The 60,948-nt window shown below is 48.2% G+C and overlaps 1 protein-coding gene and 1 pseudogene across 2 annotated transcripts; both read right to left on the bottom strand.

The window, feature by feature from the left end:
* Window positions 1-4,016: 4,016 nt before the first annotated feature.
* Window positions 4,017-8,249, bottom strand: RPL11 (ribosomal protein L11). Of its 2 annotated transcripts, XM_067723873.1 has the most exons (6): window positions 8,099-8,247; window positions 7,233-7,383; window positions 6,111-6,217; window positions 5,674-5,805; window positions 4,531-4,641; window positions 4,017-4,098 (listed from the first exon to the last, which is right to left on the bottom strand). In XM_067723873.1, the coding sequence occupies exons 1-6, from the start codon at window positions 8,102-8,104 to the stop codon at window positions 4,069-4,071; spliced, it is 537 nt and encodes a 178-aa protein (XP_067579974.1). In that variant the 5' UTR covers window positions 8,105-8,247; the 3' UTR covers window positions 4,017-4,068. The 2 variants fall into 2 exon arrangements, with proteins under 2 accessions (XP_067579974.1, XP_067579966.1); XM_067723865.1 differs by having other exon boundaries at window positions 4,017-4,641; window positions 8,099-8,249.
* Window positions 8,250-9,033: 784 nt separating this feature from the next.
* Window positions 9,034-38,791, bottom strand: LOC137212346 (elongation factor 1-alpha 1-like; annotated as a pseudogene).
* Between the last annotated feature and the right edge of the window lie 22,157 nt (window positions 38,792-60,948).

The following is a 60,948-nucleotide window of genomic DNA, read 5'->3' as shown; positions in this document are numbered from 1 at the left end:
AAATTGCACACATAGAAAACAATACAGGAAGCAGAACCAATCTTTAAAAGCAAAAAACAGAAATACACTACAGGAAAACATTTCCAGAGGCAGTCACCACAATATTAAAAGGGTTAGAAGTCATGTTATCAAAGCAATGTGTTTAGCAGGGTAACCGGGAGAGTCTAGAACATCACTTCTGCTTAGGTCGTCGAATGCCTTTGCCTTTTAAGCTACTTTCAGATTCCAGGTAACTGTTGATGTATTTATTACATAACAAGTTCAACCAATAGTGATAAATATAATCCTAAATCATGTTATACAAGGTCCTTAATTGGTACAATCACACATTATTTTTGTTCAGATATGTAAAAACACAAACCATCTGCATTTGTTTCCTAAGCTTTCCTGCACCTGCACCTTGAACAGTCAAGTTCAGTCTTCCTGGTGCCTCCAGGTACCTCAGGCTGGATTCCCCTCTGACAACCAGAACCTTGGTTTCCATGACAAGCTGCTCTTAAAGTGGTACTGTACCCCCAGGCACCAGCGAGGTCCCCAGCGGCAGGCAGTTTACACTACTTGTGGGTGGTTTCTGGGCCCTGACCTCACCACTCACCTAGGCAGCCTGGGCCTTAAGCCTTTCAGACGCAGGCCCCTCTGGCAGCCTACTCATTGTAGTCTTTACTCACCAGTCGGCTAGAGCGCCTGTGTACACATGGAGTTTAACAGGTTGGGACTAGCGGGTGGTTAAGCTGGAGGAAAAGGCAAAAGCACAAAACCCAATAGGCTTTGCTATAGAGGGCAAGAGAGGCTGAAATGTGCTGTTACTTGCCTATGGTCACGACGCTGGCAGAAGCAGAGCAGAACTTATATAACACCATCCAACAGCTTTAAGATACAAGAAGCTTACACACACTCACTGGACAGAGGGCCAAGAAAACAGGACGACAGTGCTTCTACCGGGGCAGTTCTGTGGAGCTGACATTCCTGACACTTGGTGCCGGCTGCATGGATTAAGGTAGTCTGGCCTATAGAGCTAAAGGATGGCATGTTATGAAGCCACTGTAATGACATGAGAACACCTTATGTTAAGAGGAGAAAAAAGCGCACAGATTATAGCTATAGTTTCCTCTCAATTTGTTTTTTTTTAAAAAAAAAGGCCGGAAGGTAACATGAGCCATGTTTGTGAATTAGCATTTCCAATGGAGAAACTGTCTTTAGTCTTGTGATTCTCATGCAATCATTTCTGACTGAAGTTATCTGGCACGTTTTCTACCTAACAGCTCAAAACAGTAACATATGCACATGTATGATTTCCTGTGACTACACTTCCCTGGCTGGATTTTGATCTCTCCCGTCCGTTTGGCTATCCGATGTGGATGACGTGCCAGCACCCTGGAACAACAGCCCACGTGGTCCCTCCCTTTCTGCCCTAGTTCCCCTTCCTAAAGTCTGTCTCACCAAACAGCTGGAGCCTCCAATAGCAGGCTCTGCGATCTGGCTCCGCACAGGCCTGACCTGACTATTCCCTCGCTCCCGCTGGCTGTGGTCTCCCTGCTGCTCCTCAACCAGACTGGGACCTGCTAGCGTTTGCACAGCTGGCTAGCTAGCCCATCATGTAGCTAAAGTCATCAGTAACCACCCTGTAACTACCCCCATAGCACATCACACATTTGTGATCGTCCCGAATGGCGGACTATTTGATACCCTTGACCTCCAGTAGCCCATAGCAGCCCTGGTTACTGTGATAACCAAAAGCCCACCCCCACAAATATCCAAATACCCCAGGATGGGGAGGGGCAACACTGCCCCAGTTTGAGAACTCTACCCCAAAGGGTAGTTGCAGGACTACAACATTCATTCATCCAAGCAGCATCTAGTGTTCCCGAGCCTGAAACTGGGATAGACAGATGCCCGCCAGGGACACTACCTTATTCTGGACAACCACATGTAGCGTGGGTCCAGAGTCACCTAACATCTACCTAAGTTTTCATGGGCAGTAGCTGAGGAAATGAGAAAAACCACACAGAAGGAACTTCATAAAACTAAACTTATGAAAGAAGTCTCCCCGTTATGCCTTCCCTCTGTTTTGACCTAGGATGCGGTCAGCGCTTCTACTCTTTAGTATGCATACATATCACCTACAGATCTTGTTAAAGGAATTCGGGTCTGAGGTGGGGCCTACAGGAGTTCTAACAACACCCAAGTGATCCAAGCAAGCTCGACCCAAACATCAATGCTTCAGACCCTGTGTGACATTTGTCTGGAAGCCAAGCTTCTAATCAGAGAGCGGGTAAGCTTTCCTGCCACTGCTGCTCTAAACTGGTTAAGGAAGCGTCCTCACCTGTTCCAGTTCCCAACATGTTTCATCACTCACCTAAAATACCACTGCTAGAACTATGAGTAAAATCCAGCTAGTCTCCAAACTCCCTAGGGCCTTTTTCCCTCTGGGCCAGAAGCCCAGGCGGTTTAATTTTTAAATGGGAAGTGAACTCAACTGAGTACACAATACAGCAGGAACAAATGGAGGGTGGGCAGGTGTACACTGTTAAACTAAATAGTACCACAAGCTTAAAAACACAGCTACAGGGCAAATGGCTAACAGTAAAGAGCACAAGGACGGCAATACTATCAGGACTTCCACTTTCTACATTTCATTTTCCTGCAGTGCTTTATTTAGATGAAGCTAGCATACACTCCCACCTCTGGAAAATATACTGACTTCCCACAGCAGCTAGCACCCAGTCCTTGTTAACTAATATATTCACCAAGAGTTACTTTGTTCTCTAAGATGTTTATTCCAGTTGTAGTTGTTAGTGTAATTACAGATGTTTAACAATGAGGTGCACCCACCTGTAAAAGTGAAGCTGAATCACAAGAATTGGGCTCGTTCACAAGTCTTTACTCCATTTACAAAGTGGTGGCCCACAGTAAAAGACTGAGAAGTGAATGCACATTGATGTTTTAAGTGAAACAAAAGGTTTATGCTAACACATTTCATGATTCTCTCCTTTAAGCATCTGGATCTGATGCCTAAGACTTTATCAGGAAGACTAAGTAGTATCTTCATAAACAGTTGCGCATACCAAATAACTTCAAGGTTTAAAAATACCTACGAAGGCAGCTATTAAATTAGAGAACCATTTAACAGCAACGAAAAGGTGGCCCAGGGACAACTGAACTCATTAGTCACAAGTGAGTAAATTATTGAGTTAACTTGTGCTCAAAATTTAAACTATGAACCACTGGCCAAGTATTGTGTCCAATAGAGAAATGGTGGCTTTTGAATGTCACTGCTTCAGTGACCTGGTAAAGTACAGGCAAGACACGTTCCACTTTCACACCAAAGGGGGAGCAAACTGGTTAAGAGTAACATTTCTCACAGACGATAACACAAAATTAATCCCTTTTGAGCACTTTGTGCCTGGTACAAGTTTAAGCATCCTACAAGTATCAAACCGTTTAATCCTGAGGGATATAACCATTATTGCCTTCACGATACACACGGGGAAGCTGAGGCAGATTTAAACACAGCTAATAAAATGCAGGGCGAGGAATCACATCCATGCAATGTGTCTCAAAGACCACTCCCTTTCTCTACTTACAGTCTCATCAACTCTAGATTCTCATTTTAAAGGAAAACTGAGTCCAATATTTAATCCCAAGCACCACACCAAAGCCTCTGATCCTTTCATACATCGTTGCTGGTAAAACCTCTAATGAAGAGCAGAATTGCTGAACAGAGGGGAGCCCTGCACCCCACTTTAATCAAGGCTCTAAATTCAAACCCAGCCCCAACCATTCCCTCCCCTCTACAGTCAGTTTCCACGGGGTCACTGCACCACAGCCTGTCAACAAGGGTGTGGTGAGCACAGACAGTGCTGCGGAAGTTCTCAGGTTTGGATCTGCCAGGAAACACTGGCATCCAATCAGGGGTGACAGGGTTGTTACCAGCTACTCCCATCGAAGCTTTAAGTGGCTTGAGGTCCAAGGACTTGAATATGGCCAGGCTCCTTTCACAGAACACACAACAGTAATTGTACATTTCACTGAAAACTTTTTATTAGCCTTTTGGATAGGAACGGGAATTTACTTGCCAGGAAGGATGATCCCATCATACTGAAAGAGAACAGATTTTATTTTTTCAGAACAGGCGGTTAACAGTAAAGACTGCAGCAATGGCTAACGTTCAAGAATTCAAATCAGGTACATGAACTTCGGCTTTGAATCCCATATCCCCAAACAGGAAGCTGGCCATCTTTAACAATTGCTACACTATGCTCAACTGCACTATACCCTGAGAAAAGGGGCTCCTATTAAAGCCATATTCCTCCCCTTCCAGCTATCTGCATTCACGGGGCTGGGGAGAAAGCCTGGTTCTGGGTGTTCTTTTAAACCACCAACCCTGGAAGCCCATTTTCCAAGTTGCCCAAATGTTCCACCTTTAAAAGAGCTACCCACCCAAGGGCGCTAGACTTTGCATCCCCGAGTCCCAACTCCATTCACCAACACCACATTCCACCACTTCACCTGAGACACATCAAGCTTTACCTTCTGCTGGAACCAGCGCATGGCCTCCTCTTTGCTGATTCTGTGTTTGGCCCCAATGCAGCCTGTCCTGCGCTTCTTGTCTGCGATGCTGAAACCTGGCCTACCCAGCACCTGTCCCAGGAATAACCAACAGTCACCTAGCCAGCTCAGAGTCAAGAGCAGATGGACAAGACTCACACATTGGAGTGACTGATCTTCAAGAGTTACCTGGTGGCCCAAGAGACCCACGATCTCAGTGTCTGATGGAACCTGCATCCTAGATGACACATCGCCTTCCTATACACTATAGGTCTGCTCTGGAGGCTGGACTTGCAGCTCCTCCCCGCTCCCCTACCTAACTTCCAATGGCAGCTAAGGATTCACCACTGCCCCCATGCCCCAAAGCACTTTTATTTAAAAAAAAAAAGCAAATAAATTTTACTCCAACATGTGCATTGTAGAAATCTTAAACTTCCAAGAAGCACAAAGAAATAACTATTTCTCTCCTCTGCTTCAGCTCAAAAGTGCTTCTTAAAGGTTTGTCATCCCCCGTGAGCACCCAACTCTCACCACCATTTCTCTGGATATTCAAATCTAGTATGAAGACTGCTGCCATCCTTCAGGTTCATACTAGTCAGGACTTCAGGGTTTTGCCATTTATTTACTTTGATGGTTGGACCAAAACATTACAGTGACACAAATGGTCACGTCTCCATTAAAATCCCCATCCTGAGCAAACAGCCCCATCGTCAAACCTGCTTCCACGTCCTCTGGCTGGAAGCCACCCCATTCCCAGAGTCTAAGGGAAGAAGCAGGGAAAGGGCAGCCTCAGTGCAGCCAACCCAGACGCCAAATGCAACCCCAATACCGTCTCTCAAATTTTCAGTTCAGTGGCTGCATGGAACTGTTTCCTTCGCCCACCTTTGAGCAACATCAGTGCTTGCTAGATCCTAGACCATAAACGTCACGGATCTTGTCCATCTAGTTCACAGTGCTATATCCCCACACCTGCCATAAACGAGGTGTATCTTCCCAAGGGAGAGAAGACAGACAACACTCAGAGCCCCAACCCAACATGTCACCATCAAGATAGCACATATGAAATAAAGGAGGAACAGACTGCACTCTCACAGACCAGGAGTAGAAAAGGTTAAGTATTCATACCACATAGAAGTCCAGGCCGTAGATACCAATGCTTGGGTCATATTTGATCCCCAGATCGATGTGTTCTTGGATTCCAAAGCCAAAGTTGCCAGTGTCCGAGAAGTTATTTTTTCTTAACTCATACTCTCGCACCTGAGGGAAAAACACGCAGCAATCACTCCCTGTCAACTCTACCCCGCAATAACTAGCTCAGCTTGCAACACTCAGGACCCCCAAGACACAATTCAATGTAATTTGGCCAGCAACAAAATCTGATATTCCCACTACACGAAATCACAGCTACGGACTTCATATAACTACTAACTTTCAAAGGGAAGAGAAAAACCCTTTAGAAGTTCAAAAAAGTCAGAAGGCAGAACATTAAGTGTAACTACTACCACTGTAACTATGTGCTAACTGGTGCTTTCAGTATTATCCCACGGAGGGATCAGCCTCACCTTCAGACCTTTCTCCAGGATTTCTTCTGCCTTGGCCCCACGGACTGTGCAATGGACGGCAATTTTTTCATTTCTTCTGATGCCAAAGGATCTGACGGTGTATCTAGCTGCAGGCAGGGGTAACAAGGAGTCAGCTGTTATCATACTCCCGCTGCACTCCCCTCTTCCCCAGAAAATCATCTCCATGACTCCAAAGTGACATTAAGTATCCATCCACATTCTAAAGTGATGTTCTAATCAGTGTCAACTTGTATCCGTTAATCAGATTCATTTGTAACACAGAAACAGATTTTCCAACTTCCAAGTCACTCAGCCATACTTGACCGATTAAGACCTCAGAGCCATAATGTCAAAGTCTCAGGGAGGGCAAGTTCATAACCAGTATAAGCTAAAGGAAAATGACCATGCATTCTACTAATAATGTTTATTAATAATAGCTAATATTTGCTAAAACCTTATTGTATCCCCATTTCACAGAAGCCGTGAAAGGTTAACTTGCACAACATCAGTTGGTAGTAAGAGGCAGGCTGTGATTCCAAGGACTTGCCATATTCCATTACCCCAAAGCAATGAAACTCTAAAAACAAAAAATGTAACAACAGTAATGCCTACACTGTGCTTGGTATGCAGCAGGCATTTCATATAACCTATCCTGTCCCCCGCGATCTTGAAATGCAAGTACTACCATCCCCTGTATGCAGATAAGGAAGCTGAGGCCCAGAGAAGCCAAAGTCACAGACTAGCAAGTGATGGAGCCGGGATGCGAACCAGGTTAGCCTAGGGACACAGCCCTGTTCTAGCTGTAGCCTATGTAACCCTAACTGCTAATCAAGCCAAATACCATTTTCTGCATTCCCAACATTTCCACGCTACCTCATACTCTCGTTACTTGCAAAAACCTCTACTTGGGCTAGTCTTAGCTTAATCTCGGCTCATACAAAATCTGGTATTCCAATACCACTCCTATGTTGGAAGGGAGATACCTCTTGGGAAGCTCAGGAAGGCAATACTTTAAAGAGATATCACCTTCAAAACGGGTACAAAACAGGCTTGACAGCAGGCGAGGTAAGAAACATCCCGACATCCCCAGCCACTAGCCCTTCCCTGCCGGCCACGACTCACCTTTGGAGAACACAGGGGTCTGGCCTGTGAGCTGCTCCAGCACCTTGGCTGCCCGGGTCAGCCTGTCTCCACTCTCCCCCACGCAGATGTTGAGGCAGAGCTTGCGGATGCGAAGTTCCCGCATGGGGTTCTCCTTCTCCCCTTGATCCTGCTGCAACAGGGAAGCGCAGCCGTCAACACACACAACCCCGCCGGAACTGCCAGCCTAATACTTATACTTAGCGCATTTCCGCCCAACCCAAATAGTCCCGAAAGCCCTAAAGGTTCAAGAATTAGCACCACGTTTGTGTGGGAAGCACCGAGGAAGACATCTCGGGGTCTTGTTTTCTCCTTCCCCCACGCACGGAACGGGTGAACAGAAACAGGACAGGTACCGAGTGGAAAAGTTACAGACAATGCGGATGAACCCCAAGGGGCTCAAAGTGTAAGGTGACGGAGGGCGCCCCGTTACACGGCCGGTGAGGGGTGAGAAAACAGCACGTGGCTGGGCAGCGTCCCCCGAAGCCTGGCCTCTGACCCGAGGAGGAACCGGCTGAGGCTCCCCAGTACCAGGTCCCGGGGCCCAGCAACAGGTCCGAACCCCGCGTCCCAGACACCCCTCCGATCGCTCCACTGGCCCTCGCTGCAGCCTGCGGGCCGTGCTTCTGGGCCTCCCGCGGCTGCCCCGAGCCTGCTCCTGGGAGGATGGGAGGAAGGCGACAGGGTCCAGCTCCGCGGCCTCGGCTCGTATGGCTCTGCCAGTTTCGGCACGGCCGGCATCGCGGTCTCCGTTCTCCTCGGGCGGCGGGAGAGGTAACCCCCGCAGGCTCCGCCGGCCGTGGATGGAAGCGGATGAAGGGAAGCAAACCCACACCTCAGCTACTCACCGCCATGACGGGAAACAGGAAGAGAAAGTGAGACTTCTGAGCCAGGGCCTTATGGGCCAGAAGGCGGACCCTTTTCCCAGGCTAACCAGCGAGATGAGGGAGAGGAAGAGAGGCGCGTCTGGAGCCGCGTAGAATCGGCTTCCCCCTCGTGGACACAGATGTCAACTGCAAGTGACGCTGGCTGACCACTGGGGCGTGGGCTTATCCAAAAACCGGTTTTTAAAGCTCCCTGAACTGGCATTTCCTTGAATTTCCGGTCCCCAGGGATGCTGTTCCCGCCCACAGCCTCAGGTACGGGTGGTTCTTGGCGTGTTGAGACTGCCAGAATACACTGTCAATTATGCAAATTATGAAGTAACAGTTTTACTCTGTAACAGTGTAAACAAATGGCATTTAAACATTTAAACAGTAGTTAGAACAGAGTGTTGGCTTAAGAGTCCTGAGCTGTGAAGACAGGCAGATGTGGTCCTGTCTTGGCTAGCTCAGTAGCTATGAGATCTTGGGCAGGTTACTAATTATATCTCCTTCAGCCTCAGTTTCCCTCAGCTGTAAAATTGGTACTTATTGGGCTTCCCTGGTGGCGCAGTGGTTGAGAGTCCGCCTGCCGGTGCAGGGGACACGGGTTCGTGCCCTGGTCCGGGAGGATCCCACATGCCGCGGAGCGGCTGGGCCCGTGAGCCATGGCCGCTGAGCCTGCGCGTCCGGAGCCTGTGCTCCGCAACGGGAGAGGCCACAACAGTGAGAGGCCCGCGTACTGCAAAAAAAAAAAAAAAACCAAAAATAAAATTGGTACTTATATCACTTGAGGTTGTTGTGAAAATTAAATGAGGTAATAATAATATAGTGGGTTATTCTTATTAATGTAAACCCACTATATTCAAGCAACCCCCTCCCCCCCAAAAAAGTGTTAGACATGGTACATGATGAAGAGAGGGTCATCCTGCAGGCACAAAGATGGCTTACAGATTAGTCTGACAGACAAGTACTCCAACCTCAGACAGTAACAGGCCTCCCTGGTTTGCACTAAATCCTCATCAGCAGGACCCAAGGGGGTGCTGTGCCAAGATCCACACCCCAGACAGAAGCTGGCTGTGAGTCAGGGGGTTTCTTTGACAGAAGCAAATGGAGAAAGGAGAGCATACAGGGCTTCGGTGGAAAAGGCGTGAAGGGGCTTTCTTCTACAGCCATAATTCCTTCTCTCATCCCCGTGGGGGAGGTAGAAGCCCCCAGGTTCTCCTTGTGTCATCCTTAGGGACGAAAGGACACTTCTGGGAAGCTGGGCTGATGGAGGAAAGCAAAGAGAAAAGGCCCATCCTCTGAGCCTTCTCTACCAAGCACCCAGCACTAGTGCAGAGCAGGGGCCTCAGGCAGACCCCTAGGGTGGGCAGAGCCAAGGGAGGGACTTCTCCAAAACTCCAGAGATGTGACAGCTGGATGTAGCACATGATCCTGCATTTTCTGTTCCTATAAAGCGCATTATTGGACCCACTGGCAAAATCTGTAGACTTCAGAAATGTATGCATGGTAATTTAATGTTGACCCGATTATGTGAGCTTGGTTACATAAGAGAATGTCCTTAGGTTTAAGAAACATACATTCAGGGACTTCCCTGGTGGCGCAATGGATAAGACTCCATGCTCCCAATGCAGGGGGCCCAGGTTGGATCCCCGGTCAGGGAACGAGATCCCACAAGCATGCCGCACCTAAGAGTTTGCATGCCACAACTAAGGAGGCTGCCTGCCTCAACTAAGGAGCTGGCGAGGCACGACTAAGACCTGGTGCAACCAAATAAATAATAATAATTTAAAAAACCTCAGTAAACTTTCAAACTACTTGCTATTAAAAAAAGAAAAAAGAAATACACATTCGGTATTTGGAGGAAAGGGGCAGCATATCTGCAGTTTATTATCAAATGGTTCAGAAAAAAATGTATATTTAGAGGGAAAAGGATAAAGCAAATGTGGTAAATTTAAGATTTGGAGAATCTGGATGAAGGATATGTGGGACTTCTTGAAACTTCTCTGTAACTCTGAAATCATCAAAGTAGAGAAAATAATTTCAGGGAAACATGTACCTAGGAAGATACATAAAAGCTTATCCTCAAGAACTCCCATCTCATTCCCTCCCACTACAATTTTTCTCCAGCCGAGTCCCTTGACAGCAGTACCCACAGGTGGTAATGAGGAATAGCTAATTGATACTGATATGCCGTGCCCAGTAGGCACCAACTCACTCAAACTTCAACATCCCTGTGGAGGCAAATACTATTGTTTTCCCATTTTATAGATGGGCACACAGAGGTTCAGTAACGTTTATAGACACTATTTAAGTCAGGGGGTCTAACACCAGAGTCCAGTCCTGTTCTAGGAACTGATGATCTAAGCCAGGGCCAGAAGCTGTCCCCGGCTTCCCCCTTTACACCTTTTCCTCCCTGTGACCCCAGCTCTCTGGTTCTTGCACCAGTCAGGCCCCCAGGAGGAAGCCAGAGGGGCAGAATGAGACCCAGCACCCCTCTGCTTCCTCCTTGCTTGACACATCCAGGTCAGTAGAAGCTGAGGCAAAATGACTTGTTGTGCTTTATCCCCATGCCTGAAGCTCATCAGCAAGAAGAAAACCCAGTTAGCAGGGGCAGGTTTAGGACAGCCCAGGCAAGAGAGGAGCACGTCCAAGTCTTCTCCTTGAGCCACTCTTTCGCAGGGTGTGGCTCTGCCTGGGCTGCCCCTGGCCTGGAGGGGCCTGAGTAGCCATCACCACTCACTTTTTGGCGGCTTTTATGGTCGCCTTGGTGACCGTGCCTCACGTAGCTGCTTTTTTCTCCACGGCTTTGGTGACCCTGACAGCCTAACGTTTAGCACAGAGCCTAGCACAGAGTAGGAAGTGCCATTCCCTGTGTACTGAGTTCAGAAAGTTCTTGTGCTTCAAGCGCAGTCATGCCTAAGATAACTGGGGAGTCTAAGAGACTGCAGAATCTGAGCCTTTGGGTTTAATAGGCTCCATCAGTAGTTCTGGTAATCCACTAGGTTTGAAAACCACTGCACCAGAGGGTAGTGGAAGGAAAAAAAGTCCCTACTCATCTCTTTACTGTTCACCTTCTCTAGGTCAGTGCTTCTCAGACTTTGATGTGCACCTCAGTTACCTGGAGATCTTGTTAAAATGAAGATTTGAATTCAGCAGGTCTGGATGGAGCCTGAGATTCTGCATGTCTAACCAACTCCCAGGGGATTCCCATGCTGCTGGTGCACGGACCACACTTTGAGTTAGCAAGGCTCTAAAGTGACCCCTGCCTTCCCGTTGACACTAGGCAAGCTGCTTTCCCTTTCTGGGCCCTTCTAACCTGCTACTCAGATCCTCTGACCAGGTTCTGCTTCCTAGCTCAGGTGTGCAACTGGCTCCCTGGAGCTGGGAGGAGGAGGTAGCAGCCCCGGTAGCCAGTTGCTGTTGGGCCTTACCAAGGGGTGGGTACTCAGGGAAGCTTTCCATGCACATGGGACTGCTCAGCATCATCTGGGTGATGCCTGCCTCCCCGGACTTCAGGGCTTTAGGGCTGTCTTCCAGCTTCTTGCCTGAGTGCCGGTCAAGCTTCTCTCTCAGCTCTGCAAACTTGCAGGTGATGGGCGCTGTGGCAGTCCAGAGCTGGTGAGTAGCCAGCTGCAATGCTGCCGGGATGGTTGAGGATGATCACCTGGAACTGGGGGGAAATGGGGGGGATGGGGTATGGGGAGGGTATTAGCCAAGCATCCTTCAAAGGAAGTGGCTCTAACCAGCTAAGGGGTCAGCTGCCTTGGACACATTTTAAATTATAGTGAATATTTGAATGTTTATAGGGTATGCCAAGTCCCATGCAAAGCAAATGTCATTCATTTCACTTTAATTTTCACAGCAGGGAGCCTGTGTAACCCAAAATTTCATAGCGAGGAAGTGGCAGAGCTGGGTATAAATGATGTCTATGAGTGATAGATATGATTATGTGTACCACTTCCCCCCACCTTTTAGAAAAATGGATTATAATAATAGCTACTTAACTTGTTAGGTGGCCCCAGGTCAGCTGTTTTATACATCACCACATTTAATAATCCCAAGATCACTGCAAGATAGTCCTAGCCTCCACATGCACAAAGAAGAATGTGCCAGGGACTTCCCTGGGGGCGCAGTGGTTAAGAATCCGCCTGCCAATGCAGGGGACACAGGTTCGATCCATGGTCTGGGAAGATCCCACATGCCTCAGAGCAGCTAAGCCCACATGCCACAACTACTGAACCCAAGCGCCTAGAGCCCGTGCTCCGCAGCGAGAGGAGCCACCGCAATGAGAAGCCCGTGCACGGCAATGAAGAGTAACCGCTCGCCGCAACTAGAGAAAGCCTGTGGGCAGGAACAAAGACCCGACGCAGCCAAAACTAAATTAATTAATTAATTATTTTAAAAGAAGAAGAATGTGCTAGACATTGCATTAAGAAAGGGTTTCGGGCTTCCCTGGTGGCGTAGTGGTTGAGAGTCCGCCTGCTGATGCAGGGGACACGGGTTCGTGCCCCGGTCCGGGAAGATCCCACATGCCGCGGAGCGGCTGGGCCCGTGAGCCATGGCCGCTGAGTCTGCGCGTCCGGAGCCTGTGCTCCACAACGGGAGAGGCCACAACAGTGAGAGGTCTGCTTACCGCAAAAAAAAAAAAAAAAAAAAAAATGAGGCTTGTGTCACATGTTGAAATGATAATATCTGAATATGTTCAGTTAAATAAAATATGTCCTTAAAAAAAAAAAAAAAAAAAAGAAAGGGTTTCATGGGACTTCCCTGGCAGTCCAGTGGTTAAGACTCGTGCTTCCACTGCAGGGGGTGCGGGTTTGTAAAGGGAGCTAAGATCCCACATGGCACGTAGCGTGGCCAAATTGAAAAAAAAAAAGAAAAAAGAAAGGGCTTCATATTCTGACTCTGGGTCAAGGAAACACCTGAGAGGTCCAAGCATACAGCTTCCCAGGTTCCACACAAACCTACTGAATCAGAACCACTAGGGAGAGTTCTAGGAATCTGAATTTTTTTTTTTTTTTTTTTTTTGCGGTATGCGGGCCTCTCACTGTTGTGGCCTCTCCCGTTGTGGAGCACAGGCTCCGGACGCGCAGGCTCAGCGGCCATGGCTCACGGGCCCAGCCCCTCCGTGGCATGTGGGATCTTCCCGGACCGGGGCACGAACCTGTGTCCCCTACATCGGCAGGCGGACTCTCAACCACTGCGCCACCAGGGAAGCCCTAGGAATCTGAAGTTTTGAACCACTTCCCCAGTGATTTCTAATGCATTGGGTTTGAGAACTCCTGCTTTAAGGCATCAAGAGCGTCCTTTGGAAATTAACCAGGTCACCAAAATGCACCATCTCGTTCAAGGGCAAACAGCAAATACACTGCGGAGTCAGGGCACTAACCCAGACTGACTGTACCTACACTGCTGACAAGAGCCCAGCATGGGGCCTCTGCTCAGTGACCACTTCCTGAATGACCCAGTGACCCATCCTGCTCTCAGGACGGTATGGCCACTTCAGGAGGACACCCGTAAGCGGGCTTTCTCACCTGGGAGAGGAAGCTCCCATCTCTAAGGGTGGGTCATTCTTGCTGTCCCCTGCCACGTTGCCCTGCCTGATGTCCTTTAAGGACACGTTCTTCACATTGAAGCCCATGTTGTCACCAGGCAGGGGCTCAGCCAGGGCCTTGCGGTGCATCTCCACGGACTTGACCTTGGTGGTGATGTTGCAGGGGGCGAAGATGCCAGTTTCTACTTGGCCCACGGGCATGGTGCCAATACCTGAAGGGACAGAGAAACCAGACCCTAGTGGGCCCTCAACCTCAAGTACCCCCACCCAGCATGTGCTCACCCCCAGTCATCCTGCAGGGACAGCCGCAGGGGCTTGTCTGCAGGGCAGGCAGGCGGCATGATGGAGTCCAGCGCTTCTAGTAGCTTCGTGCCTACCACGTTCCCCTCCTTCCTGATAATTTTCTAGCTTCGGAACCAGGGCATCTGGAAAAGCAACCACATGTCCACCTTACTCAGCCCTGGGAAAGCCTGTCCCAGGTACCAGCCCGCACTTAACATGGGACCTCAAGGAATTTCTTTAAGCATTCTGAGCCTGGACTTCCTCATCTGTGAAACGGCAATATCACTGCCTACTGGCAGAACAGTGTAAAGACACAAAAGACCACACTCAGTCCACCAAGCACAATACCTGATGCGTACTACGTGCCCCCCAAACGGTGGCAATCACTCCACGTCTCGCAGGCATTGCCCCTGAGTCGAGCCCATACGTTTTAGGAAGCAGAGATTCCTAGAATCTGAATAGCCCTTACATCCCATTCCATCTGCTCATTATACAGATGGGGAAACTGAGGTCCAGAGAAGAGGAAGGACTTGTTAATGTTCAGCAAAGTTAAGTAAACATTAGTAATAAGAAGGAAAACAAGACTCAGATACTCTAACGCTCATACCTTCTAAAGACTAAGATGCTCCCCAAGGAAGCAGACTTATAAGCAAGGGCACATTATTGAGTAAAAGACCTTCTGGGAAGAGGACTTTCAGTATGACAGTGCATTGTATGCAGGCCTTTTAAGCAGACATTGTCTTTACTCCTCTAAAAACCCTACCCAAAGCTCATCAGAGACATCATCTTTGCCTTCAAAGATATATCAGTTAACTGGAAATCCAGGACAGAGGACATACAGAAAGAATCAAGGTGGTTGATATTAAGGGCCAGGTGGGCTGACCAAGAGCTGGTCAGCACTTGGACCTTATAGGTCAGGCAGACAATTGGGATCCTGATGAAGTGCCTCCTTTCAGCCGTAGGTCCTTGAGCAAACGTCTAGGCTTCGAAACTTCAGTATCCCACCTGTATCAAAGGGAACACCGGCCCCTACCACAGCACTGTGGAGAGGGTAGGTGCCCTGGCCCTGAGGGCACTCACAGCAAGCTCTGTGAACTCTCAGTTCTTAGTGAGACTCTCAGAAGGGGAAGAGGCAACAAGTGCCATGGGTGAAAGGGTGGGGAAGGGGCATCAGGGAAGGTTTCGGTGGATGGGGAAGGAGGCTCCAGTCAAGGAAGCCTTCTTCCATGGAAGAGAAGCAAAGCTATGCAGTACAGAAGCCACACAGAACACATCTCGCCTCATGGACTCAAAAATTAGTGGCCCAAGGAAGAAGGCTACCATTTCTATTAACACTCAGCTCTTATAGAGGATGGGGGAGAGGGGAGAGGTAGGAGGCTTTGAAAAAATTTAATAAGCAATTTTGTATAAATAATTCAAACTTGTAAAAAAAAAATAAAAGTATCCCTTCTTTTTCCAGAGGGGGTAATTGAGGGTCAAATTAGGTTGCCAAAGGACCAATGACTGGCAGATGGCTAAACCAGGAGTTGATAATGAGGCCGCCTCCTTATCAAACACCAGCCTCCTCAATGAGGATGAGCTCTTCAATTAATTTGATGAACTTGGCAACTCACTTAGCTCTGTGCCAACTCACAGACCTGCACAGCCTTTGAGATTGGCATCAGCTCCATCTTAAAGCTGGGGAAACCGAGGAGTTCGGTGTCACAGGTATTTGAGAGCTGAGTCTAAACTCCAAGTCTACCATCTAGTCCACTGGCTGCAGGCTTTGTTCTTTTAGCATCTAGAACATGGTAGATGCCTAATAAATGCTCAAAAGGACATGAGCATGAAACTCCCTTATCTTACTGGCTGAAATGTGTAACAAAACTCAGGGTATGGGTGGGACTTCTTCGGTGGCACAGTGGTTAAGAATCCGCCTGCCAATACAGCGGACACAGGTTTATCCCTGGTCCGGGAAGATCCCATGTGCTGCGGAGCAACTAAGCCCGTGCGACACAACTGCTGAGCCTGCGCTCTGGAGCCTGCAAGCCACAACTACTGAGCCCACGTGCCACAACTACTGAAGCTCGCATGCCTAGAGCCCGCGTGCTGCAACTACTGAGCCCGCGTGCTGCAACTACTGAAGTCCGTGCGCCTAGAGCCCGTGCTCTGCAACAAGAGAAGCCACCGCAGTGAGAAGCCCGTGCACCACAATGAAGAGTAGCCCCCACTCTCCACAACTAGAGAAAAGCCCGCGTGCAGCAACTAAGACCCAACGCAGCCAAAAACAAAAAACAAAAAAACAAACAAAAAAGTCGGTGTGGGGAAACAGGCATCAAAAGCTTCAGATTTGTCATTTTAGATGAGTCCCCCTTTACCACTAACGCACTCTTACCTTGTCTCTTTACCTTTTAGATTTTTCTCAGCACTTGTCATCATACACGATATTATTCCCCACTCCCAACGCGCACACACACACACACACACACGACTGTGAGTGCTGTGAGCAGAGCTGCTTCTTATTCACTGTGGTACCTTCAGCACCAAGCACAGTGCCCTGTGTGCAGAAGTTCAAATACGGCCCAAAGGAACACATTGCCAATGGCAGTTCCAATCTTTCTCAAGGGCAATTGGGCAGGATATGTCAGAAGACTCCAAAATAATGCCTACCCTTTGTTTCGTTAGAGATTATACTAATTAAGTTATTGAGGACACATGCAAAGATTTATTTACCAAAATGCTTATGGCAATTTTAAATAAAATTAGAAACAGTATTCTTAGAAGCTTGTGCCCTTGGGCTATTCCTTAACTGTGTTCCAGTTTTCTTATTTCACATGGGAATAAAATGCCTTCTTCATGGGGTTCTGTATGTGTAAAGTGCTTAGTCTGGTATCTGTCACATAGTAATTTCTTCTATCATTAATCACCATTTTCATTTAATAATGGATATGGCTAAACAAAATACTGTATTTTGAGATTCAATACAAAACACACCCATTAACTATTGAACATGTTTAAAATAGTTATTTATTTAGTTGTGCCGGGTCTTAGTTGCAACACGCGGGATCTTCACTGTGACATGCGGCATCTTTAGTTATGGCATGCAGGTTCTTTTTTAGTTGCGGCATGTGGGATCTTTAGCTGTCATACAGAATCTTTTAATTGCAGCAAGGGGGCTCTTAGCTGCAGCATGTGGGATCTAGTTCCCTGACCAGGGATCAAACCTGGGCCCCCTCATTGGGAGCATGGAGTCTTAACCACTGGACCACCAGGGAAGCCCCTGAACATGTCTTTTTGTTTTTGTTTTTGTTTTTTCGCGGTACGCGGGCCTCTCACTGTCGTGGCCTCTCCTGCTGCGGAGCACAGGCTCCGGACGCGCAGGCTCAGCGGCCATGGCTCACGGGTCCAGCCGCTCCGCGGCATGTGGGATCTTCCTGGACTGGGGCACGAACCCATGTCCCCTGCATCGGCAGGCAAACTCTCAACCACTGCGCCACCAGGGAAGCCCCCTGAACATGTTTAAATGGCAAGGAAATTTTAAAAATTAGAAGTGTTACAGAATATTATATTTAGTTTGAGTCCAGCTGTGAACGTCGAGAAAGAACTACATGAAAACTAAGTTATCTGTTAAGCCATGGGGTTGCAGTTTATGCTTCATATCTGCATGAAATGCTCCTTGTAAAATGTTAGACATTACTTTTATAGTCAGAAAAAGATAGCTATATACACGGGGAGCAAAAGCTTAAGAATCCTCAAGTCAGTTATAGAAAAGGTAGGCTTTAGGCAAATGCAGTAAGTAGTAGCAGTTAGCGCTTGAGCGCCAACTGTTTGTGTGAACAGATGCCCATGTGGAATCTCCCAGGTAATTCCCACAACCCCATGAAGTGAGTCCTAAGTTCCAGAGCATTAATACCTCCCTCGTCCCTTTACTGTGGGCAAGGGATGGAAATGGAGCTTGAACCCAGGTCTGATGCTAGAGCTAGACTTCCTTAGTAGGGTGACACTCATCTAGGACTGTTAAACCCTACAAGATTCTGGGATCCACGGGCACAGTGACTATATCTTAGACATTTATATTGCCCCCATAACTGCGTCTAACCCATCCTGAGAGGTAGGATAGCTTAGACGCAGTGAGCATGGGCTAGAATTCTAGACTCTGCTAACACTACCCAATAGAAATTTCTGCAATGACAAATATTTCATAACTTCACTGTCCAATATGGTAACCACATATGGTTGTTGAGCACTTGAAGTGTAGCTAATGCAACTAAGGAAGTGCGTTTATTTGATTTAATCATTTAAATAGCCACATATAATCAGTGGCTACCATATTGGACAGTGAAGCTCTATGCTTACTAGTCACGTAGTCTTGAGTTACCTCTGTTTGTTCCTCTGTAAACTGGGAATCAAATCATGTATCCCATGGCGATGGAGATCACTCACAGTGACTGGCCTAGAAGCACACTCTAAATCCTAGGTATTATATTCGAGGAAAAGCCCAAAGATTTGAGTTGGAAAGTCTCAAGTAATTGGCCCTGTCCCCATCCGCCCTCACCTTTGTGCTGGGTTCTGTCATGTTGTCCCCAAGCCCGCCTCAGATGGGCACAAAGACAACAGCCTTAGTGTTGCAACCGATCTTCTTGAGAGAGGCCTTCACCTCCTTGCTGATTTCCTCAAAGTGCGTCCTACGGTAAGGAGGCTCTGTGATGTCCATCTTGTTGACCGCCACCATGAGCTGCTTCACGCCCAGTGTATAGGCCAGCTGTGCATAATCACGGGTCTGCCTGTTCTTGACAACGCCAGACTCAGACTCGCCTACACCACTTGCCACGTTCAGCACAGTGCAGTCTGCCTGGCCTGAGGGACAGAGAGGAAAGTCCAACTCAGACCTGTCCTAGAACAACCACTGCCCATCCCCATAGCAGGGCACCCATGGCAGAGCACAGAGCCCCCCCTGGTGGTACCTGCGAGGTGCCCATGATCATGTTCTTGATGAAGTCCCTGTGACCCGGGACATTGATGTTGGTGATGTAGTGTGTCTTGGTCTCGAACTTCCACAGGGAGATGTCAGTGGTGTGCCATGCCCCCGCTCCGCCTTCAGCTTGTCCAGCACCCAGGTGTACTTGAAGGAGCCTTTGCCCATCTGGGCCAGGAGTGGGAGGGAAAACCCCAGGGTCACTCTGCCTTCCAAATCTGCCTACCGACCAAGAAGAAAGTTCCCAAGTAAGCTGAGAGTCAGAGGAGACAGTAACAGGGCAGTGTATGGAGATGCCTTTGAATTTTTAAAATAATAGAATGTATTACTTGTACAATTAAGTTTTTCTTTCAGAGCAAGTTTTAGAGTCAGAATGACCCAGGGCCACAGTGAGCCTTGAATTAACAGCAGTAAACATGTATGTAATGCTGACCATGTACCTGGTGCTGTTTTTAGTACTTAACATGGATTATCTCATTGAATTCTCACAGCGATTCAGTGAAGTTTTAGTACCTCCATTCTACAGATGACATAATAGAGAAATGAACTGACTAGCTCAGGGTCACACAGGTAATAAGCAGCAGAGGCAGGATTTGAACCCAAGGCATCTGACACTAAAGTTCATGCTCTTAACCATTACCCTGTGTTAAATGGTAGCTGTGACTGAGAATTACCCCTGGGATCCTGGGTAAGTTGAATTTCTTTCAGCACTGGTGAAAATGAGGCTACTAAAAATTCTGTAGCATATACAGGTTACCATGTTAGTCTAGGGTGTGCTCTGCCTCTTGCCAGCTGGGAGACCCTGAACATTTGTTCATTTCAGTTCTAAGTGCTGTGCTAGGCCCTGAAGGCAGAGTGGAGATCAGGAGAATCCAGAGACCAGGTGGATTCTTCAAGAAAATGAATTAGTTTATTAGGAGGTAGGACTAGAACCCAGGTGTCCTGACTTAGGAACTTGTATAAAGTCTCCCACAGTTTAGAATATATATTAGATAAGCAGTTCTCAAAGAGTGGTTCCAGGTCCTCTAGCTGTGTTTTTTAGAGGCTACATGACATGAAATTGCAACAGATTTAATGCAGAAGCTGATAAGAGAATCCAGCTGTCTGCCGTTAAGCCAGACATTAACGATACCTGCAAAAAATGTAAAACAGTGCCACCGCTCTAAGATTTTTTTGTTTTGAAAAATAGTTACTTTTCAAACACAAAACTATGATATTTATTTAATATGTAAGGGGTTTATCACTGTTATTTTTTTTTAAATAGATTTATTTATTTATTATTTTTGGCTGCCTTGGATCTTCGTTGCTGTGCGCAGGCTTTCTCTAGTTGCGGCGAGCGGGGGCTACTCTTTGTTGCGGTGCGCGGGCTTCTCATTGCGGTGGCTTCTCCTGTTGCGGAGCACGGGCTTTAGGCGCGCGGGCTTCAGTAGTTGTGGCGCAGGCTCAGTAGTTGTGGCTCGCAGGCTCAGTAGTTGTGGCACACAGGCTTCGTTGCTCCGCGGCATGTGGGATCTTCCCGGACCAGGGCTCGAACCCGTGTCCCCTGCACTGGCAGGTGGATTCCTAACCATTGCACCACCAGGGGAGTCCCCATACTGTTATTTTTAAATGAATTAAATATTTTAAAAGCTCAGTTTTTTGTTTTTGTTTTTGTTTTGCGGTACGCGGGCCTCTCACTGTTGTGGCCTCTCCCATTGCGGAGCACAGGCTCCGGACGCGCAGGCTCAGCGGCCATGGCTCACGGGCCCAGCCGCTCCGCGGCATGTGGGATCCTCCCGGACCGGGGCACGAACCCGTGTCCCCTGCATCGGCAGGCGGACTCTCAACCACTGCGCCACCAGGGAAGCCCTAAAAACTCAGTTTTAATTTTGAGTACGGTAAATGTAGATATGTCTAATTGACATAAACAAAAACTCTTTGGGGTCCCTGTAAGAGTATAAAGGGTTTCTAAGACCCAAAAACTTGAGAACCACCACATCCGGTCATTTGTTTCTCCATGAACTTCTCGGTTATGTTCCACCATACTGGCTCTGGGCCAGCCCGTCTTTTCTCAGGGTTCTATAGCTTTCCTGACTGGCCCCTGCCACATAAGTGGCTCCACAGCAACTGACGGCACCTCTGGAAGCCAAGAGTAGGAAAACGGGATCTATGTAGCCGATGGCACAAATGTATGCCCTGTTAATTACTGTCTTTTTTCAATCCTCCTTATTTATGCCTCTGCAGCAGCTGGTTCTCAGAACCCTCCCATCTTGTTGACATGCTTCTTCAACTTTCTCCAAGGTTTTCCACCCACCTCCCTGGCCCTCCGTTCTCATTCTCCTGCATGGGCTTCTCTTTCTCCACCCATCCCAGGGCTCTGTCCCTTACCCTTTCCCACAGCGTGTGCCCTGCTTACGCCTGTGGTCTAGTCTCCAACCTGGGCTTCCCTCCCGAGCTCCAGACGTCAATATACAGCTGCCCCGTGGACACCTCAAGTGTCACACATCTAGAGCAGACTCGTTCAGACCCAGACCAGCTCCGCCTCTGGTATTCACCAACCATCCACTTTCTCAAGCCAGGAATTCCTCTTCTTCCCTCACCCCCTTCCCTAGAGCTAACCCCTAAGTTCTGTGGATCCCCCACCTCTGCGCCCCTGGACTCCATCCATTACTCTCCATGCCACTGCTGCTGCCTGATCCCAGGCCAGGATTCTTGCTCACCTGTTCAGCTGCGACAACCTGCTGACTGGCTTCCCAGACCACAGTGTTGGGCCCTTTGGTCTGTTGTCCCTTTGCTGCCCCCAGTGTGCTCTGCCTAAAAGACTTGTCTGACCCCGTCATTCCCGTGCTTGCAGTCCTTTAGTGGCTGCAGCGACAGTGGCTAGACTCCTTAGCAGGGCTGTCAAGGCCCATGTCCCCCTTTCGTCAATCGCACCCCACCTGAGGTGCTCTGACCTGCTGTTCTGGTCTCCTCGTGGCCCATGGATACCCCCCTCATTCCCTCAAGACTCAGAGGGGGTCCCTTCCTCTGGGAAGCCTTCAGGGCCTCCCAGGCCGTGTTCATTATCCCTGCCCTGGGCCCCTACAGCACCCACACAGTTACTGAGCTGGTCGTGTGGCACAATGGTGTGTGACCAACAGTTCCAGGGGCTGCCTCAACATCCATGATAGATGCATGGCCAATGAATCCTTTTCCCTCTTTTATTTTTTATTTATTTATTTTGCGGTACGCGGGCCTCACTGTTGTGGCCTCTCCCGTTGCGGAGCACAGGCTCCGGACGCGCAGGCTCAGCGGCCATGGCTCACGGGCCCAGCTGGTCCGCGGCATGTGGGATCCTCCTGGACCGGGGCACGAACCTGTGTCCCCTGCATCGGCAGGCGGACTCTCAACCACTGCGCCACCAGGGAAGCCCCTTTTCCCCCTTTTAAATGGGGATGCAGCTTTACCTCCTGAGATACAGTGTGGCACACTTGAATTTAAACCTTGGCGCCACCTTCAGGCGAGCTGTTTAACCCTCCCGAGCCTCATTTCCTCGCCTGGAAAATGGCAGCCACAGCTCCTGCCTGGAATGATTAAGAAAAGCACCTACCAGCCCAGCGGGTGCTCAGCGGGAGCGGGCTGTGCCCTCCCCCAGCATAAGGGCTCCCTCCCAGGGAAACCAAAGCCGGAAAGGGGGTGGGGGGCACTCAGGCACAGCAGCCTCAGCTCGGAGGCCTCCTTCTCAGACCTTTCGATGGTCCTCTTGTTGACACCCCCGCATTTGTATAAGACGCTCATTTGTGGTGGACTTGCCCGAGTCCACGTGGCCGATGACCACGATGTTGATCTCTTGCCCATGCTGGGAGCTGCTGGGAGAGAGAAGGACAGGTGTGCTCAGGGCCCCTGCCCCTAGCTCACCTTCCCTGGGACTGGGCCAGCAGAGGTTGAGCCAGGAGAGGAAAACAGTTGGCCAGGAAGGAAGGGGAAGGGGGCCTCCCCAACACCTCGCACCTGGGGAGGCTGCTCTGGTCTCTCCCCCAGCTCCAAGGGGGTCATGTCTACCTCCTGAGTCAGGAGGAGCCCCTGGTGCTTCTTGGCATCTAGAGCTGACCCACCGGGTGCCCAGCCCCACCCCCTTTTACAGCCCACATCCCAGGCCTGCCTCTTGCATACCCACAGCCCCACTGGCTCCCACTGGTCCTCTGGACCACGTGGGAAAAACCCAGGGCCCAGCTCTCAGGGGGTGGGCTGTCATGTTTCAGGTGGGGAGGGGATGAGCCCGCTGCCCACCAAAAGGAGGCACCTGTGGGCTTTGAGATGCTGAACGACACCCTCTCCCCAACCACTCCCAATGCCAGGTTGGGCACTAAGAGATGGCCCAAGGGTCAAAGGCAGACCTGAGGATGGGAGGTGAAGAAAGGAACCTGGGGTCCGGAGGCAGTCCTGTACTTGCTGTCCCTGGGCGTTCAGGCGTGTGTATGGGAAAGGGTGGGAGCTCTAGCTTTTTACATATCTGCCTCCTGGGTCGTCCTGGGCCTCAAGAAGCAAATGGATTCATTCCTGTCTCCAGCCAGCACAGAGCCCGACCCATTGCAAACCCTGAGTTTGTTGAGTAAATGCAGAATCGCCGACTACCGCCTTCCGGGCCCTGCCCCCAGAGCCCTGTGTGCACCATCCCCTTTATGCTGCTACTAACTCTCTCTGAAGAGCGAGGATGCTGAGGCTCAGGGGCAGGACCACCGGTGAGAAAGTAGCAGAACGAGGGTTGGAGCACAGGTTGTCTGACCCCAGCATCTTAGCCAGAGCATGGCTCTACCTCTCAGCGAATTAACGTCTGAAGGAAGGAAGGGAGGAAGGGACGTGACTGCAGCCACAGCCTTGTTCATCTCTGGGGTCCCAGCCTCCGGGAGTGGGTCACTAAGTGAATATCGAGGGTGGGACCTGGAGGGGAAGATGAGCTGGAGGGGTCTCTCTCCCCTGAGGGAAGGGCTGCCCCCAGGCTTAAGGGTCAGAGCTACTGGACTGGAGTGTGAGGCCAGCACAATGCCAGCGTTTGGAACCATCCACACATCAGCTCCTGAGGACCTGACTCTGTGCCCGGAGACCAGTGTGATGCAGGGAAAGGTGGCAGAAAGAACACGCTGGCCTAACTGGATTAGAACCCTGGCTTTACCACTCTCCTCCTGTGGTCCTCCAGCCCCTCTGAGCCCAGGTTTCCAACTACCTCTCAGTGTTGTGGTGATTCTAGGAGATACGGCACCCCTCCCCCCACTATAAATCCACAGGATGCTGGCAATACAGTAGGTCCTTTAAAACAGCGGTCCCCAACCTTTTTGGCACCAGGGACCAGTTTTGTGGAAGACAATTTTTCCACTGACTCTGGGGGTGGGGGGGTTGAGGCGGTAATGTGAGCGATGGAGAGTGGCAGATGCCCGCCGCTCACCTCCTGCTATGCAGCCCTGTTCCTAACACGCCATGGACTGGTACTGGTCCATGGCTGGGGGCGGGGGGTGGGTTGGGGACCCCTGCTTTAAAAGACTTAAGGCGAAGTAGAAACACATGGGGGCGCTCTAACCACAAACCGCAGAGAAAAATATTCTTACAACCAGGGCGATTGGGAGCTGGGGACAGCTGAGGGGCTGTTACTAAACCCTTTGCTGATGACATGACCAATTCTGGTCCTTCCTCTTGGATACAGGTGGTGGTAGAGAAAGGATTTGTGAGTGGGTGGTTGGATGATGTAATTAATTTCAACTTCATCTAAGCTTTGCTGTTTACTAATTATTTTGCATCTTCTTATGTGAACAGAAATTTTTGGCTGTTAACTCCCACAAGTTCATAAAAGGTAAAGTGAGGCCCTAGTGTTACCCGAAAACTGGGTTCACCTCTCGTTGGATGTTGAGCCAAAAGACACAACAAAGCCAAGGAACGGGAGACGGATTTATCACTCGCAGCAAGTAAGGAGAACACCGGAGATCTTTCCCAAGGTGGTGTCTCCTGGAGCAGCAAAACTGGGGAATTTTTAAGCTGAGGGTACATGCATATTCATGAGGGGGCTTGAGCAGAGGAGAACTCAGCATAGAATTGGGGGAAAGGTTGACAGAGTCCAAGCTTTAGTTGGCTGAAGTCCTGAGGGTCAGCAAAGGTCAGCATCATCATTCCTTAGGTTCCAGTTGATCTCATGGTTGAGAGGGTTTAAATTCTGCCGAACAGCTCAAGACAGTGCTTCAGGCTAATCTTTACCATTGAAACAGAACTGGGAGTCTTTACAACTGATTTATTATCTTTGCTCTTGTTACTTCTCTTGTCTGTTCCCTTGTTCCTCTTGTCTGTTCATTATTACTGAGACCTGTTCAAGGGCAAGCATTGTGGCCAAGTCCCAGGGTTAGGCCTGGGACTTTCCTGGTGGTCCAGTGGTTAAGACTCCACGCTCCCAACGTGGGGGGGCCTGGGTTCGATCCCTGGTCAGGGAATTATATCCCGTACGCCGCAACTAAGAGCCCACATGCCATAACTAAAAGACCCCGCACGCCGCAATGAAGATCCCGCATGAGGCAATGAAGATCCCATGTGCCTCAACTAAGACCCGGCACAGCCAAATAATAAATAAATATTAAAAGGAAAAAAGGGTTAGGCCTAAAGTGGCTTCTCTATATCTGGTTCTTTTCTTCCGGAGACCTCCTACCCTATCTAGTAGGGACAGTTATATTTCTCACCCATCTCTGGCCTTTCAGCTCAGGTTTCTGAGACTCTCTGTGGAGTGCTGGGAAGGAAACTGGCTTTAGGATCCAAAGACCAGGCCCCAAGTCGCAGCTCTACCACCTCATGGCTGTGTGAACTTGGGCAGGTCAGTTGACCTCTCTGAACCCCATTATCTCACCAGTAAGGGAAGGATGGTGATAGCCGTCCTCACAGGATTATTGTGAACATCATGTGAGCTGTAAAATGATTTTGCTGCAGGAATGCCTGTTTGTTGTATGGCATTAGCCTGTAGAAATATGTCAATAAGTGTCTAATCAATGGTTTTAACATGCTGATTATTTGCTGACCACCTCCCCAAATGGGTCAGAAATTTCATTTTACCTCTTAAGGGGTTTTCCAGTATCTGGGTTTTTAAAAGCACTGGACTGGGCTTTTTGCCAAGGGAGGTTGGTAGTGACTTAACTGTCCCTGAGGGTCCTTCTCTGCACCAGCCTATCGTCACCCCAGAAACTCCACCATCGGCAGTGTTTTAGTTCAGGCTGCTATAACAAAACACTACAGACTGCATGGCTTAAAAACAATAGAAATTTATTTCTCACAGTTCTGGAGGCTGGAAGTCTGAGGTTAGGATGCCAGCATGGTTGGGGGAGGGCCCTCTTCTGGGGGGCTGACTTCTTGTTGTGTCCTCACATGGTGGAGGGGGCAAGGGAGCTCTCTCAGGCCTATTTTATAAGGGCGCAGTCCCCAAAGGCCAGATCTCCTAATACCATCGCATCACACATTCAGATTTCAACAACAGAAGCATTCAGACCAGAGCAAGCAATTTGCTGCTTTGGGTTCCTCTTTTTTAAAAAAAAATAAATTTATTTATTTATTTACATTTTATTTTTGGCTGCATTGGGTTTTCATTGCAGTGAGCGGGGGCTACTCTTCGCTGCGGTGTGCGGGTTTCTCATTGCGGTGGCTTCTCTTGTTGCAGAGCACAGGCTCTAGGCGCGCGGGCTTCAGTAGTTGTGGCGCACGGGCTCAGTAGTTGTGGCTCACGGGCTGTAGAGCGCAGGCTTAGTAGTTGGGGCACACGGGCTTAGTTGCTCCGCGGCATGTGGGATCTTCCCGGACCAGGACTCCAATCCGTGTCCCCTGCATTGGCATGTGGATTCTTAACCACTGTGCCACCAGGGAGGTCCTCTTTTAAAACATCACCAACTACCCCCCCTTTTTTCTCCCTTTCCTTCTCCCAAAGGGCTTTTCTCACTGACTTGCTGATTCTTTTAATGCCACCTTTGGACAATTTGGTTTGGTCTAAGGCTTCAGCCTCCAGATAAAACTGCTTCTAGCTCTAAGAAAAGCCAATACTGGAGACTCCATTATGAGGTCTTCCAGGGCAAGGACCATGGCTCAGTCATTTCTGTATCCCCCAGGACCTAGCAAAGGGCCTGGCATACCATAGGTCTGCAGTGAATGCTCATGGAATTGGCAAGTTTTATCCAGAATCAAACTAAAGTGTCTTTCCATCATCCCTACATCTAGGACAGAAGGTACAGGAAAGGATTTAAAACAGGGAGGCCAAGCTCAGTCTTTCACACATTTTCACAGTCTTTTTTTCCCTCAACACTAAAGTTTGGGTTTGAAAAAATTAATTACTAAATTAATTAATTATTAACTATTAAAGCAGTACACAAGTGAGAGAAGCTAAAATAGTATATGATATCACTTATATGTGGAATTTAAAAAATAATACACATGAATCTGTATACAAACAGAAACAGACTCATAGACATGGAAATCAAACTTGTGGTTACCAAAGAGAAAACAGAAGGGAGGGAGGAAGGGATAATTAAGAGTATGGGATCAACAGATATAAGCTACTATACATAAAATAGATAAGCAATAAGGATTTGCTGTATAACAGGGAAACAACATTCAATATCTTCTAATAACCTGTAATGGAAAATAATTTGAAAAAATATATATAGCTGAATCACTTTTCTGTATACCTGAAACTAACACAATATTGTAAACCAACTATACTTCAATAAAAAAGCAATATATAGGGCTTCCCTGGTGGTGCAGTGGTTGAGAATCTGCCTGCCAATGCAGGGGACACAGGTTTGAGCCCTGGCCTGGGAAGATCCCACATGCCGCGCAGCAACTGGGCCCGTGAGCCACAACTACTGAGCCTACGCGTCTGGAGCCTGTGCTCCGCAACAAGCGAGGCCGCGATAGTGAGAGGCCCGCGCACTGTGATGAAGAGTGGCCCCCGCTCGCCGCAACTAGAGAAAGCCCTCGCACAGAAACGAAGACCCAACACAGCCAAAAATAAATAAATAAATTAATTTTTATAAAAGGAAGTAGTGGCTTCAAAAAAAAAAAAGCAATATATAGTCAACATAGCGGTTATAGAAATACAGAAAGAAAACCAAATTATTCATAATCCTACAACCACCCAGACACTATCATCATTAAATTGTCGTATTTCCTTCAGGTTCTTCCTTTCTTTAAAAAAATCCTGTGACAGATTGGGAGTGGTCTGGAATTCTGACAGGTGTGCTGGGAACGTCACAGCCTGCATCCCAGCCCTCACCAGGCACCTGCTCCAGCCCGTCTTGCTCCAGCACTGCTCCCCTCTGGGGAGAAGGTGCTGGTGCTGGAGAGGGAACAGAACCCGCTAGAACCTGACCTTCAGGGCTTCTGCTCCAGCAATTTGGGATTTGACCGCACCCCGATATGGTGGTGGTGTCTACTGAGCAGATAGCAGCCCCTGTTCACACCCGGCTCTGGCTCTCGCCTCTCCACCTCCAGCCCCACCTCCTACCAAGGTGATAGCTGCTAAGGTACTCTGCGGGGAGATGTGTCTCATGCTCACATCAGATCCAGCTCTTCTACCAAAGCCACTGGACTGTAGAGGGACATTTCCACACAAGGACAACCCTTCAGGATCAGGATAGGTAATTGTTTCACCTAACTTCATAGAGACAGAAGAATTTGTTTCAAATGAAAGAACAAGAAAAAACTCTGCAAAAACAACTAATGAAACAGAGATAAATAATTTGCCAGATAAAGGGCTCAAAGCTACTCTGAACTAGGGAAAAGAATAGATGAACACAGTGAGAATTTTAACAACAAACTAGAAAATATAAAAAAGAACCAGTCAGGGACTTCCCTGGTGGTCCAGTGGCTAAGGCTCCATGCTCCCAATGCAGGGAGCCCAGGTTCGATCCCTGGTCAGGGAACTAGATCCCACATGCCATAGCTAAGAGTTTGCATGCCGCAACTAAAAGATCCAGCATGCTGCAATGAAATCCCATGTGCTGCAACTTAGACCCAGAGCAGCCATATAAATAAATAAATATTTAAAAAAAAGAACCAGTAAGAACTGAAGAATACAAAAACTGAAGTGATAAACACACTAGAAGGAATTAACAGCCGACTAACAGGTCATATAACAGGTCATACAGAAGAAGGCATAAGTGATCTGGAAGATAGAATAATGGAAATCACCCAATCAGAACAGCAAAAAGAAAAACAAATTTAAAAAAATGAGAACAGTTTAAGGGACATCTGGGACAACATCAAGTGTACTAACCTTCACATTATAGGGGTCCCAGAAGGAGAAGAGAGAAAGGTGTCGAAAATGTATTTAATGCAATCATTGCTGAAAACTCTGAAACATTCATGACACGGAATATGACTCAGCGACACCAGGGAATGAACTATTGAAACGTGCAACAACTTGGATGGACCTCAAGGGCATTATGCTTAGTGAAAAAAAGTCAATTCCAAAAGATTACGTACTGTGTGATTCCATTTGTAGAACATTCTTTTTTTTTTTTTTTTTGCGGTATGCAGGCCTCTCACTGTTGTGACCTCTCCCGTTGCGGAGCGCAGGCTCCGGACGCACAGGTTCAGCGGCCATGGCTCACAGGCCTAGCGGCTCCGCGGCATGTGGATCTTCCCGGACCAGGGCACGAACCCGTGTGCCCTGCATCGGCAGGTGGACTCTCAACCACTGCACCACCAGGGAAGCCCTGTAGAACATTCTTAACATGACACAACTATGGAGATGAAGACCAGATCAGTGGTTGCCAGGGGGACAGGGACAGGGGTGAGGAGGTGGGATAGGGTGGGAGTGTTTAGGAATACAAGACATAGGACAAAGCAACTGTGATGATGGGACTGTTCTGCATCTTGATTGTAATGGTGATTACTGGAACCTATACAGGGCATAAAGTAGAACTACACACACATACACACGAATGAGTGCAATTTTTAGAAGATGGTGAAAACTGAATAAGATCTGTAGACCAGTTAGTGGTAATGCAGCAGGAGTAATGTGAATTTCCCAGTTTAGGTACTCTACTACAGGGAATTCCCTGGCGGTCCAGTGGTTAGGACTCCATGCTTCCACTGCAGGGGTCATGGGTTCAATCTCTGGTCAGGGAACTAAGATACTGTACTACAGCTATGTAAGACGTCACCACAGGGGAATTCTGGGTGAGGATACACAAGTCTCCATGCACTGTTTTTACACTTTCCTTTGAGTTTATAATTATTTCAAAATAAAAGTTTAAGTTTTCTTTTGAGGGGGTGTGGGGGGCAGTGGCTATGAGAGGCTGCTCCATCTCCCAATGTATTTAATATTTAGTGCAAAGATTCTTACCCTTCCCAGGGTGGGATGCCAAGGTTCCATTATCCTGTTCCCTGTGGCTCTGGGGAGGAGGTTGATGTAGGTGTAACTGCACAGGTGCCTACCAAGGAGGGTGGAGGGAGAGTAATGATGCCACCATTTGTAGACAGATGGGTCAGGTATGAGAGCAAGGACCAGTTTGAATTCCCCTGAAAGCCAGCCTGCATGCTGTCTTGAACAGGAGGGACTCTGGCCTCTGATTCCTAGTACAAAAAAGTGACCTCTATACCAAAGGGGAAAGGGGGAGGGGAGGGATGAATTAGGAGTTTGGGATTAACAGATACACACTACTATATATAGAATAGATAACCAATAAGAACCTACTGTATAGCACAGGGAAGTATATTCAATATCTTGTAATAACCTATAATGGAAAAGAATCTGAAAAAGTATATATATATATTCTATATATGACTATAGAATATGACTATTCTATAGTCACATATATATATGACTGAATCACTTTGTCGTATACCTGAAACTAACACAACATTGTAAAACAACTATACTTCAATTAAAAAGCAAACAAACAAACAAAACAGACCTCTACTTTTCATGAATTGTGTAGTTCTCCAAGCCTTTCTGTGGTTATCCTTAGAGACTATTTTAAAGGCTGCTTTGTCCAAGGACCCTTCTCCTTAGTAGATGCTAAAAATAAACTCTAAACTAGTCCATTAAAAATCTATTAACACTTCTGCTGTGGACCAAGATGGAGTAACAGGTACCAGATAAACTCCCTCACCTGAAACAACTAAAAAAACTGGACAAAAAAATATATGAGGGCTTCCCTGGTGGCGCAGTGGTTGAGAGTCCGCCTGCTGATTCAGGGGACACGGGTTCGTGCCCCGGTCCGGGAAGATCCCACATGCCGCGGAGCGGCTGGGCCCGTGAGCCATGGCCGCTAAGCCTGAGCGTCCGGAGCCTGTGCCCCGCAACGGGAGAGGCCACAACAGTGAGAGGCCCGCGTACCGCAAAAAAAAAAAAAAAAAAAAAAAAAAAAATATATATATATATATATATATATATATATATATATATATGAAACAATGGTTTTCTAACTTGGACCACGAGCAATGGAGGACAATGATTCCTGAGGAGGGGAAACCAATAAGGTGAGTTTACGATGGCTCCAGCTTATAGCCTGGAGAGTTTCTGAGCTGCAGCAGAGGGAGGGGAGCCCGGGGAGGGCCTGGCCGACTCCTGGGGTAGAGTTGGAATCAAGGAAGGAAGTTAGCAGGGCCAAGCACCAGAGAGGAGAGAGCTGCAGACAGAGATCTGCAGAGGGTTCCCTCTTCAGCTGAGGAACTGAATTAGCTCATGTGTAAAGAAACTTAACTACCTGAGGCTGGGGAAAGAACCATCACCAGAATTCACTAGTGTTGGGAATACTTTGTATTCCCACCAGCCAGAGTGGAAAACCTCACAGTTCAAGAGGGATTGGGTAAAGTACTCCGAAGCATACTGTCTCAGTGGTGGCACAAAATGAGCCCCAGAGTAAAGGCTGCTTTAATTCCACCTTACAAAGCCTCAAAACAGGCCTTGAAGGAATAAATCTATTTCCGAGTAACTTGTGGCCCAGAACAAATTTCAAGAAAATGTATAGGAACACAAAAATATCCAGCACCAAAAAAGGTAAAATTTATGATGTCTGGCATCCAATAAAAAATTGTCAGACATGCAAATAAGCAAGTAAATAAGACTCAAAATGAGCAGAAAAAACCCCAGTCAATAGAAACAGACTCCAAAATGACATAGCTGATAGAATTAGTAGAAAAGAGTTACTGTAACTACTGTAACTACATTCTAGGTGTTCAGGCAGGTAGAAGAAAGGTTAAACATGATAAGTAGAGACATGGAAGATTTTTAATGTCTTTTAAAAATTTTGGTTAAAAAATACATAAAATTTAACATCTTAACCATTTTTAAGCATACAATTGAGTGGTATTAAATACATTTACATTGTTGTGCAACCATCACCACCATCCATTCCTGTAAGTCTTTTCATCTAACAAAACGGAAACTCTGTATCCATTAAACAATAACTTTTCATTTACCCCTCCCCCCAGCCCCTGGCAACCACACAATTTCTGTCTTTATGATTTTAGCTGCTCTAAGTATCTCATATAAGTGGAATCAAACAGTGTACGTCTTTTTGTGACTGGCTTATCTTACTTATCATAATGTCCTTAAGGTTCATCTGTGTTGTAGCATACGTCAGAATTTCCTTCCTTTTTAAGGCTGAATAATATTCCATTGTATGTATACACCACATTTTACTTATCCGTTCATCCACTGATGGACATTTGAGCTGCTTCTATGTTTTAGCAATTGTGACTAATGCTGTTTTGAACATGGATGTGCAAATATCTCTTCCAGATCCTGCTTTCAATTCTTTTGGGTATTTTATTTTTAATAGTTTTTATTTACTTATTTATTTATTTGTTTGTACCGGGTCTTAGTTGTGGCAGGAAGGCTCCTTAGTTGTGGCTGGCAGGCTCCCCAGCTGCAACAGACAGGCTCCTCAGTTGCAGCTCGCAGCCTCTTTAGTTGCGACACGTGGGCTCCTTAGTTGTGGCATGCAAACTCCCAGCCGTGGCACGCATGCAGGATTCAGCTCGCTGAGCAGGGATTGAACCCGGGCCCCCCGCATTGGGAGTGCGGAGTCCCAACCACTCTGCCATCAGGGAAGTCCCTTTTTGGGTATTTAAAAGACCCAAATCAAACTTGTAGAGATTAATACCACAACATCTAAAGTGAAAAATACCCTGGATAGGACTAACAACAGACTAGATACAGCCAATAAAAAGGTTAGTGAACTTAAAGACATAGCAATAGAGAGTATCCAAAATGAGACAGATTTAAGAGAAAAAGACTTAAAAATAATTACAAAGCATCAGTGAGCTTGGGACAACTTCAAGCTACCTTAGGAATAAGGTATAAATGGAATTCCCAAAGGACGCAGGGGACAGCACAGGTGTGGAGTCATGCATTCTATTTATGACCACAGTAAGCCGTCTGGGTTTAGGATCAGGTGTGGGGTGAGGATGGGGGTTTGAGCTGAAAGAACTCCAGGTGGGATTGAGGAATCCACAAACTGCTCCTGAATTTTTACCCAGCTACCCCTGGGCTCTCAGTAATCTCCATGGCCACCACTACACCCTGCCCCCCCCTCTAAAATGCTGGCCAAATCCCCAGCCTCATTCTTCTTAGCACAAGTTGGCTAAGGGCATAGAGTTACACAGACCTGAGTTTAAATCCCAGCTTTGTCATTCACTAGCTGTGTGGTCTTTGACAAGCGTCTTAACCTCTTTGAGCCTCTGTTTCCTCCTCTGTAAAATGGAGATACTAATATATATCTCATGAGGATAAACCCAGATCACATGTGTGAACATGCCTGGCATGTACTGGACGTTCAATAAATGATAGTCCTCTCCCTCTGAACTTCTGTTTCCTCATTTGTAAAAAAGAGGGAGGTGGATAAAATTTTAGGGCTTCTCAACTCTTCTATTTAAGAACACCCATGGGCATCTCTCTAGCTTGGTTTAAAAATTTGGTTCATCTGTACAGTAGAGTACTATTACAGCTGTGAAAGAAAGAAAGAAAGAAACAAAGAAAGAAACAAAGAAAGAAAGAGAAAAAGAAGAAAAGAAAGAAAGGAAGGAAGGAAGGAAGGAAGAAAGAAGAAAAGAAAGAAAGGAAGGAAGGAAGGAAGGAAGAAAGAAGAAAAGAAAGGAAGGAAGGAAGGAAGAAAGAAAGAAAAAGAACAAAAGAAAGGAAGGAAGGAAGGAAGAAAAAGAAAAAATAGAAGGAAAGAAGAAGAAAGAAAGAAAGGAAGGAAGGAAATGCTTTTCAAGATTAATTAAGTAAAAAAGTAAGGTCAGGAACTGTGTATCTTACACATTAGAATCCATGTAAAAATGGGGGGAAGACCCATACATATACGCACCATTTCAGTTTTTTTCCCTTGCACTCAGCCCACTTCACAGTTTACAAGAATTTGTGGGGATTTCCCTGGTGGTCCAGTGGTTGAGAGTCCTCCTTCCAATACAGGGGACACGGGTTCGATCCGTGGTCAGGGAACTAAGGTCAGGGAACTTAGCTGCTGCAGGGCAAGTAAGCCTGTGCGCCACAACTACTGAGCCCTCGCGCCACGACAAAAGCTCACACATGCTGCAACTAAAACCGATGCAGCAATAAATAAACAAATATTTAAGGAAAAATAAAGAGTTTGTGACCCCTGCTCTGAAGAAGCCCCATGTCCACACATGAACCAGGGCCATGTTCCCCAGGGTAGGGATTTGAGGCTCTCAGGACTAGAAACGCTTTCAATGCCTTTGGTCTGATATTCTGGGATTCTCTCAGTCCAATAGCAGCAGAAATGCCAGAAGCTGGCATAATCTGTGGGGGAACAGGAAGTTCTGCCTGGGAGTGGGGAGGGGGGAATGCACGTCCATCTCAGGCCAGGTTTGCAAAAGGGAGAAAGAGAGAATACTACTGGCTCTCTGTCTGACAAGTTGATTTTGGTGGTCCCAGGGAATGGGGACAGAGTCCCTGGTGCAGTGGGAAAAACTGATATCCCTGGCCACCTGAACTAGGTCCTTCCCCTGGGGGGTTAAGAACCCCACAGCCATGGGAGACAAGATCCCCCATATGGTTGCTATGGTGTTTGTGATGCCAAATAAACCTCTGTACCTGGAGGAAGAGGCAAGACAGGAAATACCTTTTAATGACTTGTGCCGGGAGTCAGCTTCCCACGGCTGCCCTCTCGCCCTTGGGCCTGGTCACCATGAGCTGGGGGGCAGAGGTGGGACTTACTTGTGGTTGACTCTCTAACTCCTAGCTGGAGTTTGGCACAGAAAGTACACTCACTACTTGTTCAGTGAGTGACTTACTGAGGACCTGAAGTCATTCTCAATTTCTTCCTCTCCATCGTCATTCAATCCCTTATTCCTGTCAATTCTTCCCTGAATGCCTCGGACTGACCTTGCTATTTATTGCATGGGAAGCAGTCTGGGTAGTGGTTAAGAGCACAGGCTCTGAAGTTGAGTTTTGTGGGCTTGAATCTTGGCTCCTCCACCTAACTAAGCTGCAAGGAGACTCAGGAAAGTCTTCTTCTCTCCAAGCCTCCAGGCTTTTGCTAATGTTTCCCTTTGCCAAGAATGCCCTCTTCTACCACTCCCTGCGTGGTGCATGGAAACCATTCTCATCCTCCGAGGCCCAGCCCACTGGTCAGTCTTTCTGAAGGCTGCCCTGAGTCCCTGGGTAGAAAACATCTCTCTCCTGCTCTAAAAGCTGTTGTTCAGACTCTCTAAACTAGCAGTTGTGATATGGTAATAACCTATGTCGCATTCATCAGTGTATTCACTCATTTTTTAAAGCAAGTATTATTAAACACCTACTATGTGCTAGGCACTGTTCTACGCACTGGGGAACGAGAGCAACAAAACCTCTGCCCCCAGGGGCCAGCATTCTGCTTCCCCCATGGTCTGAGAGGCAGCCGTGTTGCAGTACTGCTGGGCTGCCCCCCACGGGATGCAAGCCCTGTGCTTGCCCAGCCTCACGGGAGAAGAAAGAGCCTGGAGTCAGTGACAGAGTTATCAATGGTTTAATGGATGGGGATGGGGGTCTTACATGTCTGAAGCAAGGTTCTGGAGCGCCACCCCGCCATGTGAGGCAGACGTGGCAGCAATCTTTGCTATGGGATGAGGGGGGAGGTTACCAGTTATAAAGGGAGTTGAGATCAGGTTGGCTCATCAGTTACCAGGGAAACCAGCAGAGGGGTACACCCCTTTAACAAACCATCATAGTGGAGATAGTTCTGATCTAAATATTAGAACAATCACTAGACGGGATGGGGGGCAAGAACATAGGAAATTACTGATGAGGCTCTATGATTAAGAGAGCAGGTCAGGCATGTGAACAGGGTGTAGGTGAAGCAGAGACTGGTGGAGCAAGGGATGTACAGAGAGCAAGAGAACAGCCATCTTGGGTGGCCTGATCATACAAGTACAAAACAGCTGGTCTTGGAGTCAGGCGGGCTGGGTTCTATTGGTCCTGGTCTCCCGTAGCTGTGAGATCCTGGGCACATTTGCTACCCTCTCGGAGCCTCAGCATTTTTACCTCTAAAATGGGCTTCATGATGCTGATTTCAGTTGGATGTTGTAAGGATTAGTTGTATGAATATGAAGTGCCTCGATGGTGCTGGCACACAGTAGGTCCTCAGTGAAGGACGGGCTAAAAGCTTGCTGAGCACCAACCCCGTGCCAGGCCCAGGCCGGTGGTGCCATGGCTACCCAGATGCTGGTCCAGCCCCCAGGAAGCTTCTGGGTCGAAACCTATACCAAGGACCCTCTAAGAGGTTTGGGAGGCACTACTGATATTCTCTAGGGATTGGAAGTAGGCAGGGATGCTGAACGTCTTCAATGCATGGATTTTCCCACCCAATTGAGAGAGTGTTGCCCAATAAAATGCCCCATCTTTGAGAAACACTTGCTAGAACCCTTCAACGCAGAGGTTGCAAACTCAGTGCCTCCTGGGACCAGGCAGGTGAAATGCATCATTTGTCTTCCTGCAGACAGTTGGTTTAAAATTAAACATATAGAAATGAGCTCTCGTTCACAAAGATGCTTCCATTTTTCTTGAAACATCCATCTCTCATTGGCTTTTGTTTTCTTACGTTTGATAGAAATTGGGGCATAGAGAAATATTTACTTTCCTGTGAAGACAACCTGGAGAACAGGGTGAAAGGATAACAAGTCACAAGACCACGTACAGGATCTATTCCAGGTGTGACACCTGGTTCTTTAAGGTGTTTCATATTGCTCAATATTGCAATCTGGGCCAAACCCAGACCTTCTGAGTGTTGAATTTAGCCCATGGGTCCCAGTTTTTGTCTTCTATTTGGTTTTTCTACTTCTGACCTTTTATTTCCCATCAGAGCCCAGCCTTCACCCAGGTGGGAAAGATGGACATGGCAGGGAAGGGAAGGGAGGGAAAGGAAAGGCCTCATCTGGGGGTAATATCCATCAGGTTCACCAAGAAGACGGAAAGTGCAAGGTCAAGGTCATGGAGAGAAAGAACAAGATGCAGTACTGAGGTGACGGACTCACAGCCATGACCAGCACAGAGGGGCCTAGAATTCCTGGGGGACAAACCCGCTCAGGGTGGTTCTGGCCAGGGTGAGGCGCTCTCCTCTCCCCTGCCTTTCAGTTCCCCTCCCCCATCCTTCTCCCTGCCCTCCCCACTTTTCCATCTTCCTTTCCGGTTCTCCCTCTCACCCCCTCTTCCGCAGGGGTTCATGGGAAGAACTGGACCCAGGCTCAGATGGTGCCACAGCTGGGGGACCTTGGGCACGCCACCTGACCGCTCTGTGCCTCAGCTTGCTCCCTGAGAGAGTGGGGAGTGTCACAGCCCCTCCCTCACTGAGACCTTGACCCTGAGCCACGGTGCCAGGAGACCTGAGTTCTGGTTCCAGCTCTGTCTCTGACTGGCTGGGGGGCCTTGGACAAACCACATACCTCTGGGCTTCATTCCTTCTTTATTAAAAAAAAATTTTTTTAATGGGGGCAGAAGTTAGACTAGGTAATATAGAAATCTCTTTCAAGCTCTGACCTTCTGAGGTCAATTTTGTGAGCTCTGAATTCAATTTCTAGTCACTTCCACCCCGTCTCTGGGAGAACTCAAGCTCCTAGCTGGCCTGGTCTTTCCTTGCCTATAAAAAGCAGTTCTGATGAACTCATCTGCCCTCCAGCAGTGAATGACTGTGTTATTTCTCAAGAGACAACATCTGACTGGGATCTGGGATTTGAGTCAGACCCTGGTTTGGGGATTTAGGGTCAGTTAGTGAATCTCTGTATGCAGTTGAGACTTTAACTGGGAGAAGCAGTTGTTGGTGGCCATGGTGGCAGAGAAAGACAGTCTTGAGGGAGAGAGAGACAGAAACAGAAAGAGGAACGCAGCAGACCTACAGGGGGGAGCAGAGAGAAGAATCCCCATTTCAAGCTCTTGAAATCTGAGACACCCCTGAGTCTTTGTAATGGATTCTCCCCACTTTTTTCTTTTCTATTAAACTCCGGTTAATTTCTGTTCCTTGTCACCAAAGGTTTCTAACCTACATAGGTTAAAGCACAGAGGTTTGGTTTATTATATTTCTGAAAAGCTGAGTTTGTTTTTAGTAGGAAAAAAGAGAAAGCTAAACAAGGATGGACACCCCCCACACACACAACAAGGACAAACTGAAAGGAAAACAACTGTCAGTTATTAATTTGACAGATGTTTCTTGAGCACCTACACTGTGCCAAGCATTGTGTCCAGTGCCGCATACACACACATTACTTTAATGTGTGGGTAATGCTTTTCTCATTTCAGAAGGCATTGAGGCACAGAGAGGTTAAGGGACTCCTGCAATGACACACAGCTGGTGAGCAGCAGAGACACTGAGTCAGGGCTTGGTGAGATTACAAGAAGCTGGGTCTTACCTGTGTCAGCACAGCTCAAAAGTGAAGAGATCTCCTGGGTGGGGACCATTTGGCCCAGAGAGTGTAGCAAGCCTGAAAGATCACACCCTGTCATGACTCAGTTATTCTGGCTACAAAAGAACACAGCAATCTTTCCAGTTTGAAGCAGGGAGGGATAGATTGGAGAGGAAAATCTTCCAAAATACGAAACACTTGGAATCCCTCATTGTCTCTCATTTTCCATCTTCTCAAGATTTTTCCTGTAAAAAGCCTTACTGGGTTCAGTAAAAATGATTCCTCTCCTAGATCCATGGAGGAGGTTAGAGGGGGTAGGAGAGGAAGATGCTGTACCCAAATCAGGTCGGAAACAAGAGTTTACTTTGCAGTTGCATCACCTTTTTTTTGGCTGCACCACATAATTGCAGGGTCTTAGTTCCCCGACCAGGAATGGAACCCGGGCCTGTGACTAAAATTGCCGAGTTCTAACCACTGGACCGCCAGGGAATTCCCTGCATCATCTTGATATAAAAATTTCTTTGAAATCAATTAAAAAAGGCCCTGTCAATAGGCAATAAACCAAGAAAGAATAGTCAACATTTCTAAGAATCAAAGGAATGCAAATTAAAGCAACATACTATTTTTTACCTTCTGGGTTTTCAAGCATTAGAAAAAGTATAAAGACCATCGCTGGGGAAAGACATAGGGAGATGGGTACTCTCACACTTGCTTGGTGGGAATTTCAATTGATGGAAACATTCTGCAGGGCATTTGGGGAATATGACTCTAAAGCCTTAAAATGTGTATCCTTTTGACTCAGTAATTCAATTCTAGGTATTTAAAATGAAATATAACGACAGGGGTATTCTTTCTAGAATTATTTACAATAGTGGGAGGGTCTCTGGGGTGGGTTGAGGCTGCCAGGGTGCTCAGGGCACCCATGGGGTTTGGGGTAGCTGCTATTCATCCACCAGAGGAGAAATATCTCCACAGTTCTCCAACTGGTTCTGCCATATTGCCCATCTGTAATGTCAGTTTTAAAAACTAATTTTTTTTTTAAGGTTTGCCTCTGCTTCTCGTAAAGTTGGACCTGGGTGCTGGGGCTTTTGTTCTTGCTTTTCTGCTTGAGCACAGGTCCTGGGGCATGACTGTGCCATTGCTCTGATGGGTAAAGGAGTGTGTGTTTGTGTATTCCTGTGTTTTAAGCATTTCTCAATTTTAATTTTCAATATGGCAAATACTGAAAAGAAATAACCCACATAAACAAAATGTCTGGAGGGTCCTTAATAATGCTCCTGAGACCAAGGAGTTCGAGAATCCCTAATCCAAACAGGTGGATGTCAGGGCCACTTTCAAGATATAAAAGGTGGGGTGCACGGATTGCCTAGTGTCACCAGCTAATGAGGAACAAAGCCTGCATTCGCATCTAGGCTCGTCTGACCTCTGAATCCTCTCTTTCCCACTATTCACTCGGCAGATCAATGTAATGACTCGTGTCTGGGTGTTTCCTGGTGGGGACCCAGCTGCCTTCCCTGCAGCATCCTAGCTCCTGGCCCAGGGCCCAGCCCTAAGTGGGAGAGAAATGAATGTTTGTTGACTGAATAAATGAACGACCCATTCCAAGCATATCTAATTGAAATTCTCCCCGGGAGTGAAAGGTTAACCAAACTCTCTCCCTACTCCCTCAGCCCTGCTTCTCCAGCCCCATTCTTTGGCCTCAAACTTTCTGTAGTAGCCACCAGGGTTAAAAGGCCCTGGGCCCAGCAGATGCTTCAGACAGAAGGTTGAACAGAATAAGTCCCAGTACTCAGGGAGATCCTGAACTAGCAAGTAAGAGAGGCCCCAAATATGTAGTGACATGAGTGACAAATCTTACTGACAAGCGAGGCAGCGTGGAAAGTCTGTAGGGGCAGGGAGGAAGGGTCCCAACCTGGCGGTTCACGGGTTGGGGGAGGTCAGGGATGCTTCATTTCTAAGCTGGACTGAAAGCAGAGCAGCGTTTGGCCAGATGGGAGGTGGAGAAGACTGTTTCAAGTGGAGGAAGAGCATGTTGGAAGATCCAGAGGAGAGAGAGCTTGTGGACCCCCAGAGACAGGAAAGAAGATGGTCTGGAGAGGTGGGTCCTGACCACACAGGGCCACAAAGACCATGACCAGAGCTTAGGCAGAGGGGAGCTGTGTTAGCTCGGACTGCCATAACAAAATACCGCAGACTCAGTAACTTAAACAATAGAAATGTATTTTCTTACAGCTCTGGAGGCCAGAGGTCCAAGATCAAGGTGGCAGCAGATCCGATTTCTGGTGAGACTCTCTTCTTGGCTTGCAGACGGCCACCTTCTCCCTGGGGCCTCACATGGCCTTTTCTCTTGTGCTGGGGACAGGGTGGAGGTAAGCTCTCTGGTGTCTCTTCTTATAAGGACACCAATCCTATCGGATCGGGGAACCCATCCTTATGATCTCATTTAACCTTAGTTACCTCCTAAAGGTCCTATTTCCAAATAAGTCACATTGGGGGTTAGAGCTTTAACATATGAATTTGCGGCTGGGGAGACACAATTCAGTTCATAGCAGATGCCATTGAAGGTTTTAGGCAGGGAGGTGCTAGGGTGAGACTAGCCTTAGAAGAGCTTTCTGTGGCTTTCCTTCGGGGAGGATGGGCCAGAGCAGGCAAGACTGGAAGTTTTTGAACGGATGCTCTTGTCCAGGGGTGAGAAGTGCTGCCTGGATCAGAGGAATGGCATTTAGGATGGAGAAGGGGCAGCTGTTTGGTGAACTTGAATCTACAGGACTTGAAGTCGGGGTGAGGGAGGGGAAGAAGCCAAGGATGAGAGTCAGGCTTCCAGCCTGGGTGATAGGTGGCTGCAGGGCCAGCTTTACGGGCATGTGACCTGCACAGCCCCATACTCAGAAGGGCCCAGTGCTGGTTTAATGCCCTGCTGCCACAGTCCTGAAGTTATTAATACTTTTTAAACAAGGGGCCTTGCATTTTTATTTTGCACTGGGCCCTGCCAATTAGGTAGCCAGTCTGTGTGGGTGGGGATTTGTGGACCAAGATGGGGAGTTTGGAGAAGGAGGAGTTTGGGGAAGAAGATGCAGAGTTCAGAGTGAGTCCTTTCTCCTACCGATGTTCAGAAGCTTTCCAGTCTTTTCTGCAGGAATCTTTTCCCTGGGCAGCAGGAAAAGGGGGACAGTGTCCTCTGGGGGGCTTTCTCCTGTAGAGACTTTTCTCCTGAGGGGTTGCCTGGCCAGGGGGAAGCCCCTCTTTTCAACCTCCTTCTTTGAGGTCTTGTCCATGTCCTCCAAGGGCATCCTCTGGGCTCTCCCTTCCTTCTCACGAGGCACCTCTTCTCCCCACGGATCACTGGATGGGAGCAGTGAGGGAGCTGGCCTTGTAGTCCCAGGAGGACGCCCGTCCACGCTGTGACCTCTCTCTTGAGTCGATTGGATGACACCAGCTTATCTCTGCCAAGCAACCTCTCCTAATCCACACCCCACATGGGTTCGAGCCCTGGTCCAGAAAGATCCTACACACCGTGGAGCAACTAAGCCTGCGCGCCATAACTACTGAGCCTGCGCACTAGAGCCCGTGAGCCACAACTACTGAGCCCGCGTGCCACAACTACTGAAGCCTGTGCACCTAGAGCCTGTGTTCTGCAACAAGAGAAGCCACCATAATGAGAAGCCTGTGCACCCCAACGAAGAGTAGCCCCCGCTTGCGGCAACTAGAGAAAGACTGTGCACAGCAATGAAGACCCAATGCAGCCAAAAATAAATAAATAAAATAAATTTATATTAGAAAAATAATAATTCAACTTCATTTATTCAACATGTGCTATCTGATCTGTTAAATTCCTCCCTCACTTCTGGGAGTCCATCTGGAAAAAGGAGATTTGCTTGTTGCTTTTTTTTTTTTTAAGTAAGTGTTTTACATATATTCATAATAATTGTAACAATAAGAACAATTCACATTTACTGAGCACTTTGTTTTAGACACCTAACAGATATTATTTCATTTCACTCTCACTACAGTCCTATGAGGAAGTTTTTATTGTATCCCAATTTGCAGAAAAGAAAGTAGAGGCTCAGAGAAGTAAAGGAACTTGCCCAAGTCCACACAGCTGGCTTTTGCAACATTGCCCTATAATGCTGCCATTAGCTGTAGAGTGAAAAACCCTGATTCCTGGAAACATCCGCCCACCATCCCCCTCCTCTTTCTGCTCCAGTTCTACTAAATGATTGCTGCTCTGAACCTACCATGGTGTTTCATGCCGCCCTTGCACATGCTCTTCTCTCTATCTGAACTGTTCTTTTCACTTCTTTGCCTGGCAAACTCTTATTCATCCTTCAAGACCCTGCTCAGGTTACAAACATTCATTCTCTTTGAGCCAATCATTCTGCTTTCAGTAAATCTGTCCTAAGGTATATCCTTCCCTCCTCTGTGTCTTGTAGAAGCACTATCATTGAACCCACCACTTGCTAGTGTGAGTATTTGTGTAAGTGTCTGTCTCCAACCCAACTGCGAGCTCTCTGTGGCCTCCTTTTCTATCCCAGCATGGGGCCTGGTACCGATAAGTGATCAGAAAATGCTGAGCTGAACCAACTGCAGCGAGGCTAAGATGAATATCACCCCAAATGACACAGCAATGTGAAAAATGCTCCTGACCAGGCAATACAAGTATGTGGCAAAGTGGTTGGGGACACCCGCTCTGGAGCCAGACTGTCTGGGTTCAAATCCCAGCTCCATTCCTTACTAGCTGTGTGCCCTGCTGTGCCTAAGACCCCTTGTCTTTATTACAAAATAGGCACAACCTTGTATGAGGGTTAAATGATTAATGCAGGTAAAGCGCTAAGAATGTACCTGGCACATAGGACGTGCTCGATAAAGATAAGGTATTAATGTTAGTGAGGGGCCGACTCTGAGAGGATGACTCCTCACTGTTTAATATTGGTAGTGGTGTCACCTACTGAACTATGCTCTAGAAAATCTGTAATCCTCACAGCAAACTCTGAAATAGTGGCTATTATTATCCCCCTTTCCAGATGAGGGGGGCTGAGGCTCACGTGCCTCTTACAGATGAACAGTGGCATCTTTCTGACTCTGCCGCTTTCTCCCCACTTTCACTATCTCTAAGTCCTACTTCCAGATCAGGCGTGGGAATGGGGGCTGGGAGGCAGTTTCCTATTTCTGTTACCACTGTTCTCAGGGAGGCTGCAGGTAACAGCGTCAAGGGCAGTACCTGGCCAGATGCGGGTGCGGTGGCCTGGCCCACTGCCCTGGGATGGGCTGCTTAACCTCCTCGGTTTCCCCAGGAGGGGTTGGGCAAAGAGGGGACCAGCCATCTGGGTTGGGGGTTGGGGAGGAAGGGGGACACATCGCTTGCCTTCTCCAGGCTTTCTTTCCCAGTTGCCTTTCGGGGAAGCCAGCCCAGCACAGAGGTGCTGTCTCAGGGCCCGCGGATGCAGCCCCCACTGTGCAGCTCCAGGAGAGGTCATCGCAGAGGGGACTACAAGTGGCCTGGTGGCCCCCTGCCACCACCCTGTGCGAGTCCTTCCTGGGTCCCTTCCCCTCACACCCTCACAACAAACCTGGCCTCCCCAGCCGGTGCCCAGACTCATGGGCCTCATTCATTCGTTCACTCATTTGTTCAACATGTGTTTGCCTAATGCCAGGACCACATGTGAGGTTTTGTGTTATGTGCTGAGGATACAGCAGGAATCAAGACAGTTATCTGGATCTTCACAGGCTGGCAAATAGGGTGGAAAGATGGATATTAAGCCGACCCAGTGGAAGCTGGTTTGATATGACTCCAGTTAACCCATGGGAAGATTAGCCATCACTCTCCATTCTCTCAGTAAAACTCAGAGCCTGGAGCTCAGGAGACACTGAGTATTCAAGGCCAGTGGGTCTCTCTGCAATCTGCCCCACATGTTTATTTTTTATCTAGAGTCTTTTGGTACCTGCCCACTACCAATCCCCATTGGGTCAGAGGCAAATTTGCATTTACTGAGTAAAATACAAAGAGTTAACCACTAACACACAGGATGAGTGCTTGTCAGGAGAAGCATTGCATGTGTGTAACATGGGGATCTGACCCTGTTTTAGCAATGTGGGAGGGCTTCCCAGAGGAGGTGACTTTTAAGCTGAGCTGGGAAGGGTGACTAGGAGACGGCCCAGGGATATGGGGGACAAGAAGCCTTTTAGGCTCCTCACCAATCCCAGCTTGCTCAGCCACAGTCAGACAACTCATGCCCCAGGGCTGTCACCAAGGTGTGCAAACAGACTCTCAGACACTCTCCCTCCCTGCCACATATACATTCATATGCACAACAGCAAGATCCCCCAGCAGCTTTGCTCCCCGCTCCTAGCCTGACGTCTGGGTAGCCCATCTGCTTTCCATCAATCCCTTTCTCCTGGAGTCACATTTCCTGTTTTCAGATTCCAGCTAAAATACTCACTTGCGTGTAACCTTGGGCACGTTACTCCAATCCCGATACTGCTCCTCAGCTGTAAATGAAGGTAATAATCCTTCCTGCCTCTCAGGGTCATTGAGAGGGTTAAGGGTGATAGCCCCGAAAAGCACCTACCTCGTGCAGGTCCCTTAATAGTGGTAGCTCAGCCTAGGGTCCTTGCCGTCATCACCTCTCACCTTGGCCTTGCTCTGGCCCCCTGCCTCTGCCTCTCCTCCTAGCTCACTGCTCTCCGACCACCACTTCTACTGAGCGTCCCTTCTTTTTCTCCCTTTCCTACTTCCTGAAGCTGAGATCCAGGATACCTGAGGGGCTGGGGAAGGAGAAAGGGCAGCCATTTCCCAAAGAGAAATGCCGCCTGGCTTAGATTCCCAAGCAGGGAGGGGGAGGGACTTCTGCCCAGACAGAGAACCTAGAAAACCCCACACAGATCCTGAGGTAGCCTCTGCGAGGCATAATCCCGCAGAGACAAAGCTGGGTCCGTCAGGTCACTACCTGACCTGTTTTCCATCTGTGAACCAGAAAGAGAGGGGATTGACCTAGATGCCCCTAGATGCCCTCAGGGGACACGTTGGGCGCTGAATCCACACTGGGGGCAGGTGGAATGTGGAGTGCATCTCACTGACATGCATTTGAATCTTGGGTCTTCCTTTACTTCTCTGAGTCATCTTGGAGAAGTCACTTCTCCTCTCTGAGCCCTGGTCTCCTTATTGGTAAATTGAAGCCAGACAACAATCCCTGCCCACTAGCCCCCCAGGGCTGTTGGGAGGAAACCACGTTCAGAAGAGGGGCAGAAAAAGAGAATTGTGTTAGGAATGAGCGCCTTCCCCTTGCGGCCTAGCTCCACATCTTAGCCAGCAGATGGAGCCATCGTAGCACCAGTATCTAGGCCCTTCGCCTCCCTACACTGGGCTCCCAGGTCCCATCTGCACTGCTTGCCTCTGCTTGGATGGGGATGTTTGCTGTACGTGACAAAACTTGGTCTAGAATGTTCGTTAGGAGCCAAACTTTGGAGCTGATGGAGCCGGACTGGACTGATTCTACTCCTTTAATAAAGGCAATGTGACTTTGTGTAACTGGCTTAACTTCTCTGAACCTCAGTTTCCCCATCTGTAAGATGAGGATGGCATCTTTCCTTCTGGGGCTGTCTGGAGGATTGATTCCATCTAGGATGAAAGGCTCATGTTGCAGCACCCGCAGGGGGTCAGTGCTCAGTGATGTGACTAGTACAGATGGCTTCAGCGAGAGGCACCAACTCCTGTTCCCTCCCAAGCTGCCCGAGTTCAGCCACACCGTGTTACCCGTGTCCAGTCACGTCACCAGGCTTTCACTCCTGCCCTCTGTGGGGAATGTTCTCCCCATCTGTGTTTCGTGACTTCCTAGAAAATTCAAGACTCAGTTTTTTCCTAATTGCATGTTTAAACCTTATTGAGCTATAATTTATACGTTATAAATTTACTCATTTTAAGTGTACAGTTCAATAATTTTCAGGAAGTTTTTTTTTTCCCAAAAAACTTTCATTTTGTTATTAAACCTTGTAGTACAAACCTGAAAAGTAAACGAAAAACTGGCAAGAAGCAACATGAAGTCTTCCCTTCGGGGTGGGTGCGCAGGGCAGCGCTCAAGATTTGATTTTCAAAATAGTGTATCTCAAATTCGACCTCTCTCCCGAATCCCGGACCCTCTCTCCAGAGTCCCCTGGACATTGCCACATGGCTACCCCCAGTCCCTCTAATGCAGAGCACCCCCAACCAAACTCATCATTGCCTCCCCTTCCCTTCCTCTCTTCCAGTGTTTCCTACTTCCTTTCTTGGCTTCTCCAGACCAGCAATCCCATCTTTTTTCTCTGTGCTCTCTGTGCGTTGCTCAGGACCTGGCACTTAGTAGGTGCTCAATAAAAGTCTGCTCTCTGCATGAATAAAATAATCAGCACCATCCAGTTACTCAAGTTTGATTGCTCTCCCCTCACATCCCACCTGCCAGCCACCTTGTTGAATGGAACCTGGAACTGTCTGGCTGGGGTCCACCCCTGTCCTAGCCCTGCAACTGCAGCCTTGCTCTCCCACCCTCCCCTCCACTGTTGCAGTGGTCTCTCCCCTGCCTTCCTCCCAACCCACTCCGGCTTTTCTCTGCCTGTCTGGTCCTACAGTGACTTCTCAAAACAGCACATCTGATCTCATCATCCTCACCCTAAGAACGTGCTACCTATTCTGCTACAATAAAGTCCAGATCCCCCAGCCACACACATGCAGCCCTTCAGGGTTTGGTCCCAGCCCATCTCTCCAGCCTTGGCCTCATCCCTCTCGCTTCTCCAACTCTTCTAGCTCTAGTCACCCCAAACTACATGAGCAATTTGACCCCATGGCCCAAAGGCAGGTCTGGAGTCAGCCTGGTTGGAGTTCATGCCCCAGTGGCAGAGCCTCTTTCAGCCTCAGTGTCCTCATCCGTAAAATGGGAATGATAATAGCACCTCCCTGTGACTCTCCACTCCACGCCTCCCAAGCCTGGCTTCTAGGGTTGTTGTGGGGATTAAATGAGGTGGTGAAGGCAAAGCATTTGGAATAGGGCCTGGCCAAATGGCCAGTACTCAATCAATGTTAGTTTCATTTCACCCCCAGGTCCCCAAGCACACACAAGTTTTGCTCCATGGGTTCATCTGCGGAGACTGCCTTTCCGCTGTCTCTCCACCAGGGGTGCTGCAACCCATTCCACAGCCCAGGGAGACCTGCTCCACCTGGGAGGCCTGCCCCAGGCCCCTCAAGTCCACTTTAATCAGAACTTTCTTGCTCACAGAGCTTCTCACACTAGGATCCCTCTTGCCACCTCCCCCAGGGCGAATCCAACACCAAGTTATTTACCCCCCATACAGCTCTCACATCTCTCCCCTGGTCCACATCCCCAATGCCACCTCCCTTACACCAGCCACCCTTGTGCCCACCCTGCCCCTTCAGTGGTCTTCCCCGAATGGACAGCTACCCTCACTGCCCTTCCCTCAAACCCTTCAGTGGCTCCCAAGCATGGTCCACCAGACCCTGTGGGCTCTGCTCTGTCCCCAGCCACATAATATAGCCCATGTCTTCTGCCCACTGGGTTCCAGCCACACTGGCCTCAGGAACACTCTTCCCCCTCCCACCTTGGGCCTTTTGCACATACTGTTTCTTCCACCTGGACCCTCTTTCTGTACCCCTTCACCTCCTATTAAACTCCTTCAGATCCTCAGAAGCATCTCTGACCCTCCCACCACCACTAAATCAAGATCCCCCACCATATGCCTTCAGAGCACTCTGCTTCCTCCTCTTAACCCTTATCACAGTTTGTAATTATATATTTGGGTGGCTATTTGATGAATATCTGCCTCCCTCACTTCCTTTGAGAGCTTCCTGAGAGCGGAGGCTGCCTTGTTCCATTGCGTCCTCAGTAGCCTGGCATATACCAGTGGAACGGCCGAATGGAGTTCGTCTGTCTCCTCGTGTCCCCTCTGCCCTCTTGTCAGGTTTCCAAGGGAAGGGCCATAATCCAGGTCCGTATTTCCAGACAGAACCCCTATCCCACCTTGGCTTGGAACACGATAGGGGATCAGTAAATGTCCCATGGATGAACGGTGACATCTTTTTCTGGCCTTCCTAAGGTTGATATTTTAACTATGCTTAAAGAAACTATGGTGTGTTGTGATCAAATATTAACAATAATAATATCTACAGTGGGCATTGAATTGGCTGTCACTGCTCACTTAGTCCCCAGGAGAGAATGTTCTTTGACCATGAACATCTCTGCAGGCCTTTGCAATTCAGTTTCCCAGCCCTGATCAACCCTGTGGGATCAGCAGGACAGTGTCACTATTTTCACACTTTTACACAAGAAAACAATGGAGGTTTAGGGAGATGAAATGGCCTGCCCAGACGAGGCTGAGCTGGGGTCCGAATTCAGGCCCTCTGTGTCCATGCCCTGTGACTCTCCACTCCACGCCTCCCAAGCCTGGCTTTAATCTCCACGTGGGCAGATTCCACATGCCACGGCCCCTCTATACCTGGGTCCTAGTGCAGGGCCTGGGCAGCAGGGGGAAGGTGTGCAATGGCTGTTGAATGAATGCATGAGCGAATGAATTCCTCCTTAGGTGCACAGGCCGGATCTCAGGACACCCTTCCCCACTTCCAGGAGCCACTCAGAGATGCTTTCTGTCATCGGGGCTCCATATCAGAGCCCAGAGGTGGGGAAGAAAAAGGGCCCAGGTAAGAGGAAGAAGAGTCATGTACAGAAGCAGCTCCTGAGCACAGCACTTTACAATCTGCAGAGCCCTCACACTCACTGCCTCTTGCTGAGATCTCAAGGGAGCTCTGCAAGCAGCATAGCAGAGCCAATGAACAAACAAAACAAACAAGAAAGAAAAGCTCTCTTTCCTCTTTGCAAAGCCCACGCGTGTTCTTTGTAAACATTTCAGAACTGTGCTGCCCGATGCAACAGACACCTACTACACGTGGTCACTTAGATTTAAATTAATTACAATCAAATACAATTTAAAATTCTATTCTTCAGTCTCACTAGCCACATTTCAAGTGGTCAGTAGCTACATGTGGCTAGTGGCTACCATACTGGACAGTGCACATATAAAACATTTCCATCACCGCAGAAAGTTCTATTGGACAAAACTGACGTATGACATACAAATAAGCAAAAGGAAGGGGGAAAAAACAACCTGTAATTCCATTTCCCAAAGAAAACTACTGCTAACATTTTGGAGTGGGTATTTCCAGTTTTCTCTATGGGTGGGCATTATATATATATTGTTTTTTTTGAAAACGAGTTAATACTGTACAGACTATTTTACGTTCTGTTTTTTTGCTTATCAAAGTACTATAAATATCTTTTCTATTACACCTTTTTAAACAGTAGCACAGTATTTATATGACTCCCACGATTTATTTACCCAGTTCTCTATTTGCAAGTAGTGGTATTGTCTTCCGTTTTCTTTTTACACTATCAGGGCAGCTACTATTATTTTTTTAATAAAAAAATTTTTTTGTATGACAAGAGCTATTATTGATTGATTGATCGGCTGCACCGAGCGGCTTGCAGGATCTTAGCTCCCCGACCTGGGATTGAACTCAGGCCACGTCAGTGAAAGCGCTGAGTCCTAACCACTGGACCACCAGGGAACTCCCAAACTATCTTTTATTTTGAAATCACTTTATTATTTTTGTAAAAGTAGTAGATGCTCATTATAGAAAATTCAATGAAATACATAAACTACAAAGAAGAAAAAAAAATCTCCCCAAATCATTCTACTCCAAAATAACCACATTTTCTTTCAACTTTTTCTTGTAAGATTTTTTCAAACATGCAGAAAGTTTGAAAAAGTAACACAATAAACACCCACACACCCACCACCTCAATTCGATAACTGAAACCGTCCCATTTAAACATGTGGGAGCTGTCTTTCTAAACATCCTCCTGGGACTAAAGACATACAAACATGTGTATATAAGAATAACATACATGTTGTTTTGCAATTTGTTTTTAAAAATTTTTTACTTTTAATAATATATTGCAAATATGGTCTCAAGTTTCACGAAATATTCCTCCACAACCTCATGTTTATGGCCGCTTAGTATCCATTGTATGGGTCTATCATACTTTTCATAACCAACCCCTATGGTTTGGACATTGGTGTTTCCAACTTTTCACTATAATGGAAAAAAAAAGTTCAGTGAACTTGCCTGTATCTTTCTGTCTTTGGGTGATAATCTTCTGAGGGTAAATTCCTAGACTGGAGATTCAGGAGCAAAAGGACCTGCCTTCCTCAAGGTCCTGCCGATTTACATTTCCACCTGTGATGTTACCCACAGCCTCACCAATATTTTTACTCTTAGGGCAATTGTGTGTTTACATTATGTCATTTTCGTCTCTGCCTCTCTCTCCAGAGATGGTCTTATTTTGAGCTCTCCTTTTTGTCTTGTTTGTTTGTTTTTTGTGGGTTTTTTTTTTTTTTTCCCCACTCCACACCTTGCGGGATGTTTTACTTCCCCAACCAGGGATGGAACCTGGACCCACAGCAATGAAAGCACCAAGTCTTAACCACTGGACCACCAGGGAATTCCTGGACTGCTCCTTTTTGAATTTCAGACCCTGGCACGATAGTCAGCACGTGACAGATGTTCAACAAATTCATGTTGAATATATGGTTTCTGTATCTCACTGAAGGAACCCAGGGAGGGCCATGACACAGAGAACACGGTGGAAATTCATCTTACTGGAAGTCGGGTTTTTTAAGTTGGCACATAAATAAAATACCCCACCAAATGTTTGTTGAATGAGCAAATGCTTGAAAATCCTTTAGGAAGATGCCCAGTGGATACTAAAAAGTAGCTTCTGAGTTATTCACACGCTTTCATTCATTTAACATATATTTATTCAGCAGCCACTAGGAGCCAGGCACTGTTCTGGATAATACAGCAGAGGATGAAACAAAGTCTTTGCTTTTGTGGAGCTGACATTCTAGGGGTCAGACATACAATAAACAAATAAACAAGAAAATGCTTAGTATGTCCGTTCAATAATGACGAGTGATATGAAGAAACGTCAAGCAGGAGAGGGGGCTTGAAAGTGGCAGAGGTGAGGGGGAGGACAGGGGGCTATTTTATGTAAGGTGGCCAGGGAAGGCCTCTTTATTGATGAGCAGAAGTGAGCCCTGTGGATGGCTAAATGGGCCAGAGGGAAGGGAACAGCAAATGCAAAGGCCCTGAGGTGCAGTTGTGCTTGGCTGCTCAAAGAACAGCAGGGATGCCAGGGTAGCTGAAGTGAGGGAGCAGAAAACCAGAGGAGGCAAGGTGAAGAGGTGTGCACAGCTCAGGTAGGACCTTCTAGGTCTTGGTAAGGTGTTAAGATTTTCTTCAAGTGAGAAGGGTGCCACTGGAGTGAAAGGATTTGATTCATGTTTTAAAAGATGATGCTGGCTATGATATGGAAAATGGAACATGGGGTGAGGGGCAAGGAAGGAAGCAGAGCCCCACTGGGAGGCTTTTACATAAAACCAGTCAGGAAAAAACAGTGCCTTGGACGCAGGTAGTAGCTGTGGAGAGGGTCAGATTCTGGACATCTTTTCTTTCTTTTTTCCTTTGGCCACGCCACGTGGCTTTCAGCATCTTAGTTCCCCGACCAAGGATTAAACCTGGGCCCTGGCAGTGAAAGCACCGAATCCTAATCACTGGACCACCAGGGAATTCCCTCTGGACATCTTTTGAAGGTAGGGCCGGGGTATTTGTGCTGAGTCAGATGTAGGTATGAGAGAGAAGAGTTAAGGATGACACTCATTGTGGCCTGAGCAATGGGAAGGATGGAGTTGCTACTTGCTGAGACGAGAAGACCAACAGAGGATCAGGTCTGAGGGTAAAAATGAAGAGTTCCGTTGTGGACATATGAAGTTTGGGTTTCTTGCTGAATATCTGCGTAGAGATGTATGATTCTGGAGTTGAGTGGGAAGGTCTGGGCTGGAGAAACAAATCTATAGTCATCAGTATTTAAGAATGTATTTAAAGTCTCAGGAAGGATGAGGGCACCTGGAGAGTGAGCCAGAGGAGAGGAGAGGTCCAAAGGCTGAGTTCCAGGGAACTCCAGCATGTGGATGTCGGGAAGATGAGGGAGGAGACTGGAAAGGAATCCTCTGAGTTGGGAGGGGAACCAAGAGAGTGGGATCCAGGAAGATCCAGGAAGGATGTGTACAAGCAGGGGGGTTCGATCACCTGGTCAGATGCTGCTGAGGAGGACACTGAAAACTGACCGTTGCATTGGGCAACAGGAGGTCATTGATAACCTTGACAAGAGCAGTTTTCATGGAGTGGTGAGGGTGAAAGCCCAACTAGAGTGAGTTCAAGAGAGAAAAGGAAAAGAGCAATACAGGGTGTCAATCTGGAAAACTCTTGGAGAAGTTTTACCGTAAAGGGAAGCAAAGAAAAGTGTGTGTGTTTGCATGTGCGTAGGTGTGCTTAAGACCGGGAGAATTGCAGCATAGTTGTGTGTTGATGGGAATAACCAGTAGAAGGGGAGGAAACCCGACGCTGCGGGAGAAACGGGAGGAATTGCTGGATGTGTCCCGGAGTCAGCAAGAGGGACAGTGCAGAGCCCAGGTGGAGGGTGTAGTCTTAGAAGTACACTCGAGGCATCCGTGCAACGGGGCAGAGGCAGAGAAAGGACACAGAGGACAGCAGGTGAGCAGAGGGTGAGGTGGGAGTCTGGGGAAGCCTCCTTCTGATTGCTTCTGTTTTTCCAGTGAAACAGGAAACAGGGTCATCCATCAGCTGACGGCGAATATGGCGGGTTCATTCTTCTGTGTTGTTACAGATAGCTGTGGCTTCCGCTGACCACCAGATGAAAAGGTTGGCTTATATTTAGGGCCACACAGTATAAAAACCCTTTGAATGCCAGGATCACCCTGGGCATGGTGAGAGCTCACACTCTGCTGGATGTGGGGCAACTAGGACCAACTGGGGGACCAGGGCAGGTCACACCAGGTCATGTCCCCACGAAGGTGTGAGTGCTCATGGGATGGGATGGGAGTGTGACTCCGCAGCCGCGATTCCTGCACATTGCACTCTCTCTTCTCTCCTTCTACGTGCGTGTTTAAATGTAAGTTAAAGGCACTGTGGTGAGGACTCTGGCATAATGGCACAGCTGGAATCTCAGGCCTCCTGACTCCAGGCCAGTTTTCTCTCTGCCAAGCTGCCCCATCTCTCATCACATCAGTAGGGAACAGCAAAATTGCAGGGAGGAGAGTAACCAGGCTGAAAGGAGGAAGAGAGGGTCTAAATCAGGGAATCCTGGGACATCAGGGCAGGGTGGGTCCCCGCAGACCATCTGGTCCAGCACCCTTATTTTACAGCACCTTGATTTTATCTTATTTCTCAGCTCAGGCTGGAGAGATTCAGTGACTCACCCCAGATCATGCGGCAGGATCCCCACCACCCCCATCACTCCTCTCATCACCATCATCGCCATCAGCACCGTTATCATCTTCATGGCAGCCAGCCTGCATCGATCAATCCCTGGGGCCAAGCGGCATCTCACTTCATCCTCACAGCCTCTCTGAGGTGACCACTCTCACCATTTCCATTTCACAGGTGGGGAAACATCACAGATGTAAGGAGCAAGCTGGGAGACCTTCCTCTCAACCACTCTAAAAATCTTGACCGGAGATCCCACATGGGGCCCAATAACCCTCAGATACAAGGCAGAAGGGGGCTCCCCTTGAAACCTGAAAGCGGTAAATTTAAGACCAATAAAGGGAAGTTTTGCTTTGCACAGAGGGGGTAGGGGCTAAAAATACTAGTGGCTACAAGAAGTATTTAGATGAATTCATAGATAGTTGATCTTCACGCAGCAGTCAGAGTCATCTTTTCAAAACGTAAACAACACTTTACTGTCCAAAACCTCCCACTGCACTTGTAGTAAAATTCAGACTCTTCTTGCTGGTGGCTTCCCCACCCTCCTCTCCTGCCCACCTCCTTGCTCGCTTGACTCCAGCCATGCTGCTCTCCTGTCTTTAGGACATGCGCTGCTCTTCCTGTCTTGGAGACTTTGCATGTACCCTTCCCTCTGCTGGGCTGCTCTCCTCTCTGCTCTTTGCCTGGGTGGCTCTTTCTCACCCTCCACACCTCAGCCTAAATATCATCTCTTTCAGGGGGCTTTCCCTGCATGAACACACAGCTGAGTCAGTGCCTGGTCACTCTGTCTTGTCACCCGTGCTTTTGTTCCTTGCCCTTATTATAAGCCATAATAATTAATTGATTAGCTTGTTTTGTGTCTGTCTCCTTCTGCTGGACAGTGAGCTCCATGAGGTCAGAGTGTCCCTGAATGTCTTTTCATCCCCGTGCTCCCAGAACAATTACCCTGCCAGCTTAGTGCCTAGCATGTGCTAGTTATTCATTCAGCACTGACTGTGCTGGATATAGTCCTAAACCCTTTTGTATGAATTTACCCATTCAGTCCCCACACATCAACCCTGTAAAAGAGGTACTGTTAGTATCATCCTTATTTTATAGTTAAGGAAACTAAGGTACAGATTGGTTAGAAATTTACCCAAGGTTATAGCTAGTGAGTGGTAGAGAAGAGATTACAATTCAGGCAGGTGGGCTCCAGAGTCTGTACTCTTAACCACGACTCTCTCCTCCTTCTCCAATATTTATTGAGAAGGTCATCAGTAGACAGTTGAAGAGTGAATGAATGAATGAATGAATGAGAGGCAAAGGGATTGGTACAAAGGGTCCTGGAATCAGATGGGTGGAATTGGGACCCAGCTCTGTCTTCTCTGAACTTGGGTCTCAGATTCTAACTCTATTAAGGAAAAAAACCAGGGGCTACCCTGGTGGCGCAGTGGTTAAGAATCTGCCTGCCAATTCAGGGGACACGGGTTTGAGCCCTGTTCTGGGAAGATCCCACATGCCGCAGAGCAACTAAACCCATGCACCACAACTACTGAGCCCACGTGCCACAACTACTGAAGCCCGTGCGCCTAGAGCCTGTGCTCCACAACAAGAGAAGCCACCACAATGAGAAGTCTGAGCACCACAACAAAGAGTAGCCCCTGCTCACCGCAACTAGATAAAGCCCGTGTGCAACAACGAAGATCCAATGCAGCCAAAAATAAATAAATAAATTTTAAAAAAGGAACAAAACCAAGAAACCTCCCTGAGAATGCCTCAAAGCAATAAGAAAATAAACCTAAACAACCTAATAGAAAAGTGGGCAAAAGGCTTGAACATGCAGTTCACTGAAAAAGAAACCAGGATGGAAAATAAACAAATGGAAAGACGCTACACCTCATTAGGGAAATGCAAATGGTGACTGACATATTGGGCACCGTGAAGATGTCTGGTGTTGGTTGGTGTTGGCGAGGACCTGTTAGTAAGTGTTGGTGAAGATGTGGAGCAACTGGAACTCTCATCCGCTGTGGCAGCGGGAGGGGAGAGTGTTCATGGGTATGAGCACTTTGGAAAACAACTTGGCACCACTTGTAAAGTTAAACATGGACGTACCTGGATGACCCACAAATTCAATCTCAGATATGTAGCTCAGAGAAACTCCCACATGTGTGCACCAAGAGACAGGTATAAGAATGATCACGGCAGCCCTAGTAGTTATAGCAAAATACTAGGAACAACCTACATGGTCATTGACCATGTAGGTCAGCTTGGAGAAGGTAACTAGGAGTGAGTGACGGCGTCTATCTAGAAAGGTAATGGAGGGTGTGCAGCGGGCTGCGTTGCCCACATTCCCAGTGGCAGGAGGAGGAGGAAAATAGGACTGTGAGGTCTCCTTGAAGCTGAGGGAGGTTCTCACCTTGAAGGAGGAGGAGTGGCCTGCCCCAGAGTCACAGATAGACTGAGAAGAGGCCACCAGATCTGGCCATAATGAGTTGTCAATGCTCTGGGCAGGATCATTTTGTCGCATTGTGGGGACTGAACTTGGAGAAGCTTTTCTCAATGTTCCCAGAGTGAATTATGACCCCTTTAATGCTCCCCCTACAGCTCCTGTCCACCCTGCTCACCCCTTAGGTCTTACTCATCATATTTGTTCAGTGTCTATTCCTGGTTGGTTGTAAACTCAGGAGCAACCCAGGAATTGTGCTAAACATGATATTTCATTTGAGCCTCGTTTCAGTTTCAAGAAATCTGTATTATTTTCATCCCCACTTAGCAAACTGAGGCTCATCTGAAGGCCCTGAAAGTGGGGTGGACTTATTTGGCTAAGATCGAGGCCAGGTTCCATCCCTAACTTATGGGTGACAGACAGGAAAATAAACTCATAGCATCTGAACCTCCAATACCTGAACTCGGTGGTTCTCAAACTTTAACCTGCATGCAAAACACCAGACTGGTGTGAATTCGCAGATTCTTAGGCCCCAGACTGCAGAGATTCTGATTCAGCAGATGCGAAGCAGTGTCCGGGGACCTAGTTTATTAACCAGCACCCCAGGTGATTCCCATGCAGGTGATGGAGGGCCACCCTTGAGGAAACATTAACCCAATGGTGTGCTGCGCACACGGTCCAATTTCAGGCAGCAGAGTGGTCCTGGACCCCGAAGCTACTGGTTTCTGGCAATCGGTTAGGGCTCTGGGCTGCAGCTGGGAGCAGGCTGGGGCTGGGGGAGGCAGTGGGTGGTAATAAAGAAACAACAGGAAGCTCAGCTTTTATTAGCCCTGGGTAGTCGCAGCTGCAGGTGAGTAATCTGATTTCTGCGGCGTCCTGTTTTCTCTGCTGCCTGGCGGTTCCTCGACACCCACTCACCTGCCACCAGCCACGGGAGAAAGGGCGGGTAGGAGGGAGGATGGGCGTGGGACTCCGCCTGCTTGCGTCCCTCGCCCGCGCCCACACGGGCACACCCGCTGCGCCGTGCCCACCGGCCACGCACCTGGCGCGCGTGCTGCGGGGCAGGGCAGGGGGAACACCCACTCGCGGCCCTGCCGCGCCCCCAACCCCGGTTGCCCCCCCCCGACTCCGGGCGCGCTCCCCCGTCAGAAGGCCTGGTGCCATCTCCCAGCTCCGCCGCTGACTTCTGAGCCTCAGTTGCCGCCTCTGTAAAATGGGAGAATACCCACCTCCCAGTGTCAGGCTGGTGAGATGGGGAAGCGACGTGAACGTTATAAACTCTAAAGCTCGGTACGATGCCGAGGCGTCAGGAAGAACCTAACAGAGGCAAATCGAACTGCTCTGGGCCTCAGTGCCCTCATTTGTGAAATAGGAATGATTAACCCTTCTTCATGAGCAGATAATGCTCACGAAGTGCCTAGACCACGGTACACAGTGAGGGCAGCAGCTATCGTTGTGGTTATCATCACTTACTGCCCAGTCCAGAGGCAGGCATTCCCTCCTCTCACTCAGGTACTCTGGGCTTCCTTGGTTCTCAGCTCCTACCTGGGAAATGGGGAGGATGGGGGAGGCTCGGATGGGAAAAGTCTGAGGATCTGAGAGACTCAGGCACTTGCCCAGTCCTGGGGATTGGTTCCATCCCAAACTCTCTGAATCAAATTTTCCATCTGTAAAATGGGGTTGATAACGTCCTCCCTGACAGTCCACTGGGATGTGAAGATCAAATGAGAAAATAAACCTGGAAACACTTGTAAATTGTGAAGTGCTGTCCACATGCAAAAAAAATTTTTATTATTTTGTCCTACAGGGTCAAGGATTGGTCAAGAACCAAACTAGATTTAGCCAGTGAGTTACCGAGGGTCCCCTTGAGAAAGGCCACTGGACTTTACCTTCGCTCATGGAGCCCACCTTGTCATGCCACACTGGCACAAAAGTGGGGAGGGAGATCCTACCATCAGGGGGTTCAGGGTCCAGTTACTCAGAGGTAAAAGTGTTGTGGAAGCACAGAGGAGGGAGGAACGGGTGAGGCAGGGAAGGAGTGACAAGGAGGAGGACTTCCCGGAGGAGTCAGCCATGAGAGGACTCTTTGAGGGATGGTTGTAGTTCCCATGAGGAGAAGGGGAGGTGTATTCCAGGCAGAGACAAATTCCAGCAGAGAAATCCAGGGATGAGAAAGTGTGTCGTGTGTTCAGGGAAAGGGCATGAAATGTGGCTGAAGTGCAGGGCGGGAAGGAGGGAGGAGTTCAGATGAAGGCAAACTGGGCGGGGCTTCCAGTGCCTCCCTAGGGAGCTCAGACTCCATCCTGAGGTTGATGGGGACGCATGCAGGCTTCGAAGCAGGGGAAACATGTGGTCAGGTGTGGGTTCTAGAAAGATCACTGTGGTAGGTGCAGAGAATGGGTAAAGGCAAGAAGAGGGAATAGATGACAGACTGAAGCTGTTGCTTTGAGTTGAAGGTGGCCCGAACCAAGGCAATGGCAAGGGACAGATGGGCGAGAACTTTCTGAAACAGAACAGCAGTACTTACAGTAAAACGATTTGAGGGAGAGAAGGTAAAGGTGACTGAATTTTCTGTCTCTGGAGCTTGAGGTGGAAGGGGACAAATTAATTGTGACGGGGAACCCAGGAAGGGAGCAGGGTGAGGTCACCTTTGAGGTACGGGTCAGACATCCATTTCTTCAAGGGCTGTCTGTGCTAAACCCCCAAATGTGGGAGTAGATAAGACCCAACATCTTCCAGGGAGAGGCTAGAGAGAAGAGAATATTAGGAATCTTTTCATTATAAGTAACAGAACTCAATTCAAACTAGGTTTAAAAAATTGTTTTTAAGGAGAAAGAGAGAGATTAAGAATCTAGTGCCTCTGTTTTCTTGGAGTTTCAAGGGAGTGTCAACTTCAGGCATTGCTGGATCCAGGATTCCTGATAATGTCATTGGATTATCTCCCCACCACCTCCATCTATCGATTCTGTGTGTTTCTGCCTTTCTTTAAGAATGGGCTTTCTTCTCTTTCTCTCCCATGGCAGATGGGCCCTCTCCAGTCCCAGGAAAGATACTCACATGTTCACATTCCATCAGCTCACACTGCAGAAGGAGAAAGCCTATGGTCCCCACTAGCTGCATCGACAGTCCTGGGGGGGCCTTAACCGGCCAGCCTGCATCACACGTCCAAGCCCAACCCAACCACTGTATCAAGGAGAATGGGGCCCAGTGATTGGTCTACTTGCCTTTCCCAGTGGGTAGGAACCTGTTTGGACACCCCACCAGCCCGCAGGTTTGAGGCCAGAACACTGGGGAACACCAACATTTCCAGGTTGAACATAACTTGGGAAGGAAACTGAGGAGTCTGAGAGAGGTTCTGGGAGAAGCAAGGTCTTCAAGGGAGGAGAGAAGTTCTACAAGGAAGCAATGGGCAAAGGCTAATTCTGGAAGGGGTGACAGGCTCCCACGGTTCTGGGCTCCAACAATCCACCCTCCCCCGGAGTGGAAATAGGCTGTGGGCCCTGATGGACCAGTACAGATTCTACCACCACCCCCAGCAGAGCCCATTTCCCTACCTGTGAAATGAGGAAACTAACAGAACACCCACCCCATAGGATGAGTGAGAGGTACAGGCAAGATGGCACTGAGAAGTGCTTACCCCAATGCCTGGCACATGCTAAATGCTCAATAATTGGCAGTTACTTATTGGGCTGGTGGAAGAAATAGTAGTGACAGTGGTCATAGTATCCAGAAGCCTGCTACCCTGATAGGGTAGAAAGTTTAGCTCATACATTCAGCACCACTGAGGCCTCATTCATTTACCCATTCAACAGTCCTTAACGGAGCACCTGCGGTATACCAGCCGCCTGCCAGACACAGCAGATGTCAAGGAGGCTAGAACACAGGCATCTGAGGCAGCATGGGATATGATGTGATGGCGAGTAGCTTACCATACGGGGTGATAAGTGCCACAGGGACCGGGCTGTGAGAGCCAGAGAAACGCGGTCCATATGGAGGCACTGGGGCAGCCCCACAGGAAGGCAACATTTGAGGTGGGTCCAAAAGAAAACTGATGAGGACAAAAAGAGCTGACATTCTGTGCACGTCCCAACGGGTCAGATGCTGGGTGTGCTGAGCATTTCCACATATGAGGTGAGGACCGCTGTCCCCATTTCATGGATGAGGCAGTAGGGGCCCAGAAGGGTTAGGTGGCTTTTGCTCAAAGTCACAACGTTTATAAGTGGGGGCACCAGGGATGGTCTGACCCCACCGGATGAGTTTACCAGGTGGAGAAGAGAGGAGGGGCAGGATGCCGGGCAGAGAGAGAAAAAAAACATGACCCAGTCTCTGGGATGGGGAGAGGAAGCCAGGGTTCCCACACTGGGCAAGCCCTCACCTGAGGGAGGGTGAGGCAGGGAGAGTATGACACGGAAAGATG

The sequence above is a fragment of the Pseudorca crassidens genome, chromosome 2 (genome assembly GCF_039906515.1).
Source record: "Pseudorca crassidens isolate mPseCra1 chromosome 2, mPseCra1.hap1, whole genome shotgun sequence".
Taxonomy (NCBI): domain Eukaryota; kingdom Metazoa; phylum Chordata; class Mammalia; order Artiodactyla; family Delphinidae; genus Pseudorca; species Pseudorca crassidens.
This window is presented reverse-complemented; position numbering and strand designations above follow the sequence as displayed.

Excerpts from the sequence above, each read along its gene's own strand:
- RPL11 (XM_067723865.1), bottom strand. Across the intron at positions 6,218-7,232 it reads GACCCCTGTGTTCTCCAAAG|CTAGATACACCGTCAGATCC; the intron begins GTGAGTCGTGGC and ends CCCTGCCTGCAG. Across the intron at positions 4,642-5,673 it reads ACGGCCTGGACTTCTATGTG|GTGCTGGGTAGGCCAGGTTT; the intron begins GTATGAATACTT and ends TTCCTGGGACAG.